A 72,089-nucleotide genomic window follows, 5' to 3' on the forward strand; every position below is an offset into this window, starting at 1 on the left:
CTCTGCTGGAGACAACGACCTCAAGGTGCTATTGCTACTCTCTTTCCTCTTCTCTTTTTCTGCTATTTTGAAGTCTCACACTCCTCAAATCTACAGGTTATAAATGTGTATGTTGTGTGTATGTTGCTATGTGCTGACCCTCTCCTCCCTCATCTCCCCAGGAGGTAAGCATGGCCAGCCTAGACACCCAGGAGTCCATCCCCATGAACCTGAGCCTGGCCTCGCTGCACAACAAGGAGCCCCTGCTGGAGCTGCTGCCGGCCCTGGAGCCCCTGGAGCACCATGTGCGCTACGTCATCACCCACGGCAACCAGGACCAGCACTTCCGCCTGCTGGAACGCCACAATGGGAAGAGCGTGCTGAGGTTGGGCAGGAAGCCACCTCCCCCTGGCTCCTACCGCCTGGAGATCGCTAGTCTGCCCCTGTTCGGGCCGCGGCGCCTCCGACAGCTGGAGGAGGAACATGACAGCGACTACCTGCTGGGAGAGATAGGAGACGCCCTGCGCATCAAGCTGCACATCCACCTGAACTGAGCTGCAAGCACTCCAACCCTCCCTAACCTCCTTCCTTCCCTGGACTAACCTTATTATGACCCCTCTGATCTTTGACCTTAACGCCAGGACCATCCAATAAATTGGGGTAGGGTGCTTTGAAAGACTGAGTCAACCAGCCCAACCACCACTTTTTAATTGTCAAGTATTTTATTTTGTTTCCCTGACTACCCACACCCCTCCTTGCCTTCCTTACTGTATCTACCCACCCCAGACCCACCCCTCCTATAGATGTAATATCTTAATTTGAGCCAGTTTTCTACAGCAGGAAAATAATTATACAGCAACAGGAAATGTGAATTATTACGTAGATTATAATTAATGGGCATTTTTGTAGGGGTTGATAATTTTTTTGTTAGGGCAAATCAAGTCTGAAATTTCAAATTGGAAATGTATATACTACAATCAAATATACTACAAGTTTGCATTTCCTGCCGTGCAGGAACATTTCCAGCAACAAAGGAGTGATCAAATTAAGATCCTACATCTGTATTCTACTTGGAGAACGAGTGGAGGAGATTACAGAAAGGTGTGCAGTGCTTGGACCACAAAACCCTGCCATTTTAGATTTTACACACAAAATGGCTGACGAGAATCGATTCATGCCTTCGAATCCATGAACCTCTGGGATGAAGTAGAAATGGAAGAAGATGCACAAAAAAAGCTGAAAATTGTTGAAATGCTAAATAATGTGCTATAAAGTGGGGAGGGGGGGGGGGTATTTTACTGTTGAGTTGAGCGTGTGTAGGACAATCTTCTTATGATGATGTGGAAAGGTAAGAACCACTGATTTGCTAAAAGAGTTATAAGGGTATGTGTTGGTGAATGGTGGTCCAAGCAGTCCCTCACCTGTCTGTAATCTCTGTGAAATCACAACACTGGGGATAGAGGTCATGCTTCGCCCTACTCGGTATTCTGTGTCATTTAATGTATTGTACTGTCAAAAAACTTCACACGAAGGACTGCAACATTTACACATGTCAGGTTTAACAGTAATGGAGAGTTGGTCATCATGCATAGTATACAACTCTAGGAGTGAATCACCATCGGTAAGCAGGGACCCTCTGGTGTGATGGCATGTGCTGCCGGCCCGCGTTCTGTTACCTCAATGCGTTTCACTCATGTCCTCCACTCACCACCATACAACGCTGTTGTAATGCTGCCTCTGGCCAGGAGAGGGCCACACTGTCCCTCAGCATGAACCATGTCCAGTGTCTCAGAGACAGAAGAGGCCGCCCCTAATCACTGGTCCAGGATCAGATATTGTTTTATCTCCCTAATGGAAGGTGGGAATCGCGGGTAGGGTACTCTGATCCTAGTTCAGTGGTTAGGGGTGATTACTATCTCAAGTCCTCTCTCCAAAAGACTGCCAGGACATTGTACTAGTGGTGCTGCAGTTTTATATCGTGCACTGAAACTGCTCTTTGAATTTAATCAGGGAGATTTTGCTTAGAAACGCAGCAAACATCCTGAGGGATTCGGCTTTAGTCAGAACTTTATTTTAAAGCTTTTCTGAGAGTTGTCATTCTGACTGGTAGTGGGAACTTATTGGATGGCTGAACCAACTGCAGCCCATAGAGAAACATAGCTGGAGACGAAACATATTGTAACAACCTCAATGGTACATAACAACGTTACCACAACAGACAGGTAACGTTTGGGATTTTTACAGAACACACAAAATGCGGGCACAAACACACAGGTGAACACCAAAACTCACTGAAAACAAGCATCCATCAGCTCACAATTATTTTTTATCCGAGAAAAAGGTGCTAAATAATTCCGTCTCTTACATGATGTACAAAAAAAATCAGTCTTGAATCTTGATTGCAAAAACTGTCATTACTAGGTTTTATGTTTCATGTTTGTCTGTCTTTTGTAATGTCTTAATGCTGAAAACCAATATTATCGAACTTGCTTCTTGAAAATGTAATTGTATATTTTTAAGTGAAATGTAGATGTTTTTTATGTTGTTTTTAAAAGCGTCAAGGCTGCCCAAGATTGAATGCCTTAAAGTGCTGGTGGCTTTGTTTGCACAGAAAAGAAAAGATCAAATCAAATCCTAGAGTGGCATCCATTTTGTGATCATGCAGTAGATTAGAACACTGTACCTATCATTGTCCTTCTCAGCTCATACTGTAGTCTCTGAGCTCATAATGCTGTCGGTTAGTGGGTGCGGATTGCCAGTAGCCTGATCCCAGATCAGTTTGTGCAACAACCATAGCACAAACAGATCTGGGACATGGTTGGATTGAGTGTCAGAGACCAAAACACACTACTATAGTAGCCCACTCCCACTCTACAGTTTGTCTCTCTATCGTGATGTTGACACTGTAACAAGCCTATGGGATCAATGCAAAAACATGGCCATCTATCGCTCACTCTGGCAGTGAGTGTCCCTAGCCCTGTTTATACCTGCCGCTAGCATACATCCTTAGTCCCGATCTCATTCTGATCTCGTCCCATTCTTGTTCTGATCCCTTGCCGATCTTGCTCGTTTACACTTATAAGATCTGATTAAAATCAGTTCACAACGAGTCTTTTGAATCACCTACACCTGTCTAAAATGTGGGCACAATCAGAATGAGGACAAGATCGGAACAAAGGACGCATGTTAGAACCAGATATAAATGTGGCTTCTGTCTAGTAACCTATTTCTGATGATCGACTATGATTTTGCTCTCTGAACATCCAAGGTTACTGCACTGTTCCCACAGCCTGGGCTATATTTATGCATAACCATTTTTCGAACATGGGAACATTGTATACTTTATCTTTTTTTTGTCTGTCCGTTATTTTATTTGCCAATACATGTTAAGAAAATAATGTGCGTGTGCGTACTGTATCTCAGCTTCAGTGTCAAACTTGAACTTCACTGGTATCGCTCAATCAGTCAGTTCTGATTTGAATTTGAGGGAAACAAGAACTTGAATGTCATTTCTTTAGAGGTGCACAGGAGGGTGTAGAGAACACAGACAGACTCAACACCTGGAGCTCTCTCTGAAACCAGCTGATGGTTTCCATGACAATCATTGAGCCATACCATACCTCTAACTGGGGCAAAACTGAACATCCCTGACAAACTAGTCTTTTCTCATTTTCCAAACTCTTATTTTATGCTGGAACGAATCTAACATTAATTGGGTGTACACATGTGCGATCTGTCAAATCTGAGTGATTCTCATCATTTTGTAAACTTTTGTCAGTGACATTTAATGGCAATAAAAGTATTGTGGGTTATATTTTTAAAGGATTGTCTTGGAGTTTCATTTTCCAGCTCGATGAATGTCCCCTTAGCGCTTTGTTAAGGTGATTAAAGTGAGTTAATGTGCTGATATGTTTTATTGATTTTACAGGAAGAGTTATCGGTAACTGCCAAAATAAAGGGAACACCAACAAAGTGTCTTAATAGGGCGTTGAGCCACCACAAGCTGCCAAAACTGCTTCAATGCACCTTGGCATAGATTCTACAAGTGTCTGGAACTCTACTGGAAGGATGCGACACCATTTTTCCACAAGAAATTCCATAATTTGGTGTTTTGTTGATGGTGGTGGAAAACACTGTCTCGCTCACCGTTCCTGAATCTCCCTTAAGTGTTCAATTGGGTTGAGATCTGGTGACACACACACACATACTTTAAACCCCCTATGCTCCTTTGAGATCCCTCTTTCAGTCACTGAGATCTCTTCTTCTAGCCATGGTAGCCAAAATAATGGGGCATTTTTAATAACTGGGCATTTTTATACATGACCCTAAGTATGATGGGATGTTAATTGCTTAATTAACTCAGGAATCACACCTGTGTGGAAGCACCTTCTTTCAATATACCTTGTATCCCTCATTTACTCAAGTGTTTCGTTTATTTTGTCAATTACCCGTATCTACCCATTCCAACCATTCACCCCACACAGGAAATTGAAGAACCCCATTTTATTTCACAGAATGAAACTTTGCATAGCAAAAACAAAGCAGTTAGGAAATATATACTTACAAATCTTGAAAACGCAAGCAAAGCTGCCTGCTCTGACTCCCCTCGTCCCAAGACCTGGCTACCTCAAGAATCACAGTCCAACGATAAGATTGAGAGAGCTACAAACCACAGAAAACACTAGCAAAAGGAGACTCCAAACTTGAGTCGGAATACAAAAATAAAGTATTTCTGGTCTTTCTAAAAGTCGCAGTTGTAGAGTTCATTTTCACCAAGCTTGGCAGGGTGGCTAAAGCAAACAGGTCAACCAAAGAATATGTAGATATAGATTGTAAATATATGGCTTTGTTTCAGTTATACAGACACAAAACACACTAATAATATTTCTATGAAGACAAATCACCTGTTTGGTTTCTTAAAGAGGTGACTGCATCTGTAAACACAGTTGAAATATAATAATAATCTGTCAGAGAATAATATTGGTTAAAAAGGTCGTAACTGCTGAATATACTGTAACAAATCATCAACTGGAGGTGCAGAAACAGGTGAGATGTAAATACTACGAGATACTATTATGTCTAGGTTTATTCTGTAGTTAAGAGATCTTGTTTGTAATCCCAGATCCCAGGATGTTTGAAATGGCTTGGTAGCTCTCCCCTGCATTTTAGCCAGTCTACAGGGACTACAGCAGGGGGAGATGCAGCAGAGGATTTTAAGGCAGCAGTGCAGTATAACCCCTTTCTACCTCTTGGTCTGAGTTTCAAGGAGGCTGCTCTTGAGGGTTCTGATCTCGGTCTGGGTCTTGAGGGTTCTGGTCTGGGTCTTGAGGGTACTGATCTCTGTTTGGGTATTGAGGGTTCTGATCTCGGTCTGGGTCTTGAGGGTTCTGAACTCTGTTTGGGTCTTGAGGGTTCTGATCTCGGTCTGGGTCTTGAGGGTTCTGAACTCTGTCTCGGTATTGAGGGTTCTGATCTCGGTCTGGGTATTGAGGGTTCTGATCTCTGTTTTGGTATTGAGGGTTTTGATCTCGGTCTGGGTCTTGAGGGTTCTGGTCTGGGTCTTGAGGGTTCTGAACTCGGTCTGGGTCTTGAGGGTTCTGAACTCAGAGTGGGTCTTGAGGGTTCTGATCTCGGTCTGGGTCTTGAGGGTTCTGAACTCTGTCTGCGTATTGAGGGTTCTGAACTCGGTGTGGGTCTTGATGGTTCTGATCCCAGTATGGGTCTTGAGGGTTCTGAACTCTGTCTGCGTATTGAGGGTTCTGAACTCGGTGTGGGTCTTGAGGGTTCTGATTTCGGTCTGGGTCTTGAGGGTTCTGAACTCTGTCTGGGTATTGAGGGTTCTGAACTCGGTGTGGGTCTTGAGGGTTCTGATCTCGGTCTGGGTCTTGAGGGTTCTGATCTCGGTTTGGGTTATGAGGGTTCTGATCTCGGTCTGGGTCATGAGGCTTCTGATCTCGGTCTGGGTCTTGAGGGTTCTGATCTCAGTCTGGGTGTTGAGTGTTCTGATCTCGAGGTGGGTCTTGAGGGTTCTGATCTCGGTCTGGGTCTTGAGGGTTCTGATCTCGGTCTGGGTCTTGAGGGTTCTGATCTTTGTCTGGGTCTTGAGAGCTCCAGTCTGACTACTTGTATGTTTCTACAGCAGGGCCAGTCAAACTGCCCCCTTTAAACCCTACCAGGGTCGTTTTCATTAGGGAACACCGTAGCAAAACGTTGTGCAACAGAAAAAACAAAAACAAGCCTTCCTTATTGGACAAGTTCTGGTAGTCCCTCTCTGTTTCAGTCCGTTTGGTGCCTAATGAACACGACCCAGGTCTAGACCAGGGTGTAGTCAAACTGCCCCCTCTCTGCACCCTCTTTGTGTTCGGTCCAGGAGGAGGATGGCATGCGGCTGTAGGGGTCCAGCAGGATGCGGAAGCAGCGCACCAGCAGGAAGACAAGGAAGAGCATGAGGAGCCCCACGAAGGCAAAGGCCGTCCTCTGCTCTGCGTCACCCCCCACCAGAGGAGGACTGCTGGGGGCCCCAGGGAGGGAGGGCCCAGGGGACAGCAGCAGCTCATAGTCCAGAGTGGGGACATCATTCATCCTCCAAGGGGTCCGGCGCGAGAAATGGCACACAAAATGGATGGTGGGGGTAGTGGGCCACAAGGGTACGGAGGGACGGATGGACAGTGATATGTTCTATTCAGCCTTTGTTATCCAGGTTAGTCTTTTTTTGATGAAGTGTCGTCTTCAAGAGAGATTTGATCTTGATCCCTTCTGACAGGGTGATAGACAGACAGTATGATCAGTACCAGTACCTCTTCCGCTCACAGTGACCGACCCATAGGCAGTAGTAGATGACTGCAGAACATGTGTTTATCAGAGCCCTGTCGTATCCACTCTCTCACACAGACATCCACCTTGACAGACCGGACATGACTCAGGCACCTGCCAGTGTGGATAAACACAGCAGTACAGCACAGGGCAACAGCGTACTGTACTAGTAGTACTACCCAGGTTCCTCAATGGGAGCTAATTGTGTACAGATGCGATATACCCAGGTGTTGTCTGTAGTGGATGCTAATCACAGCCAGGCGAGACGTAGATGTGTAAAACCGCCAGGTGTTGTCTGTAGTGGATGCTAATCACAGCCAGGCGAGACGTAGATGTGTAAAAGAGCTGACAGCATGACAGCAGCATGCGCCTGTGTGTGTGTGTATATATTTGCGTAAACAATATGAGAGGCTAAAAGGCTAATCAGATCAGAGGGGGGGGGATCAGTGGATCAATGATGCTGAATGTGAAAGCAACGCACAGCATTAGATGCTAAGTACCGGTAAGCCTTTTCTCCAGGGAAGGGGCAGTTAGTGGGTTTGAAAAGCAGAGCTCTGTCTATAGCCCAGTGTGGGTCTAACAAGTAAACACTCTCACCCTGCGGTCTCCCTATATAGTGTGTACTTTTAGGATTAAATACGTGGTGAAAGATGTCCGTCTGTCTGTGAATGGGTTTGAACAGTCACTGATGATAACAGTCAAAGGCCCTGAGTCCTCGGTAGGGTATTACTGTTTTGGAGAAAAGGATCCTCTGGGAGAAGAGTTGGTTTCCTCTGGTGTCCTAAGCCAAGTATTAATCCAGGTCTGTAACCCAAGACTAACAGCTTCTCCTCCACGCGACTTCACTGCTTCCTCCCCTTAAAACACAACCTGGAAGCACAAGAAACACAGTCAACATTCCCAATATGATCACTCTGACTAACATCAATATAATGTTGTATGCATTATTTATATGCGTTATGGGACTTATAATGATTAGGTTGAAGGTTGACGCTCACAACCATGAGCCTTAATAGACCATAGCCAGAACAGAGAACTTTAAAACCCTGCAAACTCCACTAAATACTCAGTTCACATGCGCCGAATACAACAGGTGTTACTTATGAGCCCCTAACCAACAGTGCAGTTTTAAAAAATACAGTCATTAAAGAGCAGCAGTAAATAATAATACATACAGGGGGGTGCAGGTACAGAGTCAATGTACATGTAGAGTTCATTAAAGAGCAGCAGTAAATAATAATACATACAGGGGGGTGCAGGTACAGAGTCAATGTGTGGGGGCACCGGTTAGTTGAAGTAGTATGTACATATAGGTAGAGTTCATTAAAGTGACTATGCATAGAGGACAACAGAGAGTGGCAGTGGTGTGGAGAGGGGAGTGGGGAGGCAATGCGAATAGTCTGGGTAGCCATTTGATTAGATGTTCAGGAGTCTTATGGCTTGGAGGTAGAGGTTGTTTAGAAGCCTCTTGGACCTAGACTTGGTGCTCCGGTCCGCTTGCCGTGTGGTAGCAGAGAGAACAGTCTATGACTAGGGTGCCTGGAGTCTTTGACATTTTTTAGGGCCTTCCTCTGACTCCGCCTAGTATAGAGGTCCTGCATGGCATGAAGCTTGGCCCCAGTGATGTACTAGGCCGTTCACACTACCCTAAGTAGTGCGTTGCGGTCGGAGGCCGAGCAGTTGCCATACCAGGCAGTGATGCAACCAGTCAGGATGCTCTCAATGGTGCAGCTGTAGAACCTTTTGAGGATCTGAGGACCCATGCCAAATATTTTTTTTCTCCTAAGGGAGAATAGGTTTTGTCGTGCCCGCTTCACGACCCTCATGGTGTGCTTGGGCCATGTTAGTTTGTTGGTGGTCTCTGACCGCCTCCCTATAGGCTGTCTCGTTGTTGTCGGTGATCAGGCCTACCACTGTTGTGTCATCGGCAAATTTAATGGTGGTGTTGGAGTCGTGCCTGGCTGTGCAGTCATGAGTGTTAGACTCAGGTGAATAAATAACAATAACATTCTGACATTTCCCAGCTGCTGTAGTGAGTATTACACTGACATTCTGCTTTATCACCTTCATTTACTGGATGATTATAGCAGCATTAGAAGAGCATTAGCTGTAATGAATACATTATTGCTTATCAACAATGATGGGTGGTTCCACCAATCCGGTACCATTTGCGAAGTGTAACTTGGTATAATTCTTTTTTTTTTTTTTACATTCTGTCATAAAGAGCAGATGTTCAACTTCAAACACGTTTTCCCATCTCAAAAGGTTAAATAAATGTTAAAAAAGACTATAGTAAGTGCCAAACAAAGTAACAGGGTTGACGGTTTCATCTTAAATCAACCATAAATCTCCTCGTGACAGGGAGAATGGAAGCATGTTGTGTGTAACGAGGCGTGGAAATTGACTGCAAAAATATATATATAAAAATGTAAAAAAGGCTAAAACAGTTCTATCCTGACTATCTATGGGTTGACATGTTATGCTAGATGCACTCAGTTTTCCACCACAAAACACCAGAAAATGGCCACAAAGATTTGACTATTAAATGTTCAATGTTTCATTTCAAAAATATATTTTATAGGGAATAGTTTCACCACATTAAAACATAACAGGGTTGACCTTAAGATGAGGGACAGATATAAATGAATCACTATTCACATTAAATTCATTCTAATCTTCAGAAATTACTTTTCAAAGCAACAAAATAACTAGGGCTTTATAATAATTGTGAAACTTGGAGAAATGTTGGGATTATTCCTATTAGTGACACAGGGTTGACGTAGGGACATGTTAAAATGCTGCATATTGGCATGTTACCGTGTGGTCTATATTACATTTAATATAACAGGCTTTTAAAATTCAGTATTGGTGCACAATTTCGACTTTAAATATCAAAAGGCAGTCTTTTTGTGGAACAACCCTGATAATGCAAATTCATTCATCAGTGCATTGTTTCAGCAGCTCATTTGCTCATTGAAAGAAAAATGTGCAATCAAATGGCTTCTCATTAATTATATAAATCTCCCTGTCGACCGGAACGGGTTTCAAATCAAGAGGGCGTGAGAGTGAGAGCAAGAAAGAGAGAGAGACAGAGAGAAAAATAGGGGAGATGGATGGACAAAGAAAAAGCACCTGCAGTGAATGAGCATAAGTATGGAGAATCAAGTAGAGGGTTGGACAGAACCAGGTTGGAGTACAGTTATAGCATCCTCTACCTCTCCTCTAGCTAGCCGACCTTGGCCATGATTCACACACAACGCTGACACATTACTGTATCTAGAAAGAAGTATTTAACATTGTACAGTCGTGGCCAAAAGTTTTGAGAATGACACAAATATGAATTTCCACAAATTAATTGCTACTTCAGTGTCTTTAGATATTTTTGTCAGGATGTTACTATGGAATACTGAAGTATAATTACAAGAATTTCATAAGTGTCAAAGGCTTTTATTGACAATTACAGGAAGTTGATGCAAAGAGTCAATATTTGAAGTGTTGACCCTTCTTTTTCAAGACCTCTGCAATCTGCCCTGGCATGCTGTCAATTAACTTCTGGGCCACATCCTGACTGATGGCAGCCCATTCTTGCATAATCAATGCTTGGAGTTTGTCAGAATTTGTGGGTTTTTGTTTGTCCACCCACCTCTTGAGTGTTGACCACAAGTTCTCAATGGGATTAAGGTCTGGGGAGTTTCCTGGCCATGGACCCAAAATATCGATGTTTTGTTCCCCGAGCCAGTTATCACTTTTGCCTTATGGAAAGGTGCTCCATCATGTTGGAAAAGGCATTGTTCGTCACCAAACTGTTCCTGGATGGTTGGGAGAAATTGCTATCGGAGGATGTCTTGGTACCATTTTTTAAAATGTATTATTATTTATTACAAAAACACAAAGAAGGAGTAACATTAAAGTATTCGAACATGAAGGACAAACAATACAGCATCAAGACACTATCAAACATGTATCAGTCTTTCCGCAACAGAGCCATCCTTAAGCCATCCTTATGTGTGAGGGTGATTCTGATATAAAATATCTGTCATAGTTTCCTTTCTCATGATCACAATCTTGTGAAACCCGAACCGTCCAAGATCCCCCCGCAGTTCCCCAATAGCTGTCCCTCAACCATTCGAGACCCCTCCCACAGTCCCCCCCCTCCAGAAGAAAAAATAGTTTAAATACAATTAACTCCATTCCCCACCCCCAATAATCCCCCAATGCACCAACAACCAAGGGAACTAAAGAGAAAAAAGGAAAAGACAGAAGAAAACAGCAAACAACAATGCAAAAAATGTGTAACTTGCCTCCTGGGTGGTGCAGTGTTGTAGTGCTGGCTGTGCCACCAGAGACTCTGGGTTCGCGCCCAGGCTCTGTTGCATCTGCCCGTGACCGGGAGGTCTGTGGGGCGATGCACAATTGGCCTAGCGTCGTCCGGGTTAGGGAAGGTCTGGCCGGTAGGGATATCCTTGTCTCATCACGCACCAGCGACTCCTGTGGTGGGCCGGTCGCAGTGTGCGCTAACCAGGTCGCCAGGTGCACAGTGTTTCCTCTGACACATTGGTGCGGATGGCTTCCGGGTTGGATGTGCACTGTGTTAAGCAGCAGTGCGGTTTGGTTGGGTTGTGTTTTGGAGGACGCGTGGCTTTCGACCTTCGTCTCTCCCGAGCCCGTACGGGAGTTGTAGCGATGAGACAAGATAGTAACTACTAACAATTGGATACCATGAAAATGGGGTAAAAATGTTTTTAAAAAACACACAAAAATGTGTAACTAAATAATACATTTAAAACAAAGGACATCAAGGACAACTGAAATCATAACAGCAATGCCTACTGTATATGTTTGTGTGCATGTCTGGCACTATTACATGTATGTGTGTGTTGTTGTATGTGTTTATTTGAATGAGAGTGTGTGTATAGGCATCTGCCTCAGGCAAACCAGCATTAGTTGTAAAAAGACTGCCACTTAGTGTCATTCAAATGTACTTTTATTATGTTTTATTTTGACTTTTTTTCCCTTTATCTTTTGACCATCATTCTCTCTCTCACACAGCAACTCCACTCCCACTTGTCTCCAATTCCACATACCAACCCTCAGCTTCCCTCAGCCCATCCCATCTATCTCTGCTGGCCACCCACTTTGTGTTTCTACGCAACACATATCTTTCAACTATGCTATGATGTTTAATGTACAATTTCAATCTATCTAATCGAATAGAATCTACAGATTGCATGTTGAAGATAAATACTTTTACTAAGAGTATTAGTATATTAGTAATTGACTGACCCGGTCTCTCCATATCTCCTAACAGTACTATTTCTAGGGTCAATTTTAGATCAATGCTATGCATTTTCAGCCATTCCTGAATCTGAGACCAGAAACAGGCTACCTGAGGGCAATACCAAAATAAATGGTCTATTGATTCTTTATCCTCACAACAAAATCTGCAGAGCTTCGATGATTTTATGCCCCAAATATTCAACATTTTGTTGGTGGCAAGAATTCTATATAATAATTTTAGCTGAAAAGCACAAAGTCTTGAATCTGGTGTTGTTTTATATATCAAATCATACACGCTGTACCATGGAATCAATACATCAAAAATCTCTTCCCAACTATTTTGCAATCTGTATGGCACAGTTGTGAACATCCTGGTCCTCAAATGAAACTGATATACTTTCCTATTTATGTTATTTTTATTCCTCCGCCAGTTTTGATCCTTGATATTGAACAGACAGACCAGTTCCCTACCTCCTCCCGCTGCCACCTGCCTCCTCCAGTTTTGATCCTTGATATTGAACAGACAGACCAGTTCCCTACCTCCTCCCGCTGCCACCTGCCTCCTCCAGTTTTGATCCTTTATATTGGGCAGACAGACCAGTTCCCTACCTCCTCCCGCTGCCACCTGCCTCCTCCAGTTTTGATCCTTTATATTGGGCAGACAGACCAGTTCCCTACCTCCTCCCGCTGCCACCTGCCTCCTGGACAGACAGACCAGTTTTGATCCTTTATATTGGGCAGACAGACCAGTTCCCTACCTCCTCCCGCTGCCACCTGCCTCCTCCAGTTTTGATCCTTTATATTGGGCAGACAGACCAGTTCCCTACCTCCTGGGCAGACAGACCAGCTGCCATCTGCCTCCTCCAGTTTTGATCCTTTATATTGGACAGACAGACCAGTTCCCTACCTCCTCCCGCTGCCACCTGCCTCCTCCAGTTTTGATCCTTTATATTGGGCAGACAGACCAGTTCCCTACCTCCTCCCGCTGCCACCTGCCTCCTCCAGTTTTGATCCTTTATATTGGGCAGACAGACCAGTTCCCTGCCACCTCCTCCCAGTTTTGATCCTTTATATTGGGCAGACAGACCAGCCACCTGCCTCCTCCAGTTTTGATCCTTTATATTGAACAGACAGACCAGTTCCCTACCTCCTCCCACTGCCACCTGCCTCCTCCAGTTTTGATCCTTTATATTGGACAGACAGACCAGTTCCCTACCTCCTCCCGCTGCCACCTGCCTCCTCCAGTTTTGATCCTTTATATTGGGCAGACAGACCAGTTCCCCTACCTCCTCCAGTTTTGATCCCCACAGTTGCCACCTGCCTCCTCCAGTTTTGATCCTTTATATTGGACAGACAGACCAGTTCCCTACCTCCTCCCGCTGCCACCTGCCTCCTCCAGTTTTGATCCTTTATATTGGACAGACAGACCAGTTCCCTACCTCCCCTGCCACCTGCCTCCTCCAGTTTTGTTCCTTTATATTACCATCTGCCTCTTCCAGTTTTGATCCTTTATATTGGACAGACAGACCAGTTCCCTACCTCCTCCCGCTGCCATCTGCCTCCTCCAGTTTTGATCCTTTATATTGGGCAGACAGACCAGTTCCCTGCCACCTCCTCCCGCTGCCACCTGCCTCCTCCAGTTTTGATCCTTTATATTGGACAGACGTTCCCACCCTCCTGCCACCTGCCTCCTCCAGTTTTGATCCTTTATATTGGGCAGACAGACCAGTTCCCTACCTCCTCCCTGCCATCTGCCTCCTCCAGTTTTGACCTGCCTCCTCTGCCTCCTCCAGTTTTGATCCTTTATATTGGGCAGACAGACCAGTTCCCTACCTCCTCCCGCTGCCCTGCCTCCTCCAGTTTTGATCCTTTATATTGGGCAGACAGACCAGCCATCTGCCTCCTCCAGTTTTGATCCTTTATATTGGACAGACAGACCAGTTCCCTACCTCCTCCCGCTACCATCTGCCTCTTCCAGTTTTGATCCTTTATATTGGACAGACAGACCAGTTCCCTACCTCCTCCCGCTGCCATCTGCCTCCTCCAGTTTTGATCCTTTATATTGAACAGACAGACCAGTTCCCTACCTCCTCCCGCTGCCACCTGCCTCCTCCAGTTTTGATCCTTGATATTGGACAGACAGACCAGTTCCCTACCTCCTCCCGCTGCCACCCGCCGCCTCCATTTTTGGGGCAATGCTGTAATCAATTGGTTGTACTCTTGGATTGAGCAGACCTTCCCGTACAATTCTGATAACTCCATGAAGGACATAACACTACCATTACAATTTACAATATAATTTAAGAACAAAATACCCATTTCAAACATCTTTCCCATAAATACAGGTATTTTATCAACCAGCACAATTGAGTTCAGCCATAATATTTGTGGTAATATTTGTTATATCTTTCCAGGGGGATGAAATTGAAATTGTAGCCAGCTCTGCAATGCTTGTTTGAAAAAGACAGATACTTTGAAAAAATAATCATTTTCAATTATTTGAAAATGAGACATGGCAATCTGCACAAAGGCAAAAAGGCCATTTTTAAACAATGGATGAGCTTTTCTTAGTAATCTACTTGAGAACCATGTAGGGTTCGAATAAAACTTTTGAATGAGTGAAGCTTTTAGAGAGAGGTTTAGTGCTTTTATATTTAATAATCTCAACCCACCCAAATCATATTCATTATATAGACAGGCTCGTTTTATTTTGTCTGGTTTAGCGTCCTAGATAAAGCTAAATATTTTTTGCTCATATGATTTGAAAAACGAATCATCAGGCAGCGCCATAAGTAAGTGAGTAAACTGAGATATGACTAAGGAGTTAATCAGGGCAATTTTTCCATAAATAGACAGGTATTTACCTCTCCATGGTTGCAGGATCTTGTCTATTTTTCCAAGTTTTCTTTTGAAATTCATTGTGGAAGTCGGTCCCTCTCCTTGTTCGGGCAGCGTTCGGCGGTCGACGTCACCGGTCTTCTAGCCATCGTTGATCCACCTTTCATTTTCCATTTGTTTTGTCTTGTTTTCCCACACACCTGCTATTCGTTCTTCATTACATGTCGTGAATTTAACCCTCTGTTCCCCCCCATGTCTGTGTGTGTAATTGTTTATTGTCAGGTTGGCACTCTTCCGGCTGGAAGTAAAGCCACAGTAAAGTGCTTTGTCCACTCATCTCTGCTCTCCTGTGCCTGACTTCCAATGCACCAGCTACACCCACACCTTGACAGTGGAGAGCTTATTTATATATTTTATGATATGAATACAGAGTATGTCTACTTCACCATCAGCCCATTTTATAGGTAAGCTGCAGGGTAATGTAAAAGTTTTATTTTTTAAGGATCCAATACGTAATATTGTACACTTATCATAATTAGGGTTTAGTCCAGAGAGTACAGAAATGTTATCTAGATCTTCAATGAGACATTGCAGGGATCTAGCTTTCGGACTTAACATAAATCTTGAGTCATCGGCATACATGACACCTTTGTTTTTAAGCCTTGGATTTCTAATCCTCTAATGTTGTTATTGGATCTGATTTTAATAGCTAGCATTTCGATGGCCATAATGAATAGATACGGTGACAGCAGACACCCTTGTTTAACTCCTCTTGACAATTCAAAACTCTCTGAGAAGTAGCCGTTATTTACTATTTTACACCTGGGGTTGCTATACATTATTTTTACCCATTTTATAAGAGAATACCGAAATTTAAAAAAATCCAGTCTTACTTTATCAAATGCCTTTTCAAAATCCGCTATAAATACCATTCCTGGCTTCTTATTAGCTTCATGATGTTCTATTATTTAGTAGTTGTCATATATTATCTCCAATGTATCGTCCATGTAAAAAACCTGTCTGATCAGGATGAACAATATCTGGTAAAAACCCTTTTAATTCAGAGTGCTATGCATTTTGCTAGTATTTTTGCATCACAACATTAAAGTGTAAGGGGCCTCCTTTTGATAAACTGGGTCTTTATATTTCCCATCTGGGTCTTGTTTTAATAATAGAGAAATCAGACCTTCCTGCTGAGTACCTGAGAGATGGTACCATTCTTTATTCATGGCTGTGTTCTTAGGCAAAATTGTGAGTGAGCCCACTCCCTTGGCTGAGAAGCAACCCCACACAAGAATGGTCTCAGGATGCTTTACTGTTGGCATGACACAGGACTGATGGTAGCGCTCACCTTGTCTTCTCCAGACAAGCTTTTTTCCAGATGCCCCAAACAATAGGAAAGGGGATTCATCAGAGAAAATTACTTTACCCCAGTCCTCAGCAGTCCAATCCCTGTACCTTTTTGCAGAATATTCGTCTGTCCATTATGTTTTTCCTGGAGAGAAGTGGCTTCTTTGCTGCCCTTCTTGACACCAGGCCATCCTCCAAAAGTCTTCTCCTCACTGTGCGTGCAGATGCACTCACACCTGCCTGCTGCCATTCCTGAGCTAGCTTTGTACTGGTGGTGCCCCGATCCCACAGCTAAATCAACTTTAGGAGACAGTCCAGGTGCTTGCTGGACTTTCTTGGGTGCCCTGAAGCCTTCATCACAACAGTTGAACCGCTCTCCTTGAAGTTCTTGATGATCCGATAAATGGTTGATTTAGGTGCAATCTTACTGGCAGCAATATCCTTGCCTGTGAAGCCCTTTTTGTGCAAAGCAATGATGACGGCACGTGATTGACAGAGGAAGAACAATGATTCCAAGCACCAGCCTCCTTTTGAAGCTTCCAGTCTGTTATTCGAACTCAGTCAGCATGACAAAGTGATCTCCAGCCTTGTCCTCGTCAACCCTCACACCTGTGTTAACGAGAGAATCACTGACATGATATCCGCTGGTCCTTTTGTGGCAGTGCTGAAATGCAGTGGAAATGTTTTATGGGGATTCAGTTCATTTGCATGGCAAAAATGGACTTTGCTATGAATTGCAATTCATCTGATCACTCTTCATAACATTCTGGAGTATATGCAAATTGCCACCATACAAACTGAGGCAGCAGACTTTGAAAATTAATATTTGTGTCATTCTCAAAACTTTTGGCAAAAACTGTACATTGTCATCCCTGCTAATACTATTGTCTACCTCGTAGACTTGCTCTCTCTTCCTCCCTCTCTCTCTCCATCACTCTCCTCTCATCCTCAATCACCAGCTCCCCAGTGGTCTCCACTTCTGACACACAGCTCCCTACAGACTGACTGGCTGGCTGCCCAGCTGTAAGGACTGGCTACATGTATGATTACACACAGCACTATGGTCTTTCATTAAAGTACTACATCTGAGAGCTTGAGTGAAGGAACTTTAATATAAAGTGAGAATGGGCAAAGTGTGTGTGCACCACATCAACCAGAGACAGATGGCAGCACCACACCACACACAACTATTACATCACAAAACAGTACAGGCATGCAGACTATCCTGACTAGCTGAGTGTCTGATGCTACAGAGTCATACATGTCCCTCAGCATGGGGGTTCATTTCTACCCCCAAGACCCTGAACAGCTTCTACCCCCAAGACCCTGAACAGCTTCTTCCCCCAAGACCCTGAACAGCTTCTTCCCCCAAGACCCTGAACAGCTTCTTCCCCCAAGACCCTGAACAGCTTCTTCCCCCAAGACCCTGAACAGCTTCTACCCCCAAGACCCTGAACAGCTTCTTCCCCCAAGACCCTGAACAGCTTCTACCCCCAAGACCCTGAACAGCTTCTACCCCCAAGACCCTGAACAGCTTCTACCCCCAAGCCATAAATAGTTAACCAAATAGCTACCCGGAAAATCTGCATTGACCCCTTTTGAACTCTTTTGACTCATCACATATGCTGCTGCTACTGCTTATGATCTATCCTGTTGCGTAGTCACTTTATCGCTATCTATATGTACAAATCTACCTCAATTACCTCGTACCCCTGCACATCAACTCAATACTGGTACCCTGTGTATACAGCCAAGTTATCATTACTCATTGTATATTTATTCCTTGTGTCATCATTTTTATATTATTTAAAAAAGTGTCCCCTCTGCATTGTTGGGAAGGGCCCATAGGAAAGCATTTCACTGTTAGTCTACACCTGTTGTATACAAAGCATGTGACAAATAACATTTATTTTGATTTGTATGTTCGTTCCAGTGTGAACCGTAATGTGAGAGAGCTCATGTGACAAATATGAAAATATCCATTAGATATGTTGAAAGAGGGGAGATCTAAAGATGCAACAACTAGCATAATATGACTAGGATTGTGCCTTTGTGTCACGTGTGCTCCCTCTCCAGCCTCTAGGTCACCAGGCTGCTCGTTATGGTGCACAACTGTCACCATCTTTACGAGCACCTGCGTGTCGTCTGTCTCACCTGTACTCCATCACCTCCTTGATTACCTTCCCTATATATGTCACTCCCTTTGGTTCCTTCACTATATATGTCACTCCCTTTGGTTCCTTCCCTATATATGTCACTCCTTTTGGTTCCTTCCCTATATGTCACTCCCTTTGGTTCCTTTCCTATATATGTTTCTCCCTTTGGTTCCTTCCCCATGTGTCATTGTTTCTGTTTCAGTTTCATGTCTGTGCATTGTTTCTTTTTTTGTATTATGTTTTGTTTATTGATTAAATCACTCACTTCCTGAACTTGCATCCTGACTGTCAGCGCACATCGTTACAGAATGACGCCTTACCAAAGGGAAGCATCAGGGAGTGTTTATTTGTATTATTTGGTTAGGTGGGAATGAAGTTGGGCCTGGGAGCCACTACAGGCTCTCATGCCTCAGCCGGCTCATCGGGTTTTCATGCCTTCCCCCCGGATCGTCAGGCTCCCCTGCTTCCACTGGCTCGTCAGGCTCTCCATGCCTCAACCGGATCGTCAAGGCTCCCCTGCTTCCACTGGCTCGTCAGGCTCTCATGCCTCAACCGGATCGTCAGGCTCCCCTGCTTCCACTGGCTCGTCAGGCTCTCATGCCTCAACCGGATCGTCAGGCTCCCCTGCTTCCACTGGCTCGTCAGGCTCTCATGCCTCAACCGGATCGTCAGGCTCCCCTGCTTCCACTGGCTCGTCAGGCTCTCATGCCTCAACCGGATCGTCAGGCTCCCCTGCTCCCACTGGCTCGCCAGGCTCTCATGCCTCAACCGGATCGTCAGGCTCCCCTGCTTCCACTGGCTCGTCAGGCTCTCATGCCTCAACCGGATCGCCAGGCTCCACTACCTCAGCCGGCAACAGGTTGCCGCGCATCAGCGGGGGTGACCGGTCCGCTCTTGATCCCCGGTATGGTCCCTTGGCTGGAGCCGTACGCGCTGAGGAGGGGGTACCATCAGTTATGCTCTCTCTCCGGCGCCATGCTCCTGCGTCTCAACCGGAGTGACGGGTTTCCTGCGCCTCTGCAGAGGTGACCGGTCCGCTCCTGTTCTCCGGATCGTCATTTTGGTCGGCGTCCTGCGGCTGAAGCTGCGCGTCAGGGAGGGGATTCTGTCATGTGTGCTCCCTCTCCGGCCTCTAGGTCATCAGACTGCTCGTTATGGTGCACACCCGTCACCATCGTTATGCGCACCTGCGCGTCGTCAGACTCACCTGGACTCCATCACTTCATTGGTTACCTGCCCTATATATGTCACTCCCTTTGGTTCCTTCCCTATATATGTCACTCCCTTTGGTTCCTTCCCTATATATGTCACTCCCTTTGGTTCCTTCCCTATATATGTCACTCCCTTTGGTTCCTTCCCTATATATGTCACTCCCTCTGGTTCCTTCCCTATATATGTCACTTCCTCTGGTTCCTTCCCTATATATGTCACTCCCTTTGGTTCATTCCCTATATATGTCACTCCCTCTGGTTCCTTCCCTATATATGTCACTCCCTCTGGTTCCTTCCCTATATATGTCACTCCCTTTGGTTCCTTCCCTATATATGTCACTCCCTCTGGTTCCTTCCCTATATATGTCACTCCCTCTGGTTCCTTCCCTATATATGTCACTCCCTCTGGTTCCTTCCCTATATATGTCACTCCCTTTGGTTCCTTCCCTATATGTCACTCCCTTTGGTTCCTTCCCTATATATGTCACTCCCTTTGGTTCCTTCCCTATATGTCACTCCCTTTGGTTCCTTCCCTATATATGTCACTCCCTTTGGTTCCTTCCCTATATATGTCACTCCCTTTGGTTCCTTCCCTATATATGTCACTCCCTTTGGTTCCTTCCCTATATATGTCACTCCCTTTGGTTCCTTCCCTATATATGTCACTCCCTTTGGTTCCTTCCCTATATATGTCACTCCCTTTGGTTCCTCCCCTATATATGTCACTCCCTTTGGTTCCTTCCCTATTTCCCTTTAGTTCCTTCCCTATCTCCCTTTGGTTCCTTCCCTATATATGTCACTCCCTTTGGTTCCTTCCCTATATATGTCACTCCCTTTGGTTCCTTCCCTATCTCCCTTTGGTTCCTTCCCTATCACCCTTTGGTTCCTTCCCTATCTCCCTTTGGTTCCTTCCCTATATATGTCACTCCCTTTGGTTCCTTCCCTATCTCCCTATGGTTCCTTCCCTATATATGTCACTCCCTTTGGTTCCTTCCCTATATATGTCACTCCCTTTGGTTCCTTCCCTATCTCCCTTTGGTTCCTTCCCTATATATGTCACTCCCTTTGGTTCCTTCCCTATATATGTCACTCCCTTTGGTTCCTTCCCTATCTCCCTTTGGTTCCTTCCCTATATATGTCACTCCCTTTGGTTCCTTCCCTATATATATGTTTCTCCCTTTGGTTCCTTCCCCAGGCATCATTGTTTCTGTTTCAGTTTCATGTCTGTGCATTGTTTAATTTTTTGTATTATGTTTCGTTTATTGATTAAATCACTCACTTCCTGAACTTGCTTCCCGACTCTCAGCGCACATCGTTACACTTTGGCTAATAGAAAATGAAATAAATTTGATTTGAAAAACAGTAGAACATGAGAGAATAGGCTACTGGTTTCAATGGAAGACTTTATAAAATGATTGCCTCCGCATTTCTATGGTGGGATTTTGGCTAGGCTACTTTGAAGCAAGGAAAGACATACCTCATATGTAGTAAAGCGTTCACGTTTCAAACAATTAAGTAAATGTTTTCAAATTGCATGCTGCCTCCAGCTCATTGCAGGTTGTCCCGTGACACACTGAAGCCTGTATACCATTGTCTATGCACTTGAACAGTGAATGGGAATCGCACTTCAATTTCCAGCTCTTTTAGTAGCTCTTTTAATCGTAGCCATAAAAAATATATATATTTTGCCTTTAGAATTGTTGCTCATTGATTGGTCTTCTAAAAGTACGTTTCACTCCAGCAGCAACGGGAGCTGTAGCAGAAAACTAGGTTATGTATCTGTATGCTGTGCATGTGTGAAAAATAAGATATAATGATTAACGAAAATACACAAGCGCCAATTTAATGCTACAAAATTATGCAAATTACCTATAGACAGATAAGCATAGCCAGTCAAATGTATTCACATAGACTGGTATTTCCATCAATTAATAGGCTAAAAGCATTCTTCACAATGGGATTATTTTTCTTCTCCAAGACAATTGGCCTGCATCAATTTTATTTATCATCAAAAGACGGTTAATACCGGCTAACAACAAGCTTGCATGCACACATGGACACGCATGCACGCACACACACGCACACACACAGGCATCTCAATTATTTCCTCTGCCACTTGGATGGTAGGAAGACCAGAAATAGAAAAAGGAGGTAGGGATGTAGAGAGGGAAAGTAAACAGCAGCAGAAACAGACTCCTGGCAGAGAATGTCCCTCTTTGGGGAATGACAAAGAAACAGGAAACACACCTCCCTCCCTGCTGAGCCTGTGGCTCCTTGCTTCTGCCTGTGGCTCTGTGTGTGTGACAGAGACAGAGCACCTATGAAACCGACTACCATTCAATAGGATCATATTCACCCTGAGACAAACATTTAACTAATCACCTGTCACATGTCCCATTGAGCAGAGACTCAACTCCACACCAACAATGGCTATGGATTCAATCATCCAATCATAGGTGTGTTCTCAAAGGTCTCTTTCCTTTTACACTACAGTAGGAAAACAAACTATTGATTTTACTTAGAAATTAAAGTTTGCAAGGAAAAATGTGGCAATTTTGCAAAACTGTTTAGAGAAACCTTACACACTATCCATTTGTACATTTCTGATAACTCGTTGCTTTGTCCAAAACTCGTTACAACTGACCTTGATAGTGTGCTAGATAGCGGATAACACAAAGATAGACACTCTCTCTCTCTCTGAGGAGTCAAGGGAAAGCATTATTCAGTGGCTATCGGTGTGTGTGTGTGTGTGTGTGTGTGTGTGTGTGTGTGTGTGTGTGTGTGTGTGTGTGTGTGTGTGTGTGTGTGTGTGTGTGTGTGTGTGTGTGTGTGTGTGTGTGTGTGTGTGTGTGTGTGTGTGTGTGTGTGTGTGTACAGTCACTCAGTCAGTGGGAAGGGAGGTAGGGAAGGGGCGAGGGGAGATTGTTCAGCTTATTTTCCTCCTCGTTAGTCCTCCCTCCAACCATCACGATCCATCAGGCTCGCTCGCCCACTCCATTACTCCATGAGGACACCTCCTCTCAGCTCTGCTGCTGGAACGAGTCCTCTGAGAGGTGCAGAGGGGAGACCTGCCTTATCACTCTTCATAGAACACCAGCATCTTAACACACACACACCCCGGGTCAGCCTACACAGGGCCATTGGTCACACCGGTGGTGACAGAGCTCATCAGAGTAAATGAAGAAATAGCTAAATTACATTTAGTTACCTTACAGGGCTCTGCTCTACCATTTCCCTGCTCTTCAAGTGTACACACACACGCACGCACACACAAACACACGCACACACACAACCTGCATTAACATGGCAGGGCAATATCTTTTCATTAGGTCCAACAGCATTATTGTATCATCAACCCCCCTCTAACTGTAGCACCTAACTACAGCCAAGAGAGAGAGAGAAGCAACCCCCTCCTCTAAAGTTCTAAATGTCCTCCAGTCTCACAGGACTGCAGAGAATTGAATGAACCCTTTCCAATGTTGTGTTTATAAAGATGAATTGGAAGAGGAGAGAAGCCTGTCAACAAAACTCAGGTTATTTCCAGCCCCTAAAAAACTAGGTTATTTGTAGGAAAAACATAAGCTGAGGAAATACAGAAGAGGCAACACAGTATGGTCCATAGGAAATCATATTGATGCCATCCATCATGGCCCTTATTGATGTGCTTCTTTGACTTTAGCCATGTATAGATAGATATACTAGTGTTTGTCCTCTACCATTCATCCCAGCAAGAGGGGACTAATTAAGCAATAAGGCCCAAGGAGGTGTGGTATATGGCCAATATACCACGGCTAAGGGCTGCTCTTATGCACAATGCAAATTGGAATGCCTGGATACAGCCCTTAGCTGTGGTATATTGGCCATATACCACAAACCTCCGAGGTGCCTTACTGCTATTATAAACTGGTTAAACCAACGTAATAAATTTTATTTCATACCCGTGGTATTCGGTCTTATATACCACAACTTTCAGACAATCAGCATTCAGGGCTCAAACTACCCAGTTTATAATGAGGAGTATCTCACCAGGTCACCTTGGGCTCGCAACAACAACAAACCAACCAAATTCCAACCGCATCCAAGCCTCTCAGCTCGTTAGCGGCAGTCTATATAAAAACACTATACGCTCACCCACCTCTGTTTATGAGGTATTTTTAGAGACAACCAAAGACAAATGGGCAAATTGGCATTTCCCTTTACAGTAAGCGTTCCTCTCAGTCTCAGGCCAGGCCCTGGTCTCTGAGCCTCACTGTAGTTAATGATGCGAGCGGGGCGAGTGGGGCAGGGGCGAGCGGGGCGAGTGGGGCAAGCGGGGCGAGTGGGGCGAGCGGGGCAAAGGGGTGGAGCACTTGAGACTGCTGACCTTTTAAAACAACGCAGCGAATAAAAAGACAGCGAGATGAATTGTATATTCATACATTCTCCAGACATGTCGACTCACATATATAAATGCACTTTTCTCCCATTCACCCTCGTAATTTTGAAGTATAAGCCATTCAGGCTATTCTAGTGAGGAAACGGTGGCCTTTGGAGGTTATAAATTGTCTGTGGGTTCCCTGGAAGACATTCCTCACCGTGATACAGCCCAGGCAGAGAGAGGAGGACAAATCTGTTCTAGACAGGAGCACAATGGCCAAGTGTTTTCCTTTTACAAAGTCCACTCTGTCATCCCACAGATGCATCATGCAGACTACTCGAAGCATAAACATGATCAGTCAATTCCAATTCCAATTCCAATTAGTGTTTGGATCAGTTATGAGACAAATGTATTACAACATGAACATATCCCGTGCTGGGATGGTGTTGTGCTAGACTCAGGGTCATCTGGTGAGAGAGGACAGCAACACACTACAACCCAGCGGGGGAGATAATCTAGTTCAGAGCGGCTGCTTCCACTCCAGGATGCTTGTGTAATATTACTGATTGTCTGAGCCGTCAGTGTGTGTCGCACCGCAGGGAGCCTGTGGTCTTCCATAAAGAGCCCATGCTGCTGATGAAGTAATATTACACTCTTTGAGGTTACTCCATGCTGGCAGAGAAAACAGCCACCTCTCAGAGGGTGGGATGCAGGCATTACAAATTTAGAAGTCTCTCATTGGCACACACACACACACACACACCACTCAAATTCTTTCTTTCTCTCACTTCATCCATTCTGAGTTTCTATTCATCTCAATTTCCCTGTGAAAAAGCAGAACAACAAGACCCAGAAAAGAATGCGTACCTACACCCTGCGTCCCTACTGCGTCCCTTCACCCTGCGTCCGTACTGCGTCCCTACGAGACTGCCAGGGTGAAGGACAGCCTTAGAAGAGCCACTCTCCCCAGCAGTCACAGAGAATAAGACTCAGTCCAGTCAAACCCACCTGAAATACATCTTTAATTTACATCCCAAATCACACCATGAAATATTCAGTGAAACGAGGGCTTTCCAAAGTGGCAGTGAGTGAGGTAGCCTCCGACAGGGCCCCCTCTGCCGGGGCCCCCAGCCACTCATCACAGAACCCCCACGTCAGCGGAACTGCCAGACGTGTGTATGGAGCTGAGGCACCACTGAGGAAGAGGCGGCCGGAGGCGGGGCGAGAGAAGAAGAACGGAATGCTAATCCCTGTGATTCACGTCTGTATTCATGAAGGAAAGCGGACGATAGTCGGCCAGGCAGACGAACATCAATCAGAGGTATCTAGGAGGGAGCGGGTGGCAGGGTGGGCAGGAATATGAAGATGTCAGCACTCCCAAAGTCAGAGGGCAGCACTTTCCTCTGTTCTGGTCCGCTGTGGGGATCAGGGAATATCAACACATATATTACACGCTCCGCAGAGCACCAACAATACAGAGTCCGCAAAGTCAAAACTAAAAATGTCCTAAGGAAAGGTTGGTAAAGGTTAGAGCAACTCTGAGACAGGATATAATACAATGCATTTCAGTCTGTGATAAGAAGACGTGATGACAGACTGGGACCGGAACGTCCCTCTTTTCTTATCTCTGGCCACAAAGTTACAAAGTCTTTGAAATGAAATTAAGTGAAAGGGCAGTTGAGGACTAAAGATGTTAATAGTCTGGTCAAACTGGTAGCTGGGCTATACAATACAGGCTAACTGTCCAGATCCAATTCATAACAGAAGGCATAAATTGAGTACTAAAGAATGGATTAAGCAAGAAAGTGAAGTCCCCAAACACAGGATGTTGGAAAAGTGAGAGAGTCAGTAAACTGATCTCTGGGCCAGGGAAATCCTCAAGAATCTCGGAATAATATTTCTCAAAGAAATGCAGCCCAAACACATTTAGAGAAGCAGATTCTAGTCCAAGAAGGCATTGTGCCACAACACAAAGGCAGGTTTAATAGGTCCGGTTTGAGAGGTTAAAGGGCTATCTGTAATGGTGCTCCACACGCTCAGACGAAGAGAGGAGATCATAAAACTTGTCCCAGTGTCAATTATCAAATGGCTCCAGAATATAGGGACGATGAATATTTGAAGAGCGATCTCGGCAGGAAATCGAAACCCTGTGTTTCCCAATCGAGGTTAGAGTTCCATGACCGACGGCTCTGTTCTCTTCCATTCAAATAACTGTAGATGCAGATACGGCTGATGGAAACAGTATGTGCAGCTGCTGGCAGCTACGGCCTTTTGGGAGATGCCAGCTTCTGTTCGAGGGAATAAAGCATGTTAGACATTCAAAACGCAGTGTGTGGCCACATCTGAACTGGCGCTCAAAATTGAATCCCACCACAGTGTGACATTTTCATCATGTTAGGAGCTAGCAAGCTACTGTAAGGCAGGTTTACTCTATAACACAGTTCCTATGTATATATAAGCATTGAGAGCAATAGTGAGAGATGATAAGTGCTATGGAGTGGATAATAGCAGGAGTTTAGTCAACCTGTAGCACTTGACAAGGACATGAGTGCTTTATTAGTGTTAATCCCACAGGTTTCCTCCTTGTCGCTCCTCAGATTACTGGTGTAGATCATCATTACCATATCAGACTAAAGAAAAGAAGCCTCTGATTACTCATTACAGTCAACCAGCTTCATAATAACCCAGGAGGATGGTAATACAATGCAACACAATTCAGATAAAGACTTGGAGGCTGTAGGTCACTCACACCCAGTACAGATTTCGGCAACAGACTGAGGCAATATATGTCCGTTCTGTATGCACAGCGGGGATAGCCAATAGCACTTCCCTGATACAGCTGGCCATGCTGTATCCAATAACACGCAGAGGACAAAATGAAAGATACAGTATACACATAAGCTTCTAGATCAGTGTTGGGGAGTAGTGAACTACATGTTGTCAGACTAAAAATGTAACTACATGTTGCAGTAGCTTGGATTCAAATCTAGGTAGTGTTTTCAGTAGTTAATTACTTGTTTTGCCATGTAGCGTTGTAGCTAAATATTGGAACTACACACTACTTTTTTTAGCTAACATAAAATATGGGTGAATTAGGCAATCATTTATTTTCATTTTCGACATCAGACCTGCTTAATTCTCATTTGAAACATAGTTTTTGTGTTTAATAGGCTAAATGACACATTCTGTTCACATCTGACTCCAGTGATCTGTTCTGCAATTTGTAGTTTATGACATTTCAGATGTAGATCATTTATCACTAAGAAGTTTGGATGTAGTGAATGATGTAGTAACTTCAGTTAAGTAAGGTTTAGCTGTAGTATATCTTAACTTCTTCCAGTGTGAAGTAATTGGTAGCTTGGTAAACTATTTTCCGAGTAGCTTACCCAACACTGCTGCTAGTGTTTCCTATTAACATCAATTATGAACTGGGCAGAGAGCATCAAGCTGGACATAATGAGGTTCAAATGAAACACGTAGTCTTATTGTCAGTTCTAATGTGTTGGTTTTGATTGGTCTAACCACACCTAATAGCTGTTTGGGAGGTGGATTATATTTATAGCACCATAGATATCGACAAATATTCATTTCATTCAGGTTTTCTATTCTGGCTTGCCTGAAACAAAAAAAGGAACCTGGAAAAATGTCTAGTTGCTAAAACACGCTGTCATACAATTTCCTGACATATTGGTCCACCTGATATGGGAAGCTGCAGGTAATTGCATGGTTTCAAATAACTCAAGGTTAACAGTGTTGGAAAACAGTGTTACTGTTGTCGTTGTTTGCTCGTGCTCACTGCTCCCTCACAGTCAAGTTATACACTTGTTACATGATGTATTACAGAAATATGACATTGTTGGACATTATTATTCTGATGAAGTCTGTTCAATGTACCTGTGAATATCCAATTAGATCCCTGAATCTAGTGTTCTCTTTTAAACTCCAAAATGATCCATGCTCATTACTCTGGAGTGATATTAAATCATGTTTATATTCACCTTGACACAAAACAATGATATACAGTTTGTTAGGTCCTACTTACATACTGCTTTTACCATAATGAAAAAACATAATAACCCCAAAGGCAATGTATAAACAATTGCACATTATTATCATAATAAATAATAATGACTGAGAGTAACATTTTGTTTTGCTGAATAATATTATGCCAAGACAGTAGACGATTCCCAATATTCCGCTCCAGTCAAGAGCATTCACAGAAATGTTTATTGCAGCACTTTGGCAAAGGTAAGCATACTATGAGTAGCTAATGTGTCTTGGCATTTGGTTGAATTCACATTCTGTATTGACTATTGAGAACGATATTGACTATTGAGACCGATTGATGCAACACGGCATAACCGATTTTTTTTGCATTCGTTTTGTAGAGAGAAACAGCTGACTATATGGCGCGTAATCTATAGTATTATATATCACATAATAGCAAAACAAATAAAAGCTTACAACCCTCTTTAAAAGCCTATTTAAAAACCATTAGAAATACTGATACATTTTTTTTTATCTGTAAAATGTTCAGTATTATTTGACAAAACATGGACACTTATTGACATGCAAATGCATTTAACACCCTGTGCCATTCATTTCCACATTACTACAGTATTTCCAAAGTCACTTCGGAAACACAGACTGACATGACCTGGTAAAATACTTTTACGCGCGCCTCAAAATCTTGCCTAAGCAAGCTGATAAGAAACAATGTCACGACAATCATTCCTCAAAACTGTATGCTAATAGTGTTCACAAACCTGAGTTCTTGAGGGGTGACAACACGTCGTTATCGTTAGAAGAGACAGGGTTGGTCAAACTTCGTGCTCTGTGATGTGCGCTCTTGCTGGTAGCATGTGTTGCTCATGCGCTCTCCTGTCGGGGAGAATATTTGATGAGTGCCATTGCGCGAGTCTCTTAAAGCACCCCCACCCTCCTCTTCTCTTTCTAGGAGACAGTCATCCAATCAGAAAAAAAATACAACATCACACAATACAGTAACACAAATAATGCCTAGGATAGTACTGTAATTCGAGCATGTACTTTATGTGCACATCATTTTTCATACAATAAAAATAGGCAAACTATAAACAATGTTAAATCTGATTATTAATGTATAGGCCTACAGGTGACTTTGGATCGGTTGATACTAAAGTGTGATGACAAATGCATGTTTTCCATTCCATGGAGCACACCAATGCCAGCAGCTGTGTTCCGTTGACACCTCATAAGGCTTCAAAACATAGAGGTGGAATCAATGTGCTTAACCCTTTACCCAACGTACTTAACCCTAAGCCCCTTTAGCATCAAAAATATTCACATTACTCCAGCCCTCTATTTTTAGGACTCCCCCATGAGACATTGTATAATTTGAACACTGCTTGCATCATACCACTGCCCTGTAAAGCTGGTTGGATGCCCTGCCCCACCCCCTCCTCCCCTAACTCTTCACTACTCACCTTTAACCTTTTTCAACTGCCTTTACTACAGGGAACAGCCCAATGCCCAGTCAAAAAATGTACTGGACTTGGTTATTCCATAAGATGAGAGAGAGTAGTTACAGTGAAGCCGATACTCAACTACAGTCTCTGCTGTGTCTCTGTCAGATCTCACCTCACCACCATCACAGTCCCTCTCTCACCTCCAAACATGCCTCCTTCAGCCTGAGCATCTATCCTTCCACCTCTCTGCTCCTCCATCCATCCATCCTCCCTCCCTCCAGACCCAGTCCCAGGACCCCTCTCCCAGACTTCATTCCAAGGGAAAGGTGGCAGCTGAGCCATCTGGTCCACCTGCTGCCATCCTCTTGTCACTCTGCCAGGCTTCATCAGTGCCAGGCGCTTCAACGATGCCTCCTCCAATGGGTCAGAGGAGCCCGGGTGAGGGCAGAACCACAGAGTCGTTACAGACGAGTCCTGGATGCTTCACGCCCATAATTATATTTACTACAGCACTGTTCCTGCTTGCAACCATCCACCATTTTGGCCGGCAAAAGAACCCAATCTGAATGTGTTTTAGGATTTTTGTGAGTTTCCATGATCAGCTTGGTTCCCTGGATTCTAAACCCAGTCAGTTTAAATTAAATGGATGACAATAATTTGAGGACAAATTTCCCAACAATATCAAGTATTCCTTCCAGATTCATTACTGAGGAGGGCTATGAAGGAATACACGCTATTCTGTTCAAACCTTTGACAACCCAGCTGGATACACACAAATGACCAGGACTTCAATTCTGATTAAACCCCCCAAAAAATGGAGCCAAATGCAGCTTCCCTACTGTGCTAAAATGTACTTGACCATTGGCGAGAGGAGAGAGAGAGAGGAAAGAGAGAGGAGAGAGAGACAGAGAGAGAGAGACAGAGAGAGGAGAGAGAGAGAGGAAAGAGAGAGAGGAAAGAGAGAGGAGAGAGAGAGAGGAGAGAGAGACAGAGAGAGACAGAGAGAGGAGAGAGAGAGGAAAGAGAGAGAGAGGAAAGAGAGAGAGGAAAGAGAGAGGAGAGAGAGAGAGGAGAGAGAGAGAGAGAGAGACAGAGAGAGAGAGAGACAGAGAGAGCGAGACAGAGAGAGAGACAGAGAGAGGAAAGAGAGAGGAGAGAGAGACAGAGAGAGAGAGAGTGCCTGCCTGTCTCCCTGTATTTGCATGCATGTGTATATGCTTGTCAAGCTCTGGGAAGCAAGTGTGGTTCCCATCTCTCCCATGGCATGTGTCTGTCTGACTGTCAGTGAGTGAAGGAGTGCAAATGTCACCCATGTGTTTGATGGGAGGTCTATGGAGGAGGAGGAGGAGGAGGAGGAGGAGGAGGAGGATGATGAGGTTGAAGTTGAGGAAGCTGGAGTGGCAGTCCCAGGGCGGCCCAGTTGGCTGACTGGCTGTCTGGCTGACTGGCTGGCTGGCGGTCTGGCTGACTGGCTGGCTGGCTGGCTGACTGACTGGCTGGCTGGCTGGCTGGTGGTCTGGCTGACTGGCTGGCTGGCGGTCTGGCTGACTGGCTGACTGACTGGCTGACTGGCTGGCTGACTGGCTGGCTGGCTGACTGGCTGGAGGTCTGGCAGCTGTGAGCCTGTTAACCAGGGTGAGTGAAGTAGCTGAGGCCAGAGAGGCAGGCGAAGACAGGGGAAGGTAGGTGGCCCAAGCCAATCAATAACCTGGATAATGAGAACTGAGGGGTGTCATTATGGTTGCCCTCAGGCGGAGAATGCCTCCTCGTCCATAAAGAGCACTGCCTTCTCCTCGGAACACAAACACACGTCATTAACCTTTAGAGCCAGCCAGTCACTGAGGATGCACTGCTTTGTTGTTTTCCCTCATAAGCAACAGGGCTTTTCCCTCATTTTAATGAAGAATGAAACATGTACAAATTCTCAACAAGCTCAAATGAAGCCCAGTGCTCATTTAGTATTAGTGTGTGTTCAAATACAGTGTGCTGTGGTTTAGGGAAAATGTCCGCTTCATATATGGCAATAGGCTGCATTTAGAAAAGCAGCCCAATTCTGATCTTTTTTCCACTAATTGGGCCCTTGACTCTTTTTCAGAGCTGATCTAATTGATCAAAAGATGCATTTCTGAAGAAAATATCAGAATTGGGCAGCCTGTGTAAACGCAGCCATACGGTGGAAATACAGAGTCCAGGGGGCTCATTTATCAATCATGCATAGGTACAAATCTGTGCATGGGATCATTTCCACGCAAAGTGTGAGATGTATCAATAGAAATACCGGTTCAAATGCTAGTCGGAACAAGGAAACTCAGAAATGTCTGACTTGCTGATTCTTTGAACGCGGCACGTGTATAACTACAACCAGTTTAACGAGTCGAAATGTCCGAGTTTCCTAGTTCCGACTAGCACATCAACGCGGCAATACGCGTGCTTGGGAGTGTGCTTAAATGTATGCAGAGCCATGTCCATGCGTACACACAGTGCCAAGCCGTGGAATAATGAAACGAACTTCTTGTCAAGCATAGAAGGGGGAAAAAAAGACATTATATGTTGAAATTGTCAGAAATTGTGAGAGTAATAACTAAATCATTTTTCGATGTCATTTCCATTGTGAATTCATGCAACATATCTTGACAGGCATATCATTTGACGACTACAGTGCATTTTTTACGATAATAATCCATATAAAGTACAGTAATGTTACACGTGTTAAAGTGAAACAATTGTTGAAATACTATAAAGACTGAGATAATGTGAAATCGAATGAGAGGCTGGTCTTGCTCTGTTTGAAGATTTGGCATATGCTGAATTTCGCAGAAAGCGTTTTTAGAGACAGGTGAACCTTTTTTTACGGGATAAATTACAGATTGGCTCATCAAATTTCATTTCCCAAAACGAATCTTATAGTATTTTTTGCAAGGACTTAAAGGCCTAGTTTAAAAAAGCAAACACTTGCCATTCCAGTGCAAATCCAAGTGCTATCCAGCCTGTTTTTTTGGCAGCGGGAGCATCCCGATCGTTTTTGATGCAATCATCAGCAAAACGAACTGTTACATACAATTTCCATAAATCATCGCACAAAAGGTTGAAGTCAAGAGGGGTTTCTTTGCCATCAATGGGTTCCCAAATACGAACGGAGCAATAGACGGCACCCACATCACCATAAAAGCACCATCCCAAAACGAGTTCAACTATGTGAACAGAAAAGGTTTCCACTCTTAATGTGCAGGTGATAGGTTATGTGATCCGCAAAAGACCCTGCTGAATCAGGTGGCAAGCTGGCCAGGTGGTAGGCGCGTCACATTCATTCTGTAGAACATCAATGTTGGCCTATAGGCCTACAGGAAGGAGCCGTTGAGGAGGGATGGCTTATTGGTGAGTGTCTTAATAGTCCTCTCTTTATAGCTATGTTATTTACATTTTTTTATTTCCACATGATATTGATAAATGAGGCTCCAGGAATGTCTGATAAATCACACTTTTTCTATGCATATGAACATTGTAAATTCCGTTCCTAAACAGTACTTTAGAATAGTTTCTATGCAATATTGATAAATGAGTCACCAGGGATTTACACTAACAGAGGGAAGTAGAAGTGTGTTTTTCTAAATATCCTGTGAAAGCGAGGTATTTTGTCCTGGCAACTAAAAACTGGAGCTCATACATTTAACCCCTGCTCATATAGAGACAGGATTAGGTGTTACATAATGTGCACATGTACAGTACATGACAACAGAGACATATGTTTGAAGTCTTTTTAGTTGAGCTTAACAACTCTCCACTTCCCCAAGTCCAACATCCCTCATAGCCTAATCCCTTTCTAGCTCAACACCAGGCTGCACTTGAATAATTGTGGATTTGATTACCATAACAATAAGAACCAACTGAACAAACTCCCTCTTCAAAGTGTTAAAACCACATGTCAACGTCAGCATTACCATAAGGAATCATACAGTAATGTGTCCAATTTCCTTCAGAGGATTACAATATGTCTTCTCTTATGTATGTTTCTCAGCTCATCAGTGTGTGTGTGTCTGTGTGCGTGATCAGTGTTCCTCCAGTGACCTTCATGTTGTGGAGAAGCATACCTCACGCTTTACATTACGGCCACTGACCAGTCCAAGCCCAAGCCTCTCCTGGCTGACCCACACTGCACGGACCATTAACTATTTCATTTTTATGTACACTGAACTAAAATATAAACGCAACATGTAAAGTGTTGGTCCCATGTTTCATGAGCTGAAATAAAAGATCCCAGAAATGTTCCACACACACAAAAAACTTACTTCTCTCAAATGTTGTGGACAAATTTGTTTACATCCCTGTTAGTGAGCATTTCTCCATTGCCACGATAATCCATCCACATGACAGAAGCTGATTAAACAGCATGAACATTACACAGGTGTACCTTGTGCTGTGGATAATAAAAGGCCACTCACAAATGTGCAGTTTTGTCAAACAACACAGTGCCACAGATGTCTCAAATTTTGAGGGAGTGTGCAATTGCCATGCAGGAATGCCCACCAGAGCTGTTGCCAGTTCATTTAATGTAAATTTTTCTACCATAAACCGCCTCCAACGTCATTTTAGAGAATTTGGCAGTACGTCTAACCGGCCTCACAACTACAGACCACGTGTATGGCATTGTGTGGGCGAGCGGTTTGCTGATTAACGTTAACGTTATGAACAGAGTGGAGCTGGGGTTATGGTTTGGGCAGGCATAAGCTACAGAAAACAAACACAACTGCAGTTCATCGATGGCAATTTGAATGCGCAGAGATACCATGATGAGATCCTGAGGCCCATTGTCGTGCCATTCATCCGCCGCCATCACCTCATGTTACAGCATGATAATGCACGGCCCCATGTCGCAAGGATCTGTACACAATTCCTGGAAGCTAAAAAAGTACTAGTTCAGCCTGATCAACTCGATGCGAAGAAGATGTTTCGGTTTTCTGGTTTTCTGGTCCACTCCCCTACCTTTTTCAAAAGTGATCTGTGAGCAACAGATCCATATCTGTATTCCCAGTCATGTGAAATCAATAGATTAGGGCCTAATTCATGTATTTAAATTGACTGATTTCCTTAAGTCAGTAAAATCTTAGAAATTGTTGCATATTGCATTTATATTTTTGTTCAGTATAATTATCCCATACTAGCTGGCCAGCTCTCAGGCTGCACCATTCTGGGTACACTGCCTCAGAGAGAGGCCTTCTCTGGTCCATGGACATTACCTAGCACTGTAACAACCCAAGTACAAGTACAAGGCCCGGGGTGCTAGGCATTCAGTACTATGCAGTCTATGTATGGGAATGATAACTGCCATTCACCATCCACTTCTAAAGAGCCAACAGGTACAGATTAATACAGTGAAGGCATTCATCCTTCTGGTATTCCAATGGGACAGCTCTCATGATGGCAGAATGAGAATGTGATGTGTGATAGGATCATTATATTCCCCCAATGACCTTGGAAATTGGAGTTGTACAATTTATGTTACAGCCTGAGAACGCAAGGTGTGTTTACCGATAGAGTTAGGCAGAAACGCATTGTAGGCCTTAGTGAGAATACTTTCATATTCATAAGCTGTTAATTATGCATAGCTCTGTAATGGAAGGAAACAGTTTACACTGAGTGTACGAAACATTAGGAACACCTTCCTAATATTGAGTTGCACCCCATGTTGACTCCAATGCTTCCCACAGTTGTGTCAAGTTGGCTGGATGAAACCGGTGCGCCTGGCACCCACTACCATACCCCGTTCAATGACACTTACATATTTTGACTTGATCATTCACCCTCTGAATAGCACACATTCACAATCCATGTCTCAATTGTCTCAATGCTGAAAAATCCTTCCTTGGGGCCTCCAGAGTGGTACAGCGATCTAAGGCACTGCATCACGGTGCTAATGGCGTTGCTACAGACCCGCGTTCAATCCCAGGCTGTATCACAACCGGCCGTGATCAGGAGTCCCATAGGGCGACACACAATTGGCCCAGCGTCGTCCAAGTTATGGGAGTGTTTGGCCAAGGGGGCTTTACTTGGCTCATCGCGCTCTAGCGACTCCTTGTGGCGGGCCGGGCGCCTGCAGGCTGACCTCAGTTGTTAGATGAACAGTGTTTCCTCCGACACATTGGTGCGGCTGACTTCAGGGTTAAGCGGGCGGGTGTTAAGAAGTGCGGTTTGGCGGGTCATGTTTCGGAGGACGCATTACTCGACCTCCCGTTGGAGAGTTGCAGCGACGAGACAAGGAAAAGGGGGTAAAATACAACAACAAAAAATCCTTCTTTAACCTGTCTCCTCCCCTTCATCTACACTGATTGATGTGGATTTAACAGGTGACATCAATAAAGGATCATAGCTTTCACCTGGTCAGTCTATGTCATGAAAGAGCAGGTGTTCCTAATGTTTTGTACACTCATTGTATATCTGTGTTTACAGAAGTTGTGTTGGTTGGCTGGTCGGAGATTTCTGGGGATGTCTGATTGATGTAGGCCTACTCCTTGTGTCGTGAACTTGATCATGAGGAAAATGTGCCTGCAGTAACCCTTATATGCTGTACAACTCTCTCAGCTGCTTCTACCATCATTGTTCTGATTCTCTCAATAACCTCTCTCAATAGCCTATCGCAGAACAAACTGCTTTTGCCTACAAGTCCAGCCTGAGGGTAGAGTCCCAAGTGGCATGGATACAAACCAGCACAGTCTTCCTCTTTTCTCACTTGAAGTTACAGAATGAAATGAGCCATCACTCATTTAGCAAAGTAGCTACAAAATGTAGTCTTTCCACATTACAATGATGGACAACGATATGGTAGGTCCATAACATGCAGCATGATGGAGTCAATTGAACTACATAACCTCTCTTGACATAGAGTAGCTCTTTCTGTGCTGTGTGTGCAGACTGCTCTGGCTATCCCTTAATCACTGAGGAGGTCTAGGTAGGGGAATAGACAGAGATGAGAGAGGACAGTTTGCACAGATAACTATGACCAGACCAGCTGACTAATGACGCCCAATTTAAACATTCTCCACCCGATTAGCATCACCAGATGATTAATTCTGGCTACATTTAAAATGATTGATAATTTTCATAAATGAATGAAAAAAATAATTAATATATGAATAAGGAATGAGGGCCGAGTCACGTCAGAGGCAGCCAGCTGCGCCGATGCCATGAATCACTTTCAAATGTGTTATTTTCCCCAGAGTTGCCAGTGGAGAGAACCTATCCCAGTCCTTCATGCACACACGCTCCCACCCACCCACACGCACAGGGCCTGGCTAAAGGTTGCTCTCGAAAAATGGGTTTTTAACCTCAAATGTATTAAATAAGGGTTAAAGGTCTCCAGTGGTTTGACTGGATGGCCTCTGCTCTGGATTGAACCCTGAATCACCCCCTCCTTCCCCCTCCAGTATAATGAATCAATATCGTCTATATAGTTGTCTATATACTGTGATTAACAGCAGACTGGGTTCAATATAGTTTAATCACAGGCTTGTCTGGTGTCATTAGAAAGCGGTGACAGGGAGCCTCCCTCAGATGAAGATATCAGCAGAGTGATTGAGGTCTTCAGTCCAATCACAGTCTGGATCTTCAGTGACCCAGGGAGGAAGGAGGTGAGGCTTCCCCAGGCAAGGTGAGACCAACCAGGCAGGAAATTACATGTTCAGGCCCCTGAACCAGCTCCCACCAGCTCCACCCAACCACTGATGAAACAAGTTGATGTCGATGCAAAATTAAAGCCCAGCAAAAAAACAATTATTTGACAGAGCTTAAGATGACAGTTAACAAATTAAATTGAATTTTTTCATAATTACTGCCACTTTCAAATGAAGCGTTACCAGCCAAGGACATCAATAATGGAAAATGTTAATTATGAGTGAAGGAGTTCTGGAGGTAATTATGTTGGGCCAAATGGATTTCTCCAGCCAACTAAAGTGTGTTTTTTTATTGATGGGGACTCTCGTGATTGCATGGGGGAAGTCACTGAGTCGAGCAGAGTTTGTGGACCTTTAGTGATTTGTCTCTCGGAATTCACAGTTTCTTGGACAAAGTCTCAGGAAAGCCATAAGAGTTCTCCAACCAGAACAAGGGTAAAGTTCAGATGGAAAGTTTTTTTTACGTGATCAGGTTAACTCTTGGCACTATTAATTATTTTACAATAAGTGACCTGATTGGATTAAACACCTATCCCTGGTTGTTTTTTGTGAATATTTGATCACAGTTGACCTGACCGAACACGGTGAATTAAGGTTAGTCGTGCTGAGGTTCTCATGTCAAGAGGAAAATCGCTTATTGCTCTGGGAACTGACCTGACCTGGATAGTGTTAACTGAAGCAACTGCCCAAGAAGCTTCAATGGAGCCATTAAGGTATTCACTAGACCAGGTGGGGTGGAGAGAGAGGGGCGTGGTGAGAGAGGAAGAGAGGAGGGAGCGATTCAGGGCTCCCGAGTGGCGCAGCTGTCTAAGGCACTGCATCTCAGTGCAAGAGGCGTCACTACAGTCCCTGGTTGGATTCCAAGCTGTATCACATCCGGCCATGATTGGGAGTCCCACAGGGAGGCGCACAATTGTCCCAGCATCGTCTGGGTTTGGAGGGGGTAGGCCAACATTATAAATCAGAATTTGTTCTTCACTGACTTGCCTAGTTAAATAAAGGTTAAAAAAAGAGAGAGAGAGGAGGGAGAAGGGGGCCATTACACAATTTAATTGGCTCTGCTCTCTTTATCAGTCACCAGTAAAGGGAGGTGGGGGGAGACGCTAGGCTGTTTTCGAATATATTTAATTTCCTCCTTTAACATATTTTATCAAAATCTTCCCCTGCTTCCTGAATCTCCTCCTCCTTCCTCCCCCCGTCCTCTTTACCTCTTCCTCCCATCCGTCCTCTTTACCTCTTCCTCCCATCCGTCCTCTTTACCTCCTCCTCCCATCCGTCCTCTTTACCTCTTCCTCCCATCCGTCCTCTTTACCTCCTCCTCCCATCCGTCCTCTTTACCTCCTCCTCCCCCCGTCCTCTTTACCTCCTCCTCCCCCCGTCCTCTTTACCTCTTCCTCCCATCCGTCCTCTTTACCTCATCCTCCCCCCGTCCTCTTTACCTCCTCCTCCCCTCCGTCCTCTTTACCTCCTCCTCCCCCCGTCCTCTTTACCTCTTCCTCCCATCCGTCCTCTTTACCTCTCTTCCCCCCGTCCTCTTTACCTCTTCCTCCCATCCGTCCTCTTTACCTCTTCCTCCCATCCGTCCTCTTTACCTCCTCCTCCCATCCGTCCTCTTTACCTCCTCCTCCCCTGTCCTCTTTACCTCCTCCTCCCCCGTCCTCTTTACCTCTCCCTCCTCTCATCCATCCTCTTTACCTCCTCCTCCCCCCGTCCTCTTTACCTCCTCCTCCCATCTATCCTCTTTACCTCCTCCTCCCCCGTCCTCTTTACCTTCTCCTCCCCTCCGTCCTCTTTACCTCCTCCTCCCATCCGTCCTCTTTGCCTCCTCCTCCCCGTCCTCTTTACCTCCTCCTCCCCTCAGTCCTCTTTACCTCCCTCCTCCCCGTCCTCTTTACCTCATCCTCCCATCCGTCCTCTTTACCTCCTCCTCCCCCGTCCTCTTTACCTCCTGCCCCCCGTCCTCTTTACCTCCTCCTCTCATCCGTCCTCTTTACCTCCTCCTCCCCCCCGTCCTCTTTACCTCCTCCTCCCATCTGTCCTCTTTACCTCCTCCTCCCCTCCGTCCTCTTTACATCCTCCTCCCCCATCCTCTTTACCTCCTCCTCCCCTCTTTCCTCTTTACCTCCTCCTCCCCTCCGTCCTCTTTCCTCCCCCTCCTCCTCCTCTCCGTCCTCTTTACCTCCTCCTCCCCCGTCCTCTTTACCTCCTCCTCTCATCCGTCCTCTTTACCTCCCCTCCTCCCCCGTCCTCTTTACCTCCTCCTCCCATCTATCCTCTTTACCTCCTCCTCCCCCGTCCTCTTTTTGCCTCCTCCTCCCCTCCGTCCTCTTTACCTCCTCCTCCCATCCATCCTCTTTGCCTCCTCCTCCCCCCCCCCGTCCTCTTTACCTCCTCCTCCCCTCAGTCCTCTTTACCTCCTCCTCCCCCGTCCTCTTTACCTCATCCTCCCATCCGTCCTCTTTCCTTACCCCCCTCCTTCCCCTCCCCTCTTTACCTCCTCCTCCCCCGTCCTCTTTACCTCCTCCTCTCATCCGTCCTCTTTACCTCCCTCTTCCCCCATCCTATTTACCTCCTCCTCCCATCTATCCTCTTTACCTCCTCCTCCCCCGTCTTTACCTCCTCCCTCTTTACCTCCTCCTCCCCTCCGTCCTCTTTGCCTCCTCCTCCCCTCCGTCCTCTTTACCTCCTCCTCCCCCCCGTCCTCTTTACCTTCTCCTCCCCTCCGTCCTCTTTACCTCCTCCTCCCCTCCGTCCTCTTTACCTCCTCCTCCCCGTCCTCTTTACCTCCTCCTCCCATCCGTCCTCTTTACCTCCTCCTCCCGTCCTCTTTACCTCCTCCTCCCCCCGTCCTCTTTACCTCCTCCCATCTATCCTCTTTACCTCCTCCTCCCCCCGTCCTCTATCTTCTCCTCCCATCTATCCTCTTTACCTCCTCCTCCCCCTGTCCTCTTTACCTCCTCCCCCCCGTCCTCTTTACCTCCTCCTCCCCCCCGTCCTCTTTACCGCCTCCTCCTCCCATCCGTCCTCTTTACCTCCTCCTCCCCCCCGTCCTCTATCTTCTCCTCCCATCTATCCTCTTTACCTCCTCCTCCCCCTGTCCTCTTTACCTCCTCCCCCCGTCCTCTTTACCTCCTCCCTCCCCCCCGTCCTCTTTACCGCCTCCTCCCATCCGTCCTCTTTACCTCCTCCTCCCCCGTCCTCTTTACCTCCTCCTCCCCCCGTCCTCTTTACCTCCTCCTCCCCCGTCCTCTTTACCTCCCTCCCCCCCTCTTTACCTCCCATCTATCCTCTTTACCTCCTCCTCCCCCCCCTCCCCCCATCCCATCCTCTTTACCTCCTCCTCCCATCCGTCCTCTTTACCTCCTCCTCCCATCCGTCCTCTTTACCTCCTCCTCCCCCCGTCCTCTTTACCTCCTCCTCCCATCTATCCTCTTTACCTCCTCCTCCCCCGTCCTCTTTACCTTCTCCTCCCCTCCGTCCTCTTTACCTCCTCCCCTCCCATCCGTCCTCTTTGCCTCCTCCTCCCCCTCCGTCCTCTTTACCCTCCCCTCCCTCCTCCTCCTCCTCTTTACCTCCCTCCTCCTCCCTTCCGTCCTCTTTGCCTCCTCCTCCCCCCGTCCTCTTTACCCCTCTCCTCCCATCCGTCCTCTTTACCTCCTCCTCCCCTCCGTCCTCTTTACCTCCTCCTCCCCTCCGTCCTCTTTACCTCCTCCTCCCCCGTCCTCTTTACTCCTCCTCTTCCCCTCCGTCCTCTTTACCTCCTCCTCCCCTCCGTCCTCTTTACCTCCTCCCCCTCCGTCCTCTTTACCTCCTCCTCCCCCCGTCCTCTTTACCTCCTCCTCCCTCCCCCCGTCCTCCTTTATCCTTCTCCTCCTCCCCTCCGTCCTCTTTGCCTCCTCCTCCGATCCGTCCTCTTTACCTCCTCCTCCTCCTTCCGTCCTCTTTGCCTCCTCCTCCCCTCCGTCCTCTTTACCTCCTCCTCCTCCTTCCGTCCTCTTTGCCTCCTCCTCCCCTCCGTCCTCTTTACCTCCTCTTCCCCCCGTCCTCTTTACCTCCTCCTCCTCCCCCCCCGTCCTCTTTACCTCCTCCTCCACCCCTCCGTCCTCTTTACCTCCTCTTCCCCTCCGTCCTCTTTATCTCCCTCCTCCCCTCCATCCTCTTTACCTCCTCCTCCCCTCCGTTCTCTTTACCTCCTCCCCCCCTCCGTCCTCTTTACCTCCTCCTCCCCTCCGTTCTCTTTACCTCCTCCTCCCCTCCGTCCTCTTTAACTCCTCCTCCCCTCCGTTCTCTTTACCTCCTCCTCCCCTCCGTCCTCTTTAAGTCATCCTCCCCTCTGTCTGCTATCCATCAAGATATCTGACTTTAATATGCTTTAGCAAGGAATATAAGCCATTCATCACGCAGGTGAGGCCCAGGCACTGCCACACGGCACATTTCATAGGCCAGTAAGCGTCAGCGGAGGCCAGCTGTAGCTCCGCTAATGCTGCTATTTATTCCGGCAGGCAGAGCCGGATCCATCCGTCACTCCCAGCTGTCTCACCAGACACCCCCGCCCACACCTTTTATGGAGCCATGAGCCGCTCCTTAGTTAACATCATTTTATCTCTTGATTGGTATTTTGTATGGGAGAAAGGGAAGAGGGTAGAGAGAGAGACAGACAGACAAACAGATGTTATAGACAAAGTACAGAAAGTTCTGCAGTTTTTAAAATAAAACCATCAAGGTTTGAACCTTCTTTCCTCCTTGAGGGAAATCAGGGCTGGGCTCTCCTATAGGGGTTCTAGCAGTATGACTCTATGTGACCTCAATATTCCAGGAATAATAAGTCACTTACACCTCTGTGGTCGTCAAGGACAATAGTCCTTGCCCTGTGCTGAGCCAGGGCACTGTGGATCACTGGTGCACAGCAGTCTATGGGAATTAACTCACAACAGAAGGAAAGACTACATTTTTTTGTAGTTGTTAATGACTTCAATTACTCTTTGAAGTCTATTAGCCCATATCGTCTTCACATGGGAACAGTGAGGTCAAAAAAGTTAAAAGTACATCTTTGAAAATTAAATGAGAGAAAACCTGATGTAAAAAAATATGGATTTTAACATCTGGAATTAGGAACATCTGGAATTAGGAACATCTGGAATTAGCATGCATAAAAATGTAAGTCACAGTGCAACTTAGTCATCTTTAATAAATGAAAGACACCATTATGACTGTTAATTACTGTACCATATTATTACAGTACTATGAATACAATAAATACAACTTTGGGTTCCGTTCTTTAAAGTCATTCCATATACAGTACTTCCCCATAATTGTGTGTAGCAGCTAATTGTTTTGTAACAAATGGACATGCTCAAAACCCCTGATCAGTAAAATGCAAATACTGTAGAAGTGTTCATGACCTTTGCATTAGTCCCCTTTTCTGAGCAAAGCCAGCTGTAGCTAATTGTGGTGAATGAATGCCTGGTGGTGTCGATGGCCTACCCTGTTCCGATTCAGTGGGTTTTTGTAATAACTGATAGAATGTCTGGTTGGTGAGGAAACTTAGGGTCCATTCTCATTCACCAGAATTAAGGAGAATTCTGAGAGATTCGAGAGGTATCGATTCTCAAGAGACATTACTGTAATGTAAACCTGTGTATTTCTCACGCCTTGAACACTACCTCCGGAAGTCGCACACGATACTCACCCGACCATTGCCCCCCTCTAAGCAGGACAATGTAAAGCAAAATTGTCTCATTGAGCCCAACGATCATACAGTAAAAATACTAATAGCAGAACAATGTTTTTGAAACATCTGAAATGTAGAGATTTTCATGATATTTGAAATTGTAGTAACAGCTACAGTTTTGTTCTCCCCTTCGCTGTTCTGACACCATCCAGGCAAGAAGCTAATCAACTCCAAATCTAAATCCAATAGGACCTTCATCATCATTACAGTTATTGATAGGGCGTTGAAAGCAGGACTGCCCTGTGGACCACTCCATGCTCTGATTTACTTTATGGATTAACTGTCGCTAGACCAGAGCAAACAACCGCTTGAGGGAAGGGGAGAGGGGCCCCCACCACGAGTCTGAGGTGAGTCTGTCAGAGCAGCAGCATAGATGTTGAGGGGGGAGTGTATACTGTATATACACACATATACACAGCTTGTGTATGGTTCTCTGTTATACCAATCATTTCTATACCATGGCAGCCCCCAACACAGACAGGGCTTCTCTTCTCTCAGTTCTTATCTTCCCTACTTCTCCTTTTACTCAAACTCAAAGACCATCCATTCCATTAGTCTGTCTGGTCGCTCACTTTTCAATGGGATTCAATTTCCATACTGAAGGAGAAATACAGCCTAACATGTTGGCACATGTTAGTGATTTCAGTCACTAACCCATCACTTTGTCAGTCAAACACTAACTTATACAGACAGTATGCAATTTATATACTGTAATCCCAGGTACACTGTCTGGGGCGTCATTATGAAGCCATTGGTGACTGGTTGAGACAGGAAGTTGTATTTACAGCCCGGCTCCTTTTGTACTTTTACAGAAATCCTCCCTGTCTCCCTCCCTCCCGACAAAGGCAGATATGACTGGCCACTAAATCTTCTGATAAATGGCCGCCCTATACAGCACCAACGGAGGCTCAGGGGGGGAAGGAGAAGCTCTACGATCGATACAAACAGGGTTTGCCATCATTTTCCTTTTACACAGCAGAATCATAGATTCCCGTAAAGAATCCACCCTCACAATTAGAGCAGTGTATGTGGAGAGTGGAAGGGTGATTACATTTGTGGAGAAGGAGCTCGAAAGGAGAGAGCGACGAGAAGAGAAGAAAGGTTGTGCCTCCTCTTGGCTCTTCTCGCCCTCCTCATCGGCCCCAGGCGACCTGAAGCAGTCTGTGTTTATAAGCCCATTGTATGCAGGCCCAAAGAGCGCCTGTCAGCGGGCACAAACTGTAAATACCCACAGATGTGAGTTGAGGCACAGTCCCCTGTACCATTCGCCTCTCCGTCAAGTTGTGCAGGGACAGAGAGGAGAGTGGTCAGAGCACAGTCCCCTGTAACCTTCGCCTCTCCGTCAAGTTGTGCAGGGACAGAGAGGAGAGTGGTCAGAGCACAGTCCCCTGTACCCTTCGCCTCTCCGTCAAGTTGTGCAGGGACAGAGAGGAGAGTGGTCAGAGCACAGTCCCCTGTACCCTTCGCCTCTCCGTCAAGTTGTGCAGGGACAGAGAGGAGAGTGGTCAGAGCACAGTCCCCTGTAACCTTCGCCTCTCCGTCATGTTGTGCAGGGACAGAGAGGAGAGTGGTCAGAGCACAGTCCCCTGTAACCTTCGCCTCTCCGTCAAGCTGTGCAGGGACAGAGAGGAGAGTGGTCAGAGCACAGTCCCCTGTAACCTTCGCCTCTCCGTCAAGTTGTGCAGGGACAGAGAGGAGAGTGGTCAGAGCACAGTCCCCTGTAACCTTCGCCTCTCCGTCCAAGTTGTGCAGGGACAGAGAGGAGAGTGGTCAGAGCACAGTCCCCTGTACCCTTCGCCTCTCCGTCAAGTTGTGCAGGGACAGAGAGGAGAGTGGTCAGAGCACAGTCCCCTGTACCCTTCGCCTCTCCGTCAAGTTGTGCAGGGACAGAGAGGAGAGTGGTCAGAGCACAGTCCCCTGTAACCTTCGCCTCTCCGTCATGTTGTGCAGGGACAGAGAGGAGAGTGGTCAGAGCACAGTCCCCTGTACCCTTCGCCTCTCCGTCAAGTTGTGCAGGGACAGAGAGGAGAGTGGTCAGAGCACAGTCCCCTGTAACCTTCGCCTCTCCGTCAAGTTGTGCAGGGACAGAGAGGAGAGTGGTCAGAGCACAGTCCCCTGTAACCTTCGCCTCTCCGTCAAGTTGTGCAGGGACAGAGAGGAGAGTGGTCAGAGCACAGTCCCCTGTACCCTTCGCCTCTCCGTCAAGTTGTGCAGGGACAGAGAGGAGAGTGGTCAGAGCACAGTCCCCTGTAACCTTCGCCTCTCCATCATGTTGTGCAGGGACAGAGAGGAGAGTGGTCAGAGCACAGTCCCCTGTACCCTTCGCCTCTCCGTCATGTTGTGCAGGGACAGAGAGGAGAGTGGTCAGAGCACAGTCCCCTGTAACCTTCGCCTCTCCGTCAAGTTGTGCAGGGACAGAGAGGAGAGTGGTCAGAGCACAGTCCCCTGTACCCTTCGCCTCTCCGTCAAGTTGTGCAGGGACAGAGAGGAGAGTGGTCAGAGCACAGTCCCCTGTAACCTTCGCCTCTCCGTCAAGTTGTGCAGGGACAGAGAGGAGAGTGGTCAGAGCACAGTCCCCTGTAACCTTCGCCTCTCCGTCAAGTTGTGCAGGGACAGAGAGGAGAGTGGTCAGAGCACAGTCCCCTGTACCCTTCGCCTCTCCGTCAAGTTGTGCAGGGACAGAGAGGAGAGTGGTCAGAGCACAGTCCCCTGTAACCTTCGCCTCTCCGTCAAGTTGTGCAGGGACAGAGAGGAGAGTGGTCAGAGCACAGTCCCCTGTACCCTTCGCTCTCCGTCAAGTTGTGCAGGGACAGAGAGGAGAGTGGTCAGAGCACAGTCCCCTGTAACCTTCGCCTCTCCGTCAAGTTGTGCAGGGACAGAGAGGAGAGTGGTCAGAGCACAGTCCCCTGTACCCTTCGCCTCTCCGTCAAGTTGTGCAGGGACAGAGAGGAGAGTGGTCAGAGCACAGTCCCCTGTAACCTTCGCCTCTCCGTCAAGTTGTGCAGGGACAGAGAGGAGAGTGGTCAGAGCACAGTCCCCTGTAACCTTCGCCTCTCCGTCAAGCTGTGCAGGGACAGAGAGGAGAGTGGTCAGAGCACAGTCCCTTGTACCCTTCGCCTCTCCGTCAAGTTGTGCAGGGACAGAGAGGAGAGTGGTCAGAGCACAGTCCCCTGTAACCTTCGCCTCTCCGTCAAGTTGTGCAGGGACAGAGAGGAGAGTGGTCAGAGCACAGTCCCCTGTACCCTTCGCCTCTCCGTCAAGTTGTGCAGGGACAGAGAGGAGAGTGGTCAGAGCACAGTCCCCTGTAACCTTCGCCTCTCCGTCAAGTTGTGCAGGGACAGAGAGGAGAGTGGTCAGAGCACAGTCCCCTGTAACCTTCGCCTCTCCGTCAAGTTGTGCAGGGACAGAGAGGAGAGTGGTCAGAGCACAGTCCTAACACATTACTATGACACACCATCCCAGCCCCTCATCTCCAATGCTAAACAAATAATCAGAAAAGAAAGGGCCTCTATTTGATTAGTGGTAGATATATTCATGACACGTGCCCACGTTGGTTTTTCCGCCCATCTGATATCGACGGCTTATGTTGTGGGAGAGAAGAGGTATGAAAATGAGATATGGTTATGATTGGAGTGAATTTTATGAGGAAGAAATGTAGCGATCTAAGCTGGAAGGTCCTGGACATCATCACTCAATACAGCAATAACAACAGAAGCTTTCGGAAAAGATAGAAAGATAACCTTTTAAGAAAAAGTCATTTTAAAATCAGAAGCAATATCCCCCCCCAAAATGTGAAAGTTGCAGAGGAACATTGATTATAATACTCTCAAGACCAAGATAATACCACAGCATAGTAAAGTATTAAAATATTGTGATTTAACCTTGACAGTGTATTACAGAACAATACTGAACCTGGAGACTCTGGGGGATAACAAACACAGTGAGAGGGAGATAGAATGACTGAGTTATAGTCTCTCAAGCCCAGACAGACACAACAACAACCATCGCAGTCCCATTATGGTAACTCTGGTGTACAGCGCACTGCCTGTTACTGTACTCCATTCCGACACACAGCCATCGCCGCACACGTAAGCCCGCACACTCACTCTCTCTCAGAAGCACTTCAGTTAGGCCATGGTTCACTCAGAAGTGTAGTCCACTCAAGACAGACAGAAACGCCCTGTCTCTAACACTCTCTCCCCTGGACACATCCTGACCTTTACCATGACTTACACACACTAATAATGGCACAGTGCCCCACTGCAACACACACACACCCACTAGAGAAAAATACAATTAATTGGCAGAACTGATGCAATAAAGCCAAATAGAATGATACGTTTATAACAATGTGCACCACAGTTGTTTTTTATGACCCTTTAAAAACTACTACTACTGGTTTGATGGTTGTAGCCATCCATTGTACCATTAACAATCACCCATATTAGAAAACTTATTTCATTTCAAACTTCACATTTCTTTAGTATAGATACTTATCGTAATGAATGATATCAGCAAAATGCCTTCAGTAAGTGGTCGGTATCGATCAGCTCTAGCACCCATACACACACGGTGTGTTTAATGAACTGCCCGAATCAGAGGCTCTTTTCCAGAGCCAACATCAGATGATGACAACTGAGAAACATACCCCAGGGGTTGAGGTTTCTTTTCACTGGTTCTCTCACCTCTGTCAATTCATCAATTAGAGACAGAGGGATAGCAGATGGGGTGATGCTGGATAGGGAGAGGGTGCTGGGGGAACTCAAGGACAGCCAAGTCAATGGAGCATCAGAAAAAGAGGAAGAGAGGGTGATTAAACAAATAGAAAGAGGACAGGCATGAAACACTTGACCTCTAACTCAACGTCAACAAAACAAAGGAGATGATCGTGGACTTCAGGAAGAGGGAGCACCCCCCCACCCATGGGACAGTAGTGGAGAAGGTGGAAAGTTTTAAGTTCCTCGGCGTACACATCACGGACAAACTGAAATGGTTCACCCACACAGACAGTCTGGTGAAGACAGCGCCTCTTCAACCTCAGGAGGCTGAAGAAATGTGGCTTGTCATCTAAAAAACACTCTCAAATGGAGAGTATCCTGTCGGGCTGCATCACCGGCTGGTATGGCAACTGCACTGCCCTCAACCGCAAGGCTCTCCAGAGGGTAGTGCGGTCTGCACAACGCATCACCGGGGGCAAACTACCTCCCCTCCAGGACACCCACAGCACCCAATGTCACAGGAAGGCCAAAAAGATCATCAAGGACAACATCCACCCGAGCCACTGCCTGTGGTCAGTACAGGTGCATCAAAGCTGGGACCGAGAGACTGAAAAACAGCTTCTATCTCAAGGCCATCAGACTGTTAAACTGCCATCACTAACATAGAGAGGCTGCTGTCAACATACAGACTCAAATCTCTGACCACTTAAATAAATGGACTTAATAAAGGTTCAATAGTCACTTTAAATAACACCACTTTAATAATGTTTACATATCCCACATTACTCATCTCATATGTATATACTGTACTCTATACCATCTACTGCATCTTGCCTATGCCGTTCGGCCATCACTCATCCATATATTTATGTACATATTCTTATTCATTCCTTTACACTTGTGTGTATAAGGTAGTTGTTGTGAATTTGCTAGATTACGTGTTAGATATTACTGGAACTAAAAGCACAAGCATTCCACTACCCTCGCATTAACATCTGCTAACCATGTGTATGTGACCCCAAAAAATGTGATTTGATGTGGCCATGTGTCAGAGAAGACCATTTTCCTGACTATAAACATGAATACTGAATATATCATCTATGAAATAATATAGCTTTGCTGACAAGCGGTGGTGAAATGAATACTAGTTTGATGGCACTCAACTAGGGAAGTTTACCGTAAAGGGAAAATAGCAGCCAACCTACACAATCTCAACAACTCAGTCATGCACGGCATTCAGTGGAAACGTCATGTGTTCTCAGGGTATTTTGTCGTCCTTAACGTAGGAGACACTCCTAGCTAGCCAATAGCCAGCCAACGTCTACTGAATAGAACTTTCGCATTCCGGTCGCATTCCGCTTCGCTCCACAGGTAGTATCATATTTTCATTTCATTTCATTACAGTCCCAACGGTGTGATTTGTTTGATCGTAGCTAGCTACATAGCTAGCTACATAGCCGTCTTTGTTTCAAAGATAATTGTGTAGTCTAGAGCGATTTTCTAGGTTAGCTAGCCAGCTATTGTCGTTCTCCTAACGCAACGTAACGTAACCAACACTGCTAGCTAGCCAGCTTGCCCCCGAAAAGCAGCATTGTAGAAACTTCACACTCAACGGAACGACTTGATTAGGGTAGTGTCAACAACACAGCTAGCCTACCTCAGCAGTACTGTATCATTTTAATCATTTTAGTCAATTAGATTCTTGCTACGTAAGCTTAACTTTCTGAACATTCGAGACGTGTAGTCCATTTGTCATTCCAATCTCCTCTGCATTAGCGTAGCCTCTTCTCTAGCCTGTCAACTATGTGTCTGTCTATCCCTGTTCTCTCCTCTCTGCACAGACCATACAAACGCTCCACACCGCATGGCCGCGGCCACCCTAATCTGGTGGTCCCAGCGCACGACCCACGTGGAGTTCCAGGTCTCCGGTAGCCTCTGGAACTGCCGATCTGCGGCCAACAAGGCAGAGTTCATCTCAGCCTATGCCTCCCTCCAGTCCTCGACTTCTTGGCTCTGACGGAAACATGGATCACCACAGACAACACCGCTACTCCTACTGCTCTCTTCGTCCGCCCACGTGCTCTCGCACACCCCGAGAGCTTCTGGTCAGCGGGGTGGTGGCACCGGGATCCTCATCTCTCCCAAGTGGTCATTCTCTCTTTCTCCCCTTACCCATCTGTCTATCGCCTCCTTTGAATTCCATGCTGTCACAGTTACCAGCCCTTTCAAGCTTAACATCCTTATCATTTATCGCCCTCCAGGTTCCTCGAGAGTTCATCAATGAGCTTGATGCCTTGATAAGCTCCTTTCCTGAGGACGGCTCACCTCTCACAGTTCTGGGCGACTTTAACCTCCCCACGTCTACCTTTGACTCATTCCTCTCTGCCTCCTTCTTTCCACTCCTCTCCTCTTTTGACCTCACCCTCTCACCTTCCCCCTACTCACAAGGCAGGCAATACGCTCGACCTCATCTTTACTAGATGCTGTTCCTCCACTAACCTCATTGCAACTCCCCTCCAAGTCTCCGACCACTACCTTGTATCCTTTTCCCTCTCGCTCTCATCCAACACTTCCCACATTGCCCCTACTCGGATGGTATCGCGCCGTCCCAACCTTCACTCTCTCTCCCCAGCTACTCTCTCCTCTTCCATCCTATCATCTCTTCCCTCTGCTCAAACCTTCTCCAACCTATCTCCTGATTCTGCCTCCTCAACCCTCCTCTCCTCCCTTTCTGCATCCTTTGACTCTCTATGTCCCCTATCCTCCAGGCCGGCTCGGTCCTCCCCTCCCGCTCCGTGGCTCGACGACTCATTGCGAGCTCACAGAACAGGGCTCCGGGCAGCCGAGCTGACCTCTTTCTCCCCTCTCTCTCCAGATGACATCTCGCGTCTTGTGACGGCCGGCCGCCCAACAACCTGCCCGCTTGACCCTATCCCCTCCTCTCTTCTCCAAACCATCTCCGGTGACCTTCTCCCTTACCTCACCTCGCTCATCAACTCATCCCTGACCGCTGGCTACGTCCCTCCCGTCTTCAAGAGAGCGAGAGTTGCACCCCTTCTGAAAAAACCTACACTCGATCCCTCCGATGTCAACAACTACAGACCAGTATCCCTTCTTTCTTTTCTCTCCAAAACTCTTGAACGTGCCGTCCTTGGCCAGCTCTCCCGCTATCTCTCAGAATGACCTTCTTGATCCAAATCAGTCAGGTTTCAAGACTAGTCATTCAACTGAGACTGCTCTTCTCTGTATCACGGAGGCGCTCCGCACTGCCAAAGCTAACTCTCTCTCCTCTGCTCTCATCCTTCTAGACCTATCGGCTGCCTTCGATACTGTGAACCATCAGATCCTCCTCTCCACCCTCTCCGAGTTGGGCATCTCCGGCGCGGCCCACGCTTGAATTGCGTCCTACCTGACAGGTCGCTCCTACCAGGTGGCGTGGCGAGAATCCGTCTCCTCACCACGTGCTCTCACCACTGGTGTCCCCCAGGGCTCTGTTCTAGGCCCTCTCCTATTCTCGCTATACACCAAGTCACTTGGCTCTGTCATAACCTCACATGGTCTCTCCTATCATTGCTATGCAGACGACACACAATTAATCTTCTCCTTTCCCCTTCTGACGACCAGGTGGCGAATCGCATCTCTGCATGTCTGGCAGACATATCAGTGTGGATGACGGATCATCACCTCAAGCTGAACCTCGGCAAGACGGAGCTGCTCTTCCTCCCGGGGAAGGACTGCCCGTTCCATGATCTCGCCATCACGGTTGACAACTCCATTGTGTCCTCGTCCCAGAGCGCTAAGAACCTTGGCGTGATCCTGGACAACACCCTGTCGTTCTCAAATAACATCAAGGCGGTGGCCCGTTCCTGTAGGTTCATGCTCTACAACATCCGCAGAGTACGACCCTGCCTCACACAGGAAGCGGCGCAGGTCCTAATCCAGGCACTTGTCATCTCCCGTCTGGATTACTGCAACTCGCTGTTGGCTGGGCTCCCTGCCTGTGCCATTAAACCCCTACAACTCATCCAGAACGCCGCAGCCCGTCTGGTGTTCAACCTTCCCAAGTTCTCTCACGTCACCCCGCTCCTCCGCTCTCTCCACTGGCTTCCAGTTGAAGCTCGCATCCGCTACAAGACCATGGTGCTTGCCTACGGAGCTGTGAGGGGAACGGCACCTCAGTACCTCCAGGCTCTGATCAGGCCCTACACCCAAACAAGGGCACTGCGTTCATCCACCTCTGGCCTGCTCGCCTCCCTACCACTGAGGAAGTACAGTTCCCGCTCAGCCCAGTCAAAACTGTTCGCTGCTCTGGCCCCCCAATGGTGGAACAAACTCCCTCACGACGCCAGGACAGCGGAGTCAATCACCACCTTCCGGAGACACCTGAAACCCCACCTCTTTAAGGAATACCTAGGATAGGATAAAGTAATCCTTCTCACCCCCCCCCCTCCCCTCCCCCCCCTTAAAAGACCTAGATGCACTATTGTAAAGTGGCTGTTCCACTGGATGTCATAAGGTGAAAGCACCAATTTGTAAGTCGCTCTGGATAAGAGCGTCTGCTAAATGACTTAAATGTAAATGTAAATGTACTTTACTGTACATGAGGGGAAAACAAGGTTCCTTTATAAGGCCTTGGTACAGGAAGTCTTTTAAAGCTCTAAAAACATGCATTAAATGTGTGAGGTTTAGAGTGGTGTGTGTGTGTGTATGTACGTGTTTGTGTGTGTCACAGGTCAATAGATCCTCTAGGTGGGAGAGTTTCCTTATTGAGCATCTGTCACTTAGTGCGTGTCACAGCCCACCTGCCAGCCAGCGTGTCAGGGGCTGATTGTGTGTCAGCACTTATCTGTCCAACGAGGGAGAACTCCCTCTGTCTGGGTCTTGGCAGGGCAATGTGTATGTGTGTGTGTGTTAAAGCAGACCTCAGCTGGCATGTCTAAAAATCACTGCCAATTGTGTGTTTGTTTGTAAACACTGCTTACATAGCAATGAGTAATAGTATTCATATGCATTTGTATGTCAGGTCCTCTCCAGGTCAGTGTGTTTGTAGCTGACTTTTCTCTGACAACCATGGTCTGTGGGGAATTCTCTGGGGTGGTCTGGATGTGTTTTTGCCTCTTGGTGGACTGTGTGTGATAGACCACCCCGGCTGTGTTGTGGAGGTGCAGTGTGACCGATGCGCAGCCCAGTAGGGAGCTACAGCCTCCTCATATGCCACCAGCTAAGGGGATCCATTATCGCAGACAGCCCTGGAATAGTGCGGGTGACTCAACAGGCAGGAGGTGGGCTTGTTCATCAGGCTTCCCTCACGTTCCAAAGGCCCGGGTAATCAATCCTGGTGCATCAGAGCTGGGAGCATCCACATGCACACATTGACATCATCAGGCCCTGCTTCTCTATATTCTACTCGCTGTGCTGTCCGCCCTCACAGAGGTAATGGGTGACATCAGTCATGATAATGCCACCTGGCCACCTATCGTAGTGTGGTGTGTAGTAAGGCTCTCACCTTAGGACAGGAGAGGACAACTAGGGACACCAGTTTTTGGGAGAAAAACAATACTGTTAGTGAATAAAATTTGACTTAACCACAGCCTCAGTAATGAAACTTTTACAATCTACCCAGGTTGACACTCAATTGACTGAAGTAGAACCTTGAGACAGAACAAGAAGTTTGCCATTATGATTTGTTTTCTATGTACAAATTAAACATGGTTGGAATTCAGACATTTTTATTTTTAAGTTGACTCAATCAATTTCCAAACGATAGCTAGACAATCTGAAATAAAATAAACGCAACATGTTGGTCAACATGTGTGGATTTCATGAGCTGATAAAAAAATACATTTTCCATAAGCACAAAAAGCTTCTGCCCCCAATTTTGAGCACAAATTTGTTAACATCCCTGTTAGTGAGCATTTCTCCTTTGCCAAGATATTCCATCCACCTGGCAGGTGTGGCATATAAATAAGCTGATTAAATGGCATGATCATTACACAGGTGTACCTTGTGCTGTGGACAATAAAACAGCCATTCTAAAATGGGCAGTTTTCATTCAACACAATACCACAGATGTATCACATTTTAAGGGAGGATGCAAATGGCATACTGACTGCAGGAATGTCCACCAGAGGTGTTGCCAGATCATTTTATGTACATTTCTATGACATAAGCAGCCTCCAACTTCATTTGGAGAATTTGGCAGTACGTCCAACCGGCCTCACAACATGTAACCATGCCAGCCCAGGACCTGCACATCCACAGACCAGGTGTAACCACGCCAGCCCAGGACCTGCACATCCACAGACCAGGTGTAACCACGCCAGCCCAGGACCTGCACATCCACAGACCAGGTGTAACCACGCCAGCCCAAGACCTGCACATCCACAGACCAGGTGTAACCACGCCAGCCCAGGACCTGCACATCCACAGACAACATGTAACCACGCCAGCCCAGGACCTGCACATCCACAGACCAGGTGTAACCACGCCAGCACAGGACCTGCACATCCACAGACAACATGTAACCACGCCAGCCCAGGACCTGCACATCCACAGACAACATGTAACCACGCCAGCCCAGGACCTGCACATCCACAGACCAGGTGTAACCACGCCAGCCCAGGACCTGCACATCCACAGACAACATGTAACCACGCCAGCCCAGGACCTGCACATCCGGCTTCTTCACCTCAGACAACATGTAACCACGCCAGCCCAGGACCTGCACATCCGGCTTCTTCACTTCAGACAACATGTAACCACGCCAGCCCAGGACCTGCACATCCGGCTTCTTCACTTCAGACAACATGTAACCACGCCAGCCCAGGACCTGCACATCCGGCTTCTTCACCTCAGACAACATGTAACCACGCCAGCCTAGGACCTGCACATCCGGCTTCTTCACCTCAGACAACATGTAACCACGCCAGCCTAGGACCTGCACATCCGGCTTCTTCACCTCAGACAACATGTAACCACGCCAGCCCAGGACCTGCACATCCGGCTTCTTCACCTCAGACAACATGTAACCACGCCAGCCCAGGACCTGCACATCCGGCTTCTTCACCTCAGACAACATGTAACCACGCCAGCCCAGGACCTGCACATCCGGCTTTTTCACCTGCGGGATCGTCTGTGACCAGCCACCCCGACAGCTGATGAAATGGAGGAGTATTTATGTTTGTAATTTAAAGCCCTTTTGTGGGGAAAAACTCATTCTGATTAGCTGGTCCTGGCTCCCTAATCAATGGATTTCACATGACTTGGCAGGGGCACAGCCATTGGTGGGCCTGGAAGGGCATAGGCCACCAATGGCTGCGCCCCTGCCAAGTCATGTGAAATCCATAGATTAGGGCCTAATGCATTTATTTAAATTGACTTATGAACTGTAGCACAGTAAAATCATCAAAATTATTGTATGTTGTGTTTACATTGATTTGATGTAAAAATAAATAAAAAATGCACACACACCATTTAAAAGTTTGGATACCTACTCATTCAAGGGTTTGTCATTTGTACTATTTTCTACATTGTAGAATAATAGTGAAGACATCAAAACGATGAAATAACATATAACACAAAAGTGTTCAACAAATCCAAATATATGTTATATTTGAGATTCTTCAAAGTAGCCACCCTTTGCCTTGACAACTTTGCACCCTCTTGGCAATCTGTCAAACAGCTTCATGGAGGTTGTGTCGTAGCTGAATCAGAATTAGTTAGGTAACATAGATAAGATGTTTTATTTATTATACTTATTATTGGAATCATTAGAATGTCTTCTTTTGGACTATACTGTTGGCAGTTGCATTTTCCTCTCTCTTCTCTAGGGAAAAGTCACTTGGGGCCCAGAGAGGGGAGAGGTCAGGCTTGTCTTTTACATGTCTTCATGTATGAATATATCTGTTAAACCATGTGAAGGGCTCCACTATGTCTGTACTCCAGTCATTCCCTACTTTTCCCATTGGGGGGAGGAGTATGGCAGTGTCTGGAACCATTGTATGTCCCCTCTGATGTTGAAACTTGTCTTTCATAGTATATGACCTAGAGGCTCACTCCTCTCAGGGAGCTTGTCCAGGGGTGGGTTGTATTTGAGATGGGAGTATCTAGAATTGACAATTGATATATGCCATTGGATGAGGTAATGTTTTGGTACTATGAAGTACCAAGAATGGGAAGTAGAACCTCGTCTAAGAGACCAAATTGAACGATAGCATTAGCTATAAATTATCTAGCTATGGGCTACTCCTCTTTCAAGTAAAAGGCCCTTTGTGAAGTTCCTAAGATCTGTGGTTCGTCATTGTGAGTTGAGAGGAGTGTGTCTTGGCTATAAAAGATGAAGTATTCTTTTGTAAGCACTCTCAGAATGAATTTATAGACACTGAATTGACAAATCCATCATTACTTGATGTCCATCATTACTTTAAGACATGAAGGTCAGTCAATACGGAACATTTCAAGAACTTTGAAAGTTTCTTCAAGTGCAGTCGCAAAAACCATCAAGCGATATGATGAGACTGGTTCTCATAAGGACCGCCACAGGAAAGTTACCTCTGCTGCAGAGGATAAATTCATTAGTTACCAGCCTCAGAAATTGCAGCCCAATAAATGCTTAACAGAGTTCAAGTAACAATCACCTCAACATCAACTGTTCAGAGGAGACTACGAGAATGAGGCCTTCGTGGTCAATTTGCAGCAAAGGAACCACTACTAAAGGACATTAATAAGAAGAGACTTGCTTGGTCCAAGAAACACGAGCAATGGACATTAGACCGGTGGAAGTCTGATGAGTCCAAATTTGAGATTTTTGGTTCCACCCACCGTGTCTTTGTGAGATGCAGAGTTGGTAAACAGATGATCTCTGCATGTGTGGTTCCAACCGTGAAGCATGGAGGAGGTGGTGTGATGGTGCTTTGCTGGTGATTTATTAAGAATTCAAGGAACACTTAACCAGCATGGCTACCACAGCATTCTGTAGTGATGGTTTGCGCTTAGTGGGACTATCATTTGTTTTTCAACAGGACAATGACCCAAAACACACCTCCAGGCTGTATAAGGGCTATTTGACCAAGAAGGAAAGTGGAGTGCTGCATCAGATAACCTGGCCTGCACAATCACCTGACCTCAACCCAAGTGAAATGGTTTGGGATGAGTTGGACCGCAGAGTGAAGGAAAATTAGCCAACAAATGCTCAGCGTATGTGGGAACTCCTTCAAGACTTTTGGAAAAGCATTCCAGATGAAGCTGGTTGAGAGAATGCCTAGAGTGTGCAAAGCTGTCATCAAGGCAAAGGGTGGCTACTTTAAACAATCCTAAATATATTTTTTGGTTACTACAGGATTCCATGTGTGTTATTTCATAGTTTTACAATGTAGAAAATAGTAAAAAATAAAGAATAACCCTTGAATGAGTAGAGTTTAGGAAACTCAGTTGGGGGTCTCAATTTACTGTTGAGAGTTAGAATAGTACAATACACAATGTGCAATTTAAAAATTTGGTTGTGCAGCAGCAGTTTCTCTTGCTATGTCAGACGGTAACTCAATTAGCCCATCTTACCTAACATTTTTTGGATTGGTAAATTTGTTTACATAGCTGGGTGATAGACTATCTACCGACCGGGGAGGCCCCCATTGATTTTGTTAGTCACTCACTCAGATATCATTAAAAAAATCAATTTTTTTTTTTTATCTCTGCCCAATGGCCAAATGTGTAGAATTGCAGGAAAGGAACTGGCTCTGACTTCATGTGTGGGTATAGATGTAGGTACGTAGTAGAGGTCGACCGATTAATCGGAATGGCCAATTAATTAGGGCCGATTTCAAGTTTTCATAACAATCGGAATTTTTGGACACCGACTGCCAATTTTTTACTATATTTTTTTACTCCTTTATTTAATCTTTATTTAACTAGGCAAGTCAGTTAAGAACACATTCTTATTTTCAATGACGGCCTAGGAACGGTGGGTTAACTGCCTCTTTCAGGGGCAGAACGACAGATTTTTACCTTGTCAGCTCAGGGGAATCAATCTTGCAACCTTACAGTTAACTAGTCCAACGCCCGAACCACCTGAATACATTGCACTCCACGAGGAGACTGCCTGTTACGCGAATGCAGTAGAAGCCAAGGTAAGTTGCTAGCTAGCATTAAACGTATCTTATAAAAAACAATCAATCTTAACATAATCACTAGTTAACTACACATGGTTGATGATATTACTAGTTTAACTAGCGTGTCCTGCGTTGCATATAATCGATGCGGTGCGTATAGTTGCTCCAATGTGTACCTAAACCATAAACATCAATGCCTTTCTTAAAATCAATAGACAGAAGTATATATTTTTAAACCTGCATATTTAGCTAAAATAAATCCAGGTTAGCAGGCAATATTAACCAGGTGAAATTGTATCACTTCTCTTGCGTTCATTGCACGCAGAGTCAGTGTATATGCAACAGTTTGGGCCGCCTAATTTGCCAGAATTTTACGTAATTATGACATAACATTGAAGGTTGTGCAATGTAACAGGAATATTTAGACTGATGGATGCCACCGTTAGATAAAATACGTAACGGTTCCGTATTTCACTGAAAGAATAAACGTCTTGTTTTCGAGATGATAGTTTCCGGATTCTCCCATATTAATGACCTAAGGCTCGTATTTCTGTGTGTTATTATGTTTTAACTAAGTCAATGATTTGATAGAGCAATCTGACTGAGCGATGGTAGGCACCAGCAGGCTAGTAAGCATTCATTCAAACAGCACTTTTGTGCGTTTTGCCAGCTGTGCTTCAAGCATTGCGCTGTTTATGACTTCAAGCCTATCAACTCCCGAGATGAGACTGGTGTAACCAATGTGAAATGGCTAGCTAGTTAGCGGGGTGCACGCTAATAGCGTTTCAAACGTCACTCGCTCTGAGCCTTGGAGTGGTTGTTCCCCTTGCTCTGCATGGGTAACGCTGCTTCGATGGTGGCTGTTGTCGTTGTGTTGCTGGTTCGAGCCCAGGGAGGAACGAGGAGAGGGACGGAAGCTATACTGTTACACTGGCAATACTAGAGTGCCTATAAGAACATCCAATAGTCAAAGGTTATGAAATACAAATGGTATAGAGAGAAATAGTCCTAAAATTCCTATAATAACTACAACCTAAATCTTCTAACCTGGAAATATTGAAGTCTCATGTTAAAAGGAACCACCAGCTTCCATATGTTCTCATGTTCTGAGCAAGGAACTTAAACGTTAGCTTTCTTACATGGCACATATTGCACTTTTACATTCTCCTCCAACACTTTGTTTTTGCATTATTTAAACCAAATTGAACATGTTTCATTATTTATTTGAGGCTAAATTGATTTTATTGATGTATTATATTAAGTTAAAATAAGTGTTCATTCAGTATTGCTGTAATTGTCATTATTACAAATTTTTAAAAAAGTTTTTTAAAAGGCCGATTAATAGGTATCGGCTTTTTTTGGTCCTCCAATAATCGCTATCGGTATTGAAAAATCATAGTCGGTCGACCTCTAGTACGTACACTTGCATGAGGAGTTCAGATTTTCTGTGGCCCCCACCAAAGTTTCCCCATCCCTGGTCTCGGGCATTGGCGGAGCACATGGCATCCAAGATGTCCTCCCCAAACTGGGAAGGGATTCGACAAAGGCATTAAAGACACCCTTCACGTCATCATCTAGTGAACATAATGAAGTCTAGGAGAGGAGGAGGACAGTATCAACTTATCAAACCATGGTGTGAGACAGCCAGACACTGCTTGAGTGGTCTACTGCCGCCACTGTCATCCTGGTGGGAATACAGGTCCATCCAGTCTGGGTCTCCTGTATCCTGGTCTGTTAACACCACCAGTCTGTTCCATGAAGGGCAGCCAGACGAGGCAGTCCACAGCGGGCCCCCCAAAGCCATGTTAGGGGAGGAGATTGCTGGGTTGCTGACAGGGCCAATACTGCTTGTTCATGTCCCTGTGGTAATTCCATGTTCCCCTGTCCAGCCTGCCTCCCCTCTTCTCCTCGGTCTTCCAGCCGTGTGTGTGAGCCGATCAGAGGATCAGTGCTGGAGGCAGAGATGTCCAGGAGTCAAGTGTACACTGTATCACCCTGGCTAGCCTGTTCTCTCAGACCAGAGACAAAGTGTACACTGTATCACTCTGGCTAGCCTGTCACCCTCTCTCTCTCAGACCAGAGACAAAGTGTACACTGTATCACCCTGGCTAGCCTGTTCTCTCAGACCAGAGACAAAGTGTACACTGTATCACCCTGGCTAGCCTGTTCTCAGACCAGAGACAAAGTGTACACTGTATCACCCTGGCTAGCCTGTTCTCTCTCTCAGACCAGAGACAAAGTGTACACTGTATCACCCTGGCTAGCCTGTTCTCTCAGACCAGAGACAAAGTGTATACTGTATCACCCTGGCTAGCCTGTTCTCTCTCTCAGACCAGAGACAAAGTGTACACTGTATCACCCTGGCTAGCCTGTTCTCTCTCAGACCAGAGACAAAGTGTACACTGTATCACCCTGAAAAGCCTGTTCTCTCAGACCAGAGACAAAGTGTACACTGTATCAGCCCCTCAGACCAGAGACAAAGCCTGTTCTCTCAGACCAGAGACAAAGTGTACACTGTATCACCCTGGCTAGCCTGTTCTCTCAGACCAGAGACAAAGTGTACACTGTATCACCCTGGCTAGCCTGTTCTCTCAGACCAGAGACAAAGTGTATACTGTATCACCCTGGCTAGCCTGTTCTCTCAGACCAGAGACAAAGTGTATACTGTATCACCCTGGCTAGCCTGTTCTCTCAGACCAGAGACAAAGTGTACACTGTATCACCCTGGCTAGCCTGTTCTCTCTCTCAGACCAGAGACAAAGTGTACACTGTATCACCCTGGCTAGCCTGTTCTCTCAGACCAGAGACAAAGTGTATACTGTATCACCCTGGCTAGCCTGTTCTCTCAGACCAGAGACAAAGTGTACACTGAATCACCCTGGCTAGCCTGTTCTCTCTCTCAGACCAGAGACAAAGTGTACACTGTATCACCCTGGCTAGCCTGTTCTCTCAGACCAGAGACAAAGTGTACACTGTATCACCCTGGCTAGCCTGTTCTCTCTCTCAGACCAGAGACAAAGTGTATACTGTATCACCCTGGCTAGCCTGTTCTCTCTCTCAGACCAGAGACAAAGTGTACACTGTATCACCCTGGCTAGCCTGTTCTCTCAGACCAGAGACAAAGGGTATACTGTATCACCCTGGCTAGCCTGTTCTCTCAGACCAGAGACAAAGTGTACACTGTATCACCCTGAAAAGCCTGTTCTCTCAGACCAGAGACAAAGTGTATACTGTATCACCCTGGCTAGCCTGTTCTCTCAGACCAGAGACAAAGTGTATACTGTATCACCCTGGCTAGCCTGTTCTCTCTATCAGACCAGAGACAAAGTGTATACTGTATCACCCTGGCTAGCCTGTTCTCTCTCTCAGACCAGAGACAAAGTGTACACTGTATCACCCTGGCTAGCCTGTTCTCTCAGACCAGAGACAAAGTGTATACTGTATCACCCTGGCTAGCCTGTTCTCTCAGACCAGAGACAAAGTGTACACTGTATCACCCTTAGCCTGTTCTCTCAGACCAGAGACAAAGTGTACACTGTATCACCCTGGCTAGCCTGTTCTCTCTCTCAGACCAGAGACAAAGTGTACACTGTATCACCCTGGCTAGCCTGTTCTCTCAGACCAGAGACAAAGTGTACACTGTATCACCCTGGCTAGCCTGTTCTCTCAGACCAGAGACAAAGTGTATACTGTATCACCCTGGCTAGCCTGTTCTCTCAGACCAGAGACAAAGTGTACACTGAATCACCCTGGCTAGCCTGTTCTCTCTCTCAGACCAGAGACAAAGTGTACACTGTATCACCCTGGCTAGCCTGTTCTCTCAGACCAGAGACAAAGTGTACACTGTATCACCCTGGCTAGCCTGTTCTCTCTCTCAGACCAGAGACAAAGTGTATACTGTATCACCCTGGCTAGCCTGTTCTCTCAGACCAGAGACAAAGTGTATACTGTATCACCCTGGCTAGCCTGTTCTCTCAGACCAGAGACAAAGTGTACACTGTATCACCCTGAAAAGCCTGTTCTCTCAGACCAGAGACAAAGTGTATACTGTATCACCCTGGCTAGCCTGTTCTCTCAGACCAGAGACAAAGTGTACACTGTATCACCCTGGCTAGCCTGTTCTCTCAGACCAGAGACAAAGTGTACACTGTATCACCCTGGCTAGCCTGTTCTCTCTCTCAGACCAGAGACCACTGTATCACCCTGCTAGCCTCTCTCAGACCAGAGACAAAGTGTACACTGTATCACCCTGGCTAGCCTGTTCTCTCTCTCAGACCAGAGACAAAGTGTACACTGTATCACCCTGGCTAGCCTGTTCTCTCAGACCAGAGACAAAGTGTACACTGTATCACCCTGGCTAGCCTGTTCTCTCTCAGACCAGAGACAAAGTGTATACTGTATCACCCTGGCTAGCCTGTTCTCTCAGACCAGAGACAAAGTGTACACTGTATCACCCTGGCTAGCCTGTTCTCTCTCAGACCAGAGACAAAGTGTACACTGTATCACCCTGGCTAGCCTGTTCTCTCAGACCAGAGACAAAGTGTACACTGTATCACCCTGGCTAGCCTGTTCTCTCTCAGACCAGAGACAAAGTGTACACTGTATCACCCTGGCTAGCCTGTTCTCTCAGACCAGAGACAAAGTGTATACTGTATCACCCTGGCTAGCCTGTTCTCTCAGACCAGAGACAAAGTGTACACTGTATCACCCTGGCTAGCCTGTTCTCTCAGACCAGAGACAAAGTGTATACTGTATCACCCTGGCTAGCCTGTTCTCTCAGACCAGAGACAAACACTGTATCACCCTGGCTAGCCTGTATCACCCTGGCTCAGCCTGTTCTCTCAGACCAGAGACAAAGTGTACACTGTATCACCCTGGCTAGCCTGTTCTCTCAGACCAGAGACAAAGTGTACACTGTATCACCCTGGCTAGCCTGTTCTCTCAGACCAGAGACAAAACTGTATCACCCTGGCTAGCCTGTTCTCTCAGACCAGAGACAAAGTGTACACTGTATCACCCTGGCTAGCCTGTTCTCTCTCAGACCAGAGACAAAGTGTATACTGTATCACCCTGGCTAGCCTGTTCTCTCAGACCAGAGACTCACTGTATCAGACCAGACCAGAGACAAAGTGTATACTGTATCACCCTGGCTAGCCTGTTCTTCTCTCAGACCAGAGACAAAGTGTATACTGTATCACCCTGGCTAGCCTGTCTCTCTCAGACCAGAGACAAAGTGTACACTGTATCACCACTGTATCACCTCTGGCTAGCCTGTTCTCTCAGACCAGAGACAAAGTGTATACTGTATCACCCTGGCTAGCCTGTCAGACCAGAGACAAAGTGTACACTGTATCACCCTGGCTAGCCTGTTCTCTCAGACCAGAGACAAAGTGTAAACTGTATCACCCTGGCTAGCCTGTTCTCTCTCAGACCAGAGACAAAGTGTACACTGTATCACCCTGGCTAGCCTGTTCTCTCAGACCAGAGACAAAGTGTACACTGTATCACCCTGGCTAGCCTGTTCTCTCAGACCAGAGACAAAGTGTACACTGTATCACCCTGGCTAGCCTGTTCTCTCAGACCAGAGACAAAGTGTACACTGTATCACCCTGGCTAGCCTGTTCTCTCAGACCAGAGACAAAGTGTACACTGTATCACCCTGGCTAGCCTGTTCTCTCTCTCTCAGACCAGAGACAAAGTGTACACTGTATCACCCTGGCTAGCCTGTTCTCTCTCTCAGACCAGAGACAAAGTGTACACTGTATCACCCTGGCTAGCCTGTTCTCTCAGACCAGAGACAAAGTGTATACTGTATCACCCTGGCTAGCCTGTTCTCTCAGACCAGAGACAAAGTGTACACTGTATCACCCTGGCTAGCCTGTTCTCTCAGACCAGAGACAAAGTGTACACTGAATCACCCTGGCTAGCCTGTTCTCTCTCAGACCAGAGACAAAGTGTACACTGTATCACCCTGGCTAGCCTGTTCTCTCAGACCAGAGACAAAGTGTATACTGTATCACCCTGGCTAGCCTGTTCTCTCTCAGACCAGAGACAAAGTGTACACTGTATCACCCTGGCTAGCCTGTTCTCTCAGACCAGAGACAAAGACAAAGTGTCAGACCAGAGACAAAGTGTACTGTATCACCCTGGCTAGCCTGTTCTCTCAGACCAGAGACAAAGTGTACACTGTATCACCCTGGCTAGCCTGTTCTCTCTCTCTCAGACCAGAGACAAAGTGTACACTGTATCACCCTGGCTAGCCTGTTCTCTCTCAGACCAGAGACAAAGTGTACACTGTATCACCCTGGCTAGCCTGTTCTCTCAGACCAGAGACAAAGTGTACTGTATCACCCTGGCTAGCCTGTTCTCTCTCTCAGACCAGAGACAAAGTGTACACTGTATCACCCTGGCTAGCCTGTTCTCTCAGACCAGAGACAAAGTGTACACTGTATCACCCTGGCTAGCCTGTTCTCTCAGACCAGAGACAAAGTGTACACTGTATCACCCTGGCTAGCCTGTTCTCTCTCAGACCAGAGACAAAGTGTATACTGTATCACCCTGGCTAGCCTGTTCTCTCAGACCAGAGACAAAGTGTACACTGTATCACCCTGGCTAGCCTGTTCTCTCTCAGACCAGAGACAAAGTGTACACTGTATCACCCTGGCTAGCCTGTTCTCTCTCTCAGACCAGAGACAAAGTGTATACTGTATCACCCTGGCTAGCCTGTTCTCTCTCTCAGACCAGAGACAAAGTGTATACTGTATCACCCTGGCTAGCCTGTTCTCTCAGACCAGAGACAAAGTGTACACTGTATCACCCTGGCTAGCCTGTTCTCTCTCTCAGACCAGAGACAAAGTGTACACTGTATCACCCTGGCTAGCCTGTTCTCTCAGACCAGAGACAAAGTGTACACTGTATCACCCTGGCTAGCCTGTTCTCTCAGACCAGAGACAAAGTGTACACTGTATCACCCTGGCTAGCCTGTTCTCTCAGACCAGAGACAAAGTGTACACTGTATCACCCTGGCTAGCCTGTTCTCTCTCAGACCAGAGACAAAGTGTACACTGTATCACCCTGGCTAGCCTGTTCTCTCTCAGACCAGAGACAAAGTGTACACTGTATCACCCTGGCTAGCCTGTTCTCTCAGACCAGAGACAAAGTGTACACTGTATCACCCTGGCTAGCCTGTTCTCTCAGACCAGAGACAAAGTGTACACTGTATCACCCTGGCTAGCCTGTTCTCTCAGACCAGAGTTCTCTCAGACCAGAGACAAAGTGTATACTGTATCACCCTGGCTAGCCTGTTCTCTCAGACCAGAGACAAAGTGTATACTGTATCACCCTGGCTAGCCTGTTCTCTCAGACCAGAGACAAAGTGTACACTGTATCACCCTGGCTAGCCTGTTCTCTCAGACCAGAGACAAAGTGTACACTGTATCACCCTGGCTAGCCTGTTCTCTCAGACCAGAGACAAAGTGTACACTGTATCACCCTGGCTAGCCTGTTCTCTCAGACCAGAGACAAAGTGTACACTGTATCACCCTGGCTAGCCTGTTCTCTCTCTCAGACCAGAGACAAAGTGTACACTGTATCACCCTGGCTAGCCTGTTCTCTCAGACCAGAGACAAAGTGTACACTGTATCACCCTGGCTAGCCTGTTCTCTCAGACCAGAGACAAAGTGTACACTGTATCACCCTGGCTAGCCTGTCTCTCTCAGACCAGAGACAAAGTGTACACTGTATCACCCTGGCTAGCCTGTTCTCTCAGACCAGAGACAAAGTGTACACTGTATCACCCTGGCTAGCCTGTTCTCTCAGACCAGAGACAAAGTGTACACTGTATCACCCTGGCTAGCCTGTTCTCTCAGACCAGAGACAAAGTGTACACTGTATCACCCTGGCTAGCCTGTTCTCTCAGACCAGAGACAAAGTGTATACTGTATCACCCTGGCTAGCCTGTTCTCTCAGACCAGAGACAAAGTGTACACTGAATCACCCTGCCTGTTCTCTCAGACCAGAGACCTGTATCACCCTGGCTAGCCTGTTCTCTCAGACCAGAGACAAAGTGTACACTGTATCACCCTGGCTAGCCTGTTCTCTCAGACCAGAGACAAAGTGTACACTGTATCACCCTGGCTAGCCTGTTCTCTCAGACTCAGACCAGAGACAAAGTGACAAACACTGTATCACCCTGGCTAGCCTGTTCTCTCTCTCAGACCAGAGACAAAGTGTACACTGTATCACCCTGGCTAGCCTGTTCTCTAGACCAGAGACAAAGTGTACACTGTATCACCCTCAGCCCTCTCAGACCAGAGACAAAGTGTACACTGTATCACCCTGGCTAGCCTGTTCTCTCAGACCAGAGACAAAGTGTACACTGTATCACCCTGGCTAGCCTGTTCTCTCTCAGACCAGAGACAAAGTGTACACTGTATCACCCTGGCTAGCCTGTTCTCTCTCTCAGACCAGAGACAAAGTGTACACTGTATCACCCTGGCTAGCCTGTTCTCTCAGACCAGAGACAAAGTGTACACTGTATCACCCTGGCTAGCCTGTTCTCTCAGACCAGAGACAAAGTGTATACTGTATCACCCTGGCTAGCCTGTCTCTCTCAGACCAGAGACAAAGTGTACACTGTATCACCCTGGCTAGCCTGTTCTCTCAGACCAGAGACAAAGTGTACACTGTATCACCCTGGCTAGCCTGTTCTCTCTCTCAGACCAGAGACAAAGTGTATACTGTATCACCCTGGCTAGCCTGTTCTCTCAGACCTGTATACTGTATCAGACCAGAGACAAAGTGTAGCCTGTTCTCAGACCAGAGACTGTATCACCCTGGCTAGCCTGTTCTCTCAGACCAGAGACAAAGTGTACACTGTATCACCCTGGCTAGCCTGTTCTCTCAGACCAGAGACAAAGTGTACACTGTATCACCCTGGCTAGCCTGTTCTCTCAGACCAGAGACAAAGTGTACACTGTATCACCCTGGCTAGCCTGTCTCTCTCAGACCAGAGACAAAGTGTACACTGTATCACCCTGGCTAGCCTGTTCTCTCAGACCAGAGACAAAGCCTGTGTATACTGTATCACCTGGCTAGCCTGCTAGCCTGTAGCCTGTTCTCTCAGACCAGAGACAAAGTGTACACTGTATCACCCTGGCTAGCCTGTTCTCTCTCTCAGACCAGAGACAAAGTGTACACTGTATCACCCTGGCTAGCCTGTTCTCTCAGACCAGAGACAAAGTGTACACTGTATCACCCTGGCTAGCCTGTTCTCTCTCTCAGACCAGAGACAAAGTGTACACTGTATCACCCTGGCTAGCCTGTTCTCTCAGACCAGAGACAAAGTGTACACTGTATCACCCTGGCTAGCCTGTTCTCTCAGACCAGAGACAAAGTGTACACTGTATCACCCTGGCTAGCCTGTTCTCTCAGACCAGAGACAAAGTGTACACTGTATCACCCTGGCTAGCCTGTTCTCTCAGACCAGAGACAAAGTGTACACTGTATCACCCTGGCTAGCCTGTTCTCTCAGACCAGAGACAAAGTGTACACTGTATCACCCTGGCTAGCCTGTTCTCTCAGACCAGAGACAAAGTGTACACTGTATCACCCTGGCTAGCCTGTTCTCTCAGACCAGAGACAAAGTGTATACTGTATCACCCTGGCTAGCCTGTTCTCTCAGACCAGAGACAAAGTGTACACTGTATCACCCTGGCTAGCCTGTTCTCTCAGACCAGAGACAAAGTGTATACTGTATCACCCTGGCTAGCCTGTTCTCTCAGACCAGAGACAAAGTGTACACTGTATCACCCTGGCTAGCCTGTTCTCTCAGACCAGAGACAAAGTGTACACTGTATCACCCTGGCTAGCCTGTTCTCTCTCTCAGACCAGAGACAAAGTGTACACTGTATCACCCTGGCTAGCCTGTTCTCTCAGACCAGAGACAAAGTGTACACTGTATCACCCTGCCTGTTCTCTCAGACCTAGCCTGTTCTCTCTCTCAGACCAGAGACAAAGTGTATACTGTATCACCCTGGCTAGCCTGTTCTCTCTCTCTCAGACCAGAGACAAAGTGTACACTGTATCACCCTGGCTAGCCTGTTCTCTCTCTCAGACCAGAGACAAAGTGTACACTGTATCACCCTGGCTAGCCTGTTCTCTCAGACCAGAGACAAAGTGTACACTGTATCACCCTGGCTAGCCTGTTCTCTCAGACCAGAGACAAAGTGTACACTGAATCACCCTGGCTAGCCTGTTCTCTCAGACCAGAGACAAAGTGTATACTGTATCACCCTGGCTAGCCTGTTCTCTCTCTCAGACCAGAGACAACGTGTATACTGTATCACCCTGGCTAGCCTGTTCTCTCAGACCAGAGACAAAGTGTACACTGAATCACCCTGGCTAGCCTGTTCTCTCTCTCAGACCAGAGACAAAGTGTACACTGTATCACCCTGGCTAGCCTGTTCTCTCTCTCAGACCAGAGACAAAGTGTACACTGTATCACCCTGGCTAGCCTGTTCTCTCAGACCAGAGACAAAGTGTATACTGTATCACCATGGCAAGCCTGTTCTCTCAGACCAGAGACAAAGTGTATACTGTATCACCCTGGCTAGCCTGTTCTCTCAGACCAGAGACAAAGTGTACACTGTATCACCCTGGCTAGCCTGTTCTCTCAGACCAGAGACTCAGACCAGAGACTGTATCACCCTGGCTACCTCAGACCAGAGACAAAGTGTACACTGTATCACCCTGGCTAGCCTGTTCTCTCAGACCAGAGACAAAGTGTACACTGTATCACCCTGGCTAGCCTGTCCCTCTCAGACCAGAGACAAAGTGTACACTGTATCACCCTGGCTAGCCTGTTCTCTCTCTCAGACCAGAGACAAAGTGTATACTGTATCACCCTGGCTAGCCTGTTCTCTCAGACCAGAGACAAAGTGTACACTGTATCACCCTGGCTAGCCTGTTCTCTCAGACCAGAGACAAAGTGTACACTGTATCACCCTGGCTAGCCTGTTCTCTCAGACCAGAGACAAAGTGTACACTGTATCACCCTGGCTAGCCTGTTCTCTCAGACCAGAGACAAAGTGTACACTGTATCACCCTGGCTAGCCTGTTCTCTCTCAGACCAGAGACAAAGTGTACACTGTATCACCCTGGCTAGCCTGTTCTCTCTCAGACCAGAGACAAAGTGTATACTGTATCACCCTGGCTAGCCTGTTCTCTCTCTCAGACCAGAGACAAAGTGTACACTGTATCACCCTGGCTAGCCTGTTCTCTCAGACCAGAGACAAAGTGTACACTGTATCACCCTGGCTAGCCTGTTCTCTCAGACCAGAGACAAAGTGTACACTGTATCACCCTGGCTAGCCTGTTTCTCTCAGACCAGAGACAAAGTGTACACTGTATCACCCTGGCTAGCCTGTTCTCTCAGACCAGAGACAAAGTGTATACTGTATCACCCTGCTAGCCTGTTCTCTCAGACCAGAGACAAAGTGCACTGTATCACCCTGGCTAGCCTGTTCTCTCAGACCAGAGACAAAGTGTACACTGTATCACCCTGGCTAGCCTGTTCTCTCAGACCAGAGACAAAGTGTACACTGTATCACCCTGGCTAGCCTGTTAGCCTGTTCTCAGACCAGAGACAAAGTGTACACTGTATCACCCTGGCTAGCCTGTTCTCTCAGACCAGAGACAAAGTGTACACTGTCATCACCCTGGCTAGCCTGTTCTCTCAGACCAGAGACAAAGTGTACACTGTATCACCCTGGCTAGCCTGTTCTCTCAGACCAGAGACAAAGTGTATACTGTATCACTGCTATCAGACCAGAGACAAAGTGTACACTGTATCACCCTGGCTAGCCTGTTCTCTCAGACCAGAGACAAAGTGTACACTGTATCACCCTGGCTAGCCTGTTCTCTCTCTCAGACCAGAGACAAAGTGTACACTGTATCACCCTGGCTAGCCTGTTCTCTCTCTCAGACCAGAGACAAAGTGTACACTGTATCACCCTGGCTAGCCTGTTCTCTCAGACCAGAGACAAAGTGTATACTGTATCACCCTGGCTAGCCTGTTCTCTCAGACCAGAGACAAAGTGTACACTGTATCACCCTGGCTAGCCTGTTCTCTCAGACCAGAGACAAAGTGTACACTGTATCACCCTGGCTAGCCTGTTCTCTCAGACCAGAGACAAAGTGTACACTGTATCACCCTGGCTAGCCTGTTCTCTCAGACCAGAGACAAAGTGTACACTGTATCACCCTGGCTAGCCTGTTCTCTCTCTCAGACCAGAGACAAAGTGTATCACCCTGGCTAGCCTGTCAGACCAGAGACAAATCACCCTGGCTAGCCTGTCTCTCTCTCAGACCAGAGACAAAGTGTACACTGTATCACCCTGGCTAGCCTGTTTCTCTCAGACCAGAGACAAAGTGTACACTGTATCACCCTGGCTAGCCTGTTCTCTCAGACCAGAGACAAAGTGTACACTGTATCACCCTGGCTAGCCTGTTCTCTCAGACCAGAGACAAAGTGCCTGTATTCTAGCCTGTTCTCTCAGACCAGAGACAGACAAAGTGTCAGACCAGAGACAAAGTGTTTACTGTATCACCCTGGCTAGCCTGTCTCTCTCAGACCAGAGACAAAGTGTACACTGTATCACCCTGGCTAGCCTGTTCTCTCTCTCAGACCAGAGACAAAGTGTACACTGTATCACCCTGGCTAGCCTGTTCTCACCCTGGCTAGCCTGTTCTCTCAGACCAGAGACAAAGTGTACACTGTATCACCCTGGCTAGCCTGTTCTCTCAGACCAGAGACAAAGTGTATACTGTATCACCCTGGCTAGCCTGTTCTCTCTCAGACCAGAGACAAAGTGTACACTGTATCACCCTGGCTAGCCTGTCTCTCTCAGACCAGAGACAAAGTGTACACTGTATCACCCTGGCTAGCCTGTTCTCTCAGACCAGAGACAAAGTGTACACTGTATCACCCTGGCTAGCCTGTTCTCTCTCAGACCAGAGACAAAGTGTACACTGTATCACCCTGGCTAGCCTGTTCTCTCAGACCAGAGACAAAGTGTACACTGTATCACCCTGGCTAGCCTCACCCTCAGACCAGAGACAAAGTGTACACTGTATCACCCTGGCTAGCCTGTTCTCTCAGACCAGAGACAAAGTGTACACTGTATCACCCTGGCTAGCCTGTTCTCTCAGACCAGAGACAAAGTGTACACTGTATCACCCTGGCTAGCCTGTAGCCTCTCTCTCTCAGACCAGAGACAAAGTGTACACTGTATCACCCTGGCTAGCCTGTTCTCTCAGACCAGAGACACTGTATCACCCTGGCTAGCCTGTTCTCTCAGACCAGAGACAAAGTGTACACTGTATCACCCTGGCTAGCCTGTTCTCTCAGACCAGAGACAAAGTGTACACTGTATCACCCTGGCTAGCCTGTTCTCTCAGACCAGAGACAAAGTGTACACTGTATCACCCTGGCTAGCCTGTTCTCTCAGACCAGAGACAAAGTGTACACTGTATCACCCTGGCTAGCCTGTTCTCTCAGACCAGAGACAAAGTGTACACTGTATCATCACCCTGGCTAGCCTGTATCACCCTCTAGCCTCTCTCAGACCAGAGACAAAGTGTACACTGTATCACCCTGGCTAGCCTGTTCTCTCTCAGACCAGAGACAAAGTGTACACTGTATCACCCTGGCTAGCCTGTTCTCTCAGACCAGAGACAAAGTGTACACTGTATCACCCTGGCTAGCCTGTTCTCTCAGACCAGAGACAAAGTGTACACTGTATCACCCTGGCTAGCCTGTTCTCTCAGACCAGAGACAAAGTGTACACTGTATCACCCTGGCTAGCCTGTTCTCTCAGACCAGAGACAAAGTGTACACTGTATCACCCTGGCTAGCCTGTTCTTCTCTCAGACCAGAGACAAAGTGTACACTGTATCACCCTGGCTAGCCTGTTCTCTCAGACCAGAGACAAAGTGTACACTGTATCACCCTGGCTAGCCTGTTCTCTCAGACCAGAGACAAAGTGTACACTGTATCACCCTGGCTAGCCTGTTCTCTCAGACCAGAGACAAAGTGTACACTGTATCACCCTGGCTAGCCTGTTCTCTCAGACCAGAGACAAAGTGTACACTGTATCACCCTGGCTAGCCTGTTCTCTCTCAGACCAGAGACAAAGTGTACACTGTATCACCCTGGCTAGCCTGTTCTCTCTCAGACCAGAGACAAAGTGTACACTGTATCACCCTGGCTAGCCTGTTCTCTCTCAGACCAGAGACAAAGTGTACACTGTATCACCCTGGCTAGCCTGTTCTCTCAGACCAGAGACAAAGTGTACACTGTATCACCCTGGCTAGCCTGTTCTCTCAGACCAGAGACAAAGTGTACACTGTATCACCCTGGCTAGCCTGTTCTCTCTCTCAGAC

At 46.5% G+C, this 72,089-nt stretch overlaps 2 protein-coding genes across 3 annotated transcripts in view; one reads left to right on the plus strand and one right to left on the minus strand.

Annotated features, from left to right (window-relative positions):
• fbn2b (fibrillin 2b) overlaps nt 1–3,801 on the plus strand; it is a 127,914-nt gene extending 124,113 nt beyond the window's left edge. For both annotated transcript variants that reach the window (XM_065009676.1, XM_065009677.1), the window contains exons 63-64: nt 1–25; nt 162–3,801. The exon at nt 1–25 is cut by the window's left edge and continues 135 nt beyond it. In XM_065009676.1, coding sequence (XP_064865748.1) covers nt 1–25; nt 162–533 — 397 coding nt within the window. In that variant the 3' untranslated portion in view covers nt 534–3,801. The remainder of the gene's footprint in view (nt 26–161) is intronic.
• Nucleotides 3,802–6,291: 2,490 nt separating this feature from the next.
• LOC115109232 (cortexin-1-like) lies at nt 6,292–28,857 on the minus strand. The gene is made up of 2 exons (XM_029633921.2): nt 28,748–28,857; nt 6,292–7,662 (listed from the first exon to the last, which is right to left on the minus strand). Exon 2 carries the CDS (start codon nt 6,559–6,561, stop codon nt 6,292–6,294), a length of 270 nt encoding a protein of 89 aa, XP_029489781.1. The 5' UTR covers nt 6,562–7,662; nt 28,748–28,857.
• Nucleotides 28,858–72,089: the final 43,232 nt, after the last annotated feature.

This window comes from Oncorhynchus nerka, linkage group LG25, assembly GCF_034236695.1.
Source record: "Oncorhynchus nerka isolate Pitt River linkage group LG25, Oner_Uvic_2.0, whole genome shotgun sequence".
NCBI lineage: Eukaryota > Metazoa > Chordata > Actinopteri > Salmoniformes > Salmonidae > Oncorhynchus > Oncorhynchus nerka.

Bases quoted from the DNA above. Each gene is read 5' to 3' on its own strand.
- LOC115109232 (XM_029633921.2), bottom strand. From the start codon at position 6,561: ATGAATGATGTCCCCACTCTGGACTATGAGCTGCTGCTGTCCCCTGGG.